The sequence below is a fragment of the Octodon degus genome, unplaced genomic scaffold, assembly GCF_000260255.1.
Source record: "Octodon degus isolate 3935 unplaced genomic scaffold, OctDeg1.0 scaffold00078, whole genome shotgun sequence".
Taxonomy (NCBI): domain Eukaryota; kingdom Metazoa; phylum Chordata; class Mammalia; order Rodentia; family Octodontidae; genus Octodon; species Octodon degus.
This window is the reverse complement of record NW_004524654.1, coordinates 4,318,886-4,390,387: the sequence shown is the minus strand read 5'-3', so window position 1 is coordinate 4,390,387 and position 71,502 is coordinate 4,318,886. Positions and strand designations below refer to the sequence as shown.

Below are 71,502 nucleotides of genomic sequence, written 5' to 3'. Positions count from 1 at the left end.
TCACATGACACATAATTAGCTATTTCAGTGACAATGCAGCGGAACTGAGCACATTCACAATGTAATTCAACAGTCACCTCCACCCAGTTCCAACACGTTTTCATTCCCCACAAAGGAGACCCTTGCTCCGCAAGCAGTCACTTCCCACCCCCGACCCCCAGCTGCAGGCAGCTCCTGGCCTGCACTGTGTCCTGCATTTGCCTCTTCTGAATACGGACTCCTACATTATGTCTTCAGCGTCTGGCCTCTTTTGCTGATCCTGTTTGTTGGCCTTTTCAGACTGGAAGAATATGGCGAGTGGCCAGTAGACACCAGTTGAAAACAGGAGAACAAGAGGTAAGCGATGGTATCCCTGGGCATGTGGGGGAGAGCAAAGAGGAGGCGCCCAGGATGGACCGCCTTCGTATTGGCAGAGCCCTGCCTTTCAGTGAGAGGAGGGGACCCGGTGGGTGTTAGGAGATCACAGCTGCAAGTCTGATGGTGGTGGAGAGATCTGTGATGGTTCCTACTCCTGTGGGGTGGGTGAGAGGCTGGCTGCTGTCTTGGTTACTTTTCTCTTGTTGCTGGGACAAAATAGCTGATGCCCAAAATTAAGGGGAAAAAAAGTTTATTTAGCTCGCACTCTGTGTAGGTTTTAGCCCAATCATCTGGTGCTAAGGCAGGGTGGTGTGAGGGGCAGCAGTCCAAGGTGGCAGGAGGCCCAGAGAACAAGCCTCTTTTTCTCTCTTGTATTGTAAGCAGGCTACCCCACCCCCAGGGCAAGTGTAGCACTCAGGCAAGCATCCTCTGGCCCAGGATGAGGATGTTTACAAAGAAAGGGCCCTGGCCCCCTGCTGAGTTCCTTAAACTTCTAAACTTCTCAGTTTGCTGCACTGTATCAATTATTACAGCTGCCAACTGGGAGGAAGAGGAGAGGCTGGGTGTTACTGCAGGTGAAGAGAATGAAGATGACTGGAAACAGCCGCTGTAGAAAGAGAGGGCACTCCTCCCAGGGAAACAGAAGTTTTCTGGGTAAGGTTGAGGGCTTCGGTGAGGTTGGGATCAGGGAATCTGCAGTGACTCTAGTCTGTAGTGTGATCTGGTTTCATCTGGACGGCTCTCAGCAGCCCAGTGAGCGGCGTCCACACGGATCAATAAGAGCCGTGGGTGCCCTCCGGGGCTAGAGGACACAAACCTAAGCATTGAGGACAGCAGAATGTGGCACAGTGGCCATCTCTCGTCCCTCCTTCTGTCTTGTACACAGTATAATCAAGATAATTCTGTTCATAAATTAGATTTGATTGCTCCTCTGCTCAAAGCTTTCTGATACCCATCTCTCCCAGAACAAGGCAGGTCTTCATTTTGCTCCATAAACGGCCCATAATCTGGCCCCCCATCTCGCCCTGCAATCCTCTCCCTCCTTTCTTCCATGCCAGCCTCCGGTTCCTCACTGATCTTGAATCTCTCGGGCGCGGTTGCACTCCAGGGCCTTTTTCCCCGCTGTTGGGCTTCGCATGCGATGACCTTAGCAGGGCTGCTGGCTTGTCCCTTCATTTCCTTTAGTTCTCTTTCAGTGTCACCTCCTTGGAGGCATTCTCCGGCCACCAACTTTCTAAATGTTAAATGCACCCTACCTCCACCATTTGCCTTCCTCTTTCTGCTTTACTGAGCTTCAAGCATGTATTATCATCTCACGCTTGATGGACTTAAGGGATTGTCCATTGTCCACACACACACACACACACACACACACACACACACACACACAAACGGCTTCCTGAAAGCAGCTTCCTGATCATTTCTCAGAACGCACAACAGTGCCTGGCACCGACTAGCTGTTCAGCAAGTCTTTTTAAAAAAATTTTAAATGTATTAATTAAAAGAAAAGACCAAGGCCTTTGGGCCCTTGAAGGGACCTTTGACACCCCCCCACCCAAACTTCTTGTCATAGGAGAGAGGTGCCCACTGCCAGGATGTAAGGAGAGTGCTGGAGGCTGAGGGAGAAGGGATGGCACCCTGGGCCCGGGACACCTCATGCCTGGTACCCACTCTACCACAGCTTGCCCCTTGGAGAAACTGAAGCCAGAAACCAGTACCTCTTTTGGGCCCTCAGCTGTGTGTAGCCCCTGTGCTTGGTTTCTGAGAGAAATCTTGCATTTCTTCAACCAGAATAAACCTAGCGCTTTCAGAACCTCTGTCCCTGGACAAAGACTGGGATCAGTTGCAAATAACAGGAACCTGAAATAATGGTTTACACAAACCAGGGGTTTCAGTTTTCCAGAGCTTCCAGCCTAGACTAGAGGTCCTCGGGTCAGGTGAGAGGTCGCAGCCCCCTCCTGTTCTTGGTGGTTCGAGGTCCTTTTATCCTTCTACTTTCCCATCCTCAAGACTTGGGGGAGGGGCTGCTTGAGCAGAGTCCTGAATAGCACACAGCTCTCTAGGGAAGATCTTCCCAGGCCAGAGGAGCATTCCAGACAGCAGAGAGAAGCTGCTAGAACCTGCCCAGAGCTGGACAGATGCCCCTCTACACCGGCCTTCTTCAGTGAAGCTTGGTGAACTCAGCTCCCCGCCCCCATCGGCTGCCCTTGCACCACGGGCTGAGTGTGTCACTGTGAGCACAGCGGTCACCTCTGTGAGACTTAATGATGCGCCCAGCTCTTGCTAAAATTTTCACTTGCATTTTCTCACTCATTCTTCCTAAGAGCAGAATCAGTAGCATTATCATCTGTACTGTGTAAGGTCACAGGAGGGTCATCAGTCTTTCTCAGCCAGGCATGAGGAAACAGGCAGAGAGAGTTTGGAACACTTTCCACAGCTCTAGGGCCAAAACATGAGTACAGAGCCAGGCCACATCCTTCACCACGGCACTGAGCAGCTTCTCATATCTCGCCCAGGAAGTGGCGCAGGATTGTGCAAGGTGCTCTGTTCAGCTTGGTATTCTCCTAATTACCCATAAACTCCCAGCGTATTAGGGCAGGAGGACCTTTAGAAGATTTCACCCTACTCTTCACACAAGCAGGCTGAGCCAGAAGACTGGGGTGATTTGAGGCTGCTGGACGATCCACTTCTTCCCGCCCCTAACTCAGGGAGATTGGCCATGGTCAGAGGCCTGGCACTACCTACCTGAGGAAAACGTGTGGCTATAAGGAGGATTATGTAAAGAGGGGGTGTGGTCCAGGCCCAGCTGGAGCCCTGCCCTGGCGACTTCAGCATCCCAGCCACACTGGCAAGCTTGGTGGTGCTGGCTTGCTTTTGCCTCAGCACTGTCGTTCTGCTGGTTGCAATGCCAACTGGCTCCGGTGTGCCTGCCACTCCCTGACGCTTCCACAGTTCTTCTGGTGCTACTCGTGGTGCCAGGTGCTATGGCAAGGCTCAGGAGCTCCAAGACCCTAGTCATTGCCTCAGGAGAGGCTACAGACAGCCCATGATTCCACAGAAGTAGAAACCAAGTCCTAGACAGGTGACGCAACTTGCCCAACATCCTGAGGCTAGTTGGTGGCAGAACCTGAGCCAAGAGTCTGCTTGTAACTTGATGTTCCACGCTGCCTCTCTACGTCAAGACCTCTCTCTCTCTCTCTCTCTCTCTCTCTCTCTCTCTCTCTCTCTCCCCCCCACCCCCACCATCACCCCCACCCCCAGGCCCCGGCATGAGTCACCACCCCTCATTCAAACACACAGCAGCAATCTCCACCCTGAGCCTCTCTGCCTTTGCCCCTCCAGACCACTCAGCACTTGGAACACAGAGAGGGCTCTTTCCAGAAAACAAGTCAGGTCACATCACTGCCGTATGAAAAGCCACTGTTAGCTTCACCTCACCCAGTGAATGAGTCCTTGGTACTACGTTCTGGCCCCAACCTGCCTTCCCAGGTTCATTCTCAATGCATAGCTGTGCACCTCTGGCTTTTCAGCCACACAGCTCACCTTAATAGGGCCTGCTGTGGGCCTTAACATCTACACGTGTAAAGCTTCTGGACTGTAATAAGAACCCCCAGGTACTGGCTGTCACCTGAGTGGACTGGGAATTTCCCTGAGAGGTGGCTTTGACATGTGGGAGCTGATGGCCAGTAGCTGGTCTCCTCTCCAGGACATGTGCTGTTTGGTGCAGCACTTGGCCAGGTTTTCCCTTCCAGATCCTAACTATTTATTCTGGGAAAACAGGTAAATTGAAGAACCTCTGTCCACCTGCCCTACTCTCCTCATCTTTTTTTTTTAACCCCATTAAAAAAAAAAAATTGCACTAGCCAGGCAAGCACCACTGAGTTAAGGTCCTGAGTTCGATCCCTGGTACCAGAAAAAAAAAAATTTCAATAGTACCTATGAAGTAGTCAGACAGTTCATTATTATATCCCAGCCCACAGAGTAAGGGAGTCCCTGACCAATTCAATCCCACAGCCATAGCTACAGGGCTGATCCAGGACATTAGGAACGTCATGCAGGTCACAGGGGCAGAGTGGATAGGAGGGCTCTATCTGTTCTGACTACTCATTCCCACATGTAGAAGTTATAGACACACACCCAGGGGAGCAGCTGCTGGGCCCATGGGTGCAGGGAAGGCAGCTGAGGCTGGCTGCGTTAGTTGCATCAGGCTGCCATCTGCCGCTCCATCAATCCGTCCATCCACAGTATATTAATTTGGCCTCTTTCCCATGTTTATTGTTTATAACAAGACCCTGAAGACAGTAAAGAAAATCAGAAAAGCAAGCTAGCAAAGCTCACCCTGATTCTTCTAATGAAAAGATGATAAGATACAAAGAAGGGAATCTAAGTTCTCCTGTCCTTTATTATGGTTTTTTTTTGTTTGTTTGGTTTTGTTTTTGTTTTTGTTTTTGTTTTTGTTTTTGCAGAACCAGGGATTGAACTCAGACCCTTGTGCTTGCCAAGGAAGCACTTACTGCACTGAGTCCTCTCCCTGGCCCCTAATGGTTAATTTTTTATCTTCCTAAAGATTTCAAAAGATGGAAAAGTATGAAGAAAAAGCTAGCAGTCACCCAACTTCCCATCACCTAGTCCAATGAACATTAACCTTTTGACATATTTGCTTTCAGGTTTTTGTTTTGTTAGGAAACAGAATGGCCCAGGTCCAATGGAAGTTGCCTCCCCCGACCTCATCCCACTCCTTGTCTCTCTGAGCTCTCTGCAGCTTGCATACAGTCCTTGGCAGGGCTTAGACTTACCCGACCCCTAGCGCTGCATCCCACAACTCACAGAGCTCAATAAGACTCTGTGGGCAAATAAAAATTAGAAAAGTTTTGGATTTTATTTGCATGATAGCATGCTGATGCCTCCTTTTGCAACTTGCTTGTTAACTTTATTGGGTTTTTAGAGTTATGTGTGTAAAACCTGCTGGTTGTAACAAGCCAAACCGCACAGAGGGGGATAAAGGAAGTTAACTCTTTACCGGCCTAGCCCCAAGCCCACTTATCTGCACATGCAACTATTGTTAACAGTGTAACATCTTTCTGCACCCTTTCTTTTGCTTGCACAAATTTGCATGGTGGCTCAATGCTGGGAAAGGATCCAAGGAAAGTTCAGGAAAGGCTGGAGCTTGCAGGAATAGTACCGGGTGCGAACATGGCCTCTCGTGCGGCAGTGGTTAAGAGGAACTGCAGTCAGAGGCCATGAGGGACAATGCACAACTTCCTCTGTGGTTAGCCGGCAACCTGCAGGCTTCCCCACTCATACCTGCTCTTCACAGGCCCTGTGTGCTGAACAGGTCCAGGCCAGCAGATAAGCAGCATCCCTGCTACTAAGTGCCCTCGGGCTGGGCCATAGCAGGGGCTGACGCTGGTGAGTGAGGCAAACCATGTAACCTGTGCAGTAAATGGATCCAAGGCCTCTGATGTCCTTCCCAGTTGGCCATTGTCAACCAGATGCTTCTAGCAAAGAGTTGACTGGGGGGTCAGGTGTGGGAGACACCTTGAGATGGTCAAGCTGATACAGCCCCCAAAGAGGTCTTTGAGGATAACCCAAGACCAGCTTCACAGGGATCTGACTGCTCTGCAGATGGGGGATGGGAACTCAGAATGCCAAGGTGTGTTGTTATATTTGCTTTTAAAAAGTGGAATAAGACTAGACATGCTATGTTTTAAGCTAGATAGGAATGATTTTGCTTTGCCTTGCCAAAAAAAAAAAAAAAAAAAAAAAAAAAAAAAAAAAAAAAAAAAAAAGAATCCAATAATTAGAGCTTAAAACGTTTGTTCAAAATTAGTTTCAAGTCGCTGCAAAGCAATGAGAGACACTGAATGTGATACTTGGGTCAGGTGCTGTCTGGGAAGCCTGCTCAGCTTTTAGCTCCGGAGGCCTTCAGAGTGCTTGCTGGGATTTACAGATTGAGATTTGGAATAATCTCTAAGGTACTGTCCCATTATTAAATTCAGTAATTCTGCCTCCCTCTCCCCTGATTCATCCATTCAGCAACTTTGTTTTCCTGAGTGCTGATTATATGTGGGTCATTGTTCTGAGAATCTGGGAATATCAGTAAAAACCCACACAAACCCCCACCCTCATGGAATCAAGAACTTCTTATAAATCTCAAAACACAATGATTTCCACTTTACTTCTGTAATTCAGTCTTGGGCCTTCAAAGTGAATGGGCCCGAGGCACCCTCACTCCAGGGGTTAGGATGGTGCAGGCCCCAGAGGCAACTTCTCTGTGGGCTTCTCCTGTGCTCTTGGCCCTCTTTCCCCACAAGATAAGGATAATAGTGAAACTTCTCCTTCCCCAGTGCAGGTCATGGAAACTAGAGCTCTTTCTCCTCAAACCTGGCTGTAAGACCTAAAATAGTACTCTTTCTCCTACTTTCTAAGAGTTAACCATAAACAAATTCTTTGAACTACCTTGTCTAATAGTAGACCATTCGATTCCACTCCAGAGCGGGTCCTGTCCCACACCCAGAAGGCAGGGGTGCTGCACAGGCCTCACTGGGTGTCCCCACGGGGCCTACTACTTTAGGCGCCCCTCTCTGTCTCTACTTAGCTGTGATGCTTCATCCAGGATAAGCGTGGAAGCGGATAGCTCGCTCTGCCTGTTGGCTCTTCATTCTGAGCAGCCTGTGCCACATAAAACTAGGACTGAACGAACTTTCTGTGCTTTTCTCTGTTAACCCATCTTTTGTTATAGGGATGTCACCCAGGGCCTTTTCCACGGGCAGAAAGGGGATCATAGCGCTTTTTACCCCTATAGGTTCCTTCAAACTAAAACGACTCTTTCACACACCATTTTTTCCTTTTTCTTCTTTGGTATTGGTTCCAACTGCAGCAACCTGCAGCCCTATCTGGGCTGGGTACTGACCCCTCCTCAGACCCAGGCAAAAGACTTCCTGCCCCTTCTCTCAGTGCTACCAATGCCAGATCCAGGCACCCCTTGCACCACCCAGAGAAGCCTTTCCTGGACACTTAATAAATTGCCCACAGCGCTGGATGCCCCAGCTCCAGGCTCCTGGCCAGCATTCTTCAAACTTCTTTCATCAGCAATGAAAGAAAGGGCTGTGTAGTGTTGCAGTCAAAGCCTTTTACTCTTTCCTTCCCAGAGCTGTGAAATCCCTCAGGGGCTGTGGCCTCTCTCCTGCATCAACCACCATCAGAATTATCCACCATCAGCAAGCATTTGGACCCTGCAAGTGGACCTGTAGGCCAGCAGGGGGCTTCCAACAATCTCAAATTGGTAGCACAGGCATGGTGGATTATCTGAATTTAATCTCTTTTTAAAAGATACCGTTTCCATTTTACCATATATATTATAACTTTCAGGTTTTATTTATTCTTTCAGGTTCTTACACTAGGGAGACAATACAATATTTACACATGTAGGTCTGATTTATTTCACTTATGAGTATAGCCTCTAGTTACGTCCACTTATCTATGAAGGCTTCGAGTTTGTCTTTCTTTATAGCTGAGTAATGCTCTATTGTATAAAAATACCACATCTTTTTCATCCATTCCTCAAGTGATAGGCATTTTGATTATTTCCAAGATTTGGCTATCACATCTTACTGTTATAAACATGGGTGTACATATATCACTATGGTATAATGTTTTCAGTTCTTTTGGGAAAATACCCAGAAGGGGGATGGCTGGATTGATATTTTTTATTTATTTTTGGTACTGGGGATCGAACTCAGGACCTTGTGCTTGCCAGGCAGGTGCTTATGCCACTGAGCTATTTCCCCAGCCCTGGATAGCTGGATTGAATGGGATTTCCAGTCCTACTTTTTTGAGGAGTCTCCACACTGATTTCCACAGTGGTTGTACCAGTGTCCATTCTTACCAGCAGTGGAGAAGGGTTCCTTTTTCCCCACAGCCTCTCCAGCATTTGTTATTAGTTGATTTCTTTATGACAGCCATTCTTTCTGGGGTGAGGTGGTATAATAGATATAGTAAAACGGAAATAAATTGAACTTAAGGATTAAACAAGAAAAATGAGAGAAAGGAAAAAAGGTAGGAAAAAAGGGGGAAATACATGTAAGTACATATACAAGGTGGCTGAGCTGATTGTACTAATAATGTCCATCAGTTTTTTGGAAATAGCAATTAATGTTTACAGTTTTCACCTTGACTGACTCTGTATCCTGGTATCCGCGATCTGAGCAACTACATCGAGGACAGCAATGTGTAATACAAAACCCATGTTTGAATACCTCTCATCTTGGTCTTCTGAATATGTACCATTTCTAATGTCTTATAAATTATTATACTGTCTTTAAAATAAATTTTAAAAAACAAGGCAAAGGGGCCGGGGAGATGGCTCAGTGGAATAAGTGCTTCCCTGGCAAGCGCAAGGGCCTGAGTTCAATCCCCGGTTCTGCCAAAAAAAAAAAAAAAAAGAAAACAAGGCAAAAAATTAAGATTTCTTGAAAGCAAGTATTAATATTCAATTATTTGTCTAATCTTGCATGAAATAACTATATCTGTTAAGCTGAGCAACAGATTTGACAATAAAAATAGATAATATAACAACCACTGTTAATTAGATTTTTTTTTCTTTGCATTTTAGGGAAAGGTCTAAAGGTTGTTCAGGGTCTCACTACTAGATTAGACATTGTGATCAACCTGTTTACAGCCTCTCAAGAGCTGGGATTACAGGCTCACGCCACCATGCCCAGTCTCAATTGCCCTCTCAGTGTGACCCGGGGGCGGGGCTGGCATAACAGGCCCTGGAATCAAATCCCTGGCCCCTGAGCCTGCTTGCAGGCATTTTAATCTGCTGAGCTATTTGGCCAACCCTAATTAGCTATTCCTGTTTTGAAAATCTGTAACATATGTATTGTTGTATGCTACCCTATTTCTGTCTTTTTTCTATTTGTTTTTGCTTCTGTTTTTACTCTTCAAAGTAAAATAAAATTGAATTTTAAAAAATTAATGAAATAAAAATAAAGGGCCGGGGAGATAGGTCAGTAGAATAAGTGTTTTCCTGGCAAGTGCAAGGGTCTGAGTTCAATCCCCGGTTCTGCAAAAAATAAATAAATAAATAAAATAAAGAATATTCTGGGTATCAAATTTTAGGATCAGGGGCCAGGGAGATGGCTCAATGTAATAAACATTTGCCTGGCAAGCACAAGGGCCTGAGTTCAACCCCCAGTTCCACCAAAAAAACCCCAAAATTTTAGGATCACAAGTATATATATTTCATTAGCTAAAACAAGGAAAACGATCATATATTCTCACTCTATCCAAAGGCTCCAATATACCCTGTTAATCACTGAAACAAACCATCTTTATTCTGATGGTTCCTGTGTCACGTAAGGCTAGGATTGCTCTCTTATATAACAAGCCACTAAGGAGCTCTGAATAACAGAATCAGCAATAGCAGCAGCACTTGGGAACTTGTTAAAAATGCAAATTCTCAAAAAAAAAAAAAAAAAAAGCCTTGCCCCAGACCCACTGAAGCAGAAGTTCTGGGATGGACTCCAGCAATCTGAATTTTAACCAGACTCTCATACATACCGAGGTTAAAGAAACACAGATATAAAACATTTAACAAGTGTCCAATTACCATTTAGTAAGCTGATTGGTTGGTACCTTTGTGTGCATGATAGTAACAGTAGGTTGGATTATTAGATATGAACGAAACTTTCCTCCTTCATGACAACACAATATAAAAATAATGACTAATTTGTTAAGGATTCAAAATTAAGCATAGAATGCACATAAATAATTACAGACATGATGCACAAGATGTGAGGACAGCTATGTTTTGTCTCTTAGTTTTTTGTCTCTTGTGATGTTTTCAATTTTGAATTTTTCTTCTAATTTACAAATTTTACTTTATTTTTATCTTTATTAGTATATGTTTGCTGTACATGATTACATTCATTGTGGCAGTGTACAAGTTTTTAAAATTTTCTTGGTCTGACCAAATAGCTCAGCAGATTAAAGGGCCTGCAAGCAGGCTCAGGGGCCCAGGGTTCGATCCCAAGGCCTGCAATGCTGGCTGTGCCGCTGGGGCATGCTGGGCGTGGTGGCACACACCTGTAATCCCAGCTCTTGGGAGGCTGTAAACAGGCAGATCACTATGAGTCGGATCTAGTAGTGAGACCCTGAACATACTGTAGACCCTTCCCTAAAACACACACACACAAAAAAAAAAAAAACAATTCTTAGGCTCCTTTATTCACAGCATGTCAAATGCCTTTCAGGACCACGTCACTACAGGAAGCATGGAAGAATAAGAGGTGCCTCTGTCAGAGTTGAGATGCTCTAACGTGTGTCTTCTACTCTCCCAAAAGTTGGTGGGGGGAGCAGAGATTATGATGGAATATTTTGGATTCACACAATAAATTGGAGGAGAAATGTTACCAGGTCTGGACAGCGCGCTTCTGGAGAGTGCAAGCTCAGGCAGCGGTGGGTGTCTAGCTGGAGGGGAACAGGGGATCTCTCTCCTGTCCATGCTTAGGGACTCAGGGCAGGAGCAGCTCCTGCTCCCTGGGGCTCCCAGGTACACCCAGCCCTCCCTTCACATTCTTCTTGTGGGCCACAAGGAACACTAGGTAAGACTTCATCCTTCATCTGCGCTTGAGTGCTTGAACGGGGAAGCAGGAGAAGAACGCAGTCAATTCCCTGGGTCACAGCGAGGCCTGTGGTATCCACGGGTGGAAGGTCGGGGCTGATGAGGACGTGGAGGTTGGCTGGCCTCTGTGGGCCTCCAGCGCAGGGAGCTAGAGCTGCAGGCCGCAAGGGAAAGCCTAAGGACACAGGTCCTTAATCCCCTGGGAAAGACAGTACTCACAGCAAAATGCTGCTCATTATTTGTGTGTTAAACAATGATACATTGTGCCCTTAATTTTTTTTTTTTCCCAGAACCAGGGATTGAACTCAGGCCCTTGCGCTTGCCCGGCAAGCGCTTATTCTACCGAGCTATCTCCCCAGCTCCTGTGCCCTTAAAATTTTTGTTAAGCCAGTGGGTCATTTGTAAGTCATCTTACCACAATAATCTTGAAATAAAACAAAAGTATGATTTCAGTCTTGATTATTAAAAATAACCACTGTGTTGCATTCTTAGGAGATGCTTTATCAAGACACTCCCATGCTCCTCTCTGCCCATGGGACGCGGCACAGTGAGGAAGGCCTCTCCCGAAGCTGCTGTTGTCGGTGTGAGCTCTGGAGGTCAGGGAGCATGGAGGGGTCTTCCTGGCCTCTAGAGTTCTTCGATCTGGGTCAACACCTTGCTCTCCCTCCATGGAGGTGCTGGGTAAATGGGAGGCTGCAGTGGCTTCTCTAGAGGAAGAATCAGTGGTGCTGGGCTTTTAAAGCTCATCCTGGGGAATTCGTGCTCATTATTTGTGTGTTAAACAATGATACATTGTGCCCTTAATTTTTTTTTTTTTCCCCAGAGCCTGGGATTGAACTCAGTCCCTTGCCTGTGTCCTCCCATGCCTGTGTCCTGTTAGGAGGAGCTTCTCTACTCCCATGAACAGCTAACAGTTTCCACTTCTAAAGTCTTGGCTCTTGTCCTCTGCAGAGTCCCTGGAGCTTTGAGCTGTGGGAGGCTCTCTGGGATCCAGGGCAGTAGGTGGTGGGCAGCCACTGCACTGCTGCCTGCTCTCCTGGACCTAGGAACACGGCTTTCTGGCCCTGTGTAGGCCCTAGGGTTTCCCTCTGGGCCTGTGGAGACGGAGCCAGCTCCACTGACGGCTCCTTTGGGCTTTCCACCAGTGGTATGAGGATGCTCCCAGCTGGACAGATCAATTTTATTTTACTTTTTTAAGGAGAAATACGATTCTTGTCTGAGTGTTCTAAAGCAAATTTATGCCTGTTACTGAGGATAACTGCAGGAGAACCCCACCCCTTGCCAGTTCTGAGGCATGAGGGAAGCACCCCAGGGAAGGGGGCGGCCTGAAAAGAAAGAAGGAAAGTCCTCTGAGGGAGGCAGACACTCTCCCTGGCCAAACCATAACAAAGAGGGAGACACAAGGGACAAAAACAAAATGGAAAGGGTTCGTGTTACCACAGGCAAGTCTGCCAGGACTTGGTAGGGTCTGTGGGATTCAGAGAAAGTGGGCCAAGCAGTCAGGACTGTAGGCCAAGGTGTTACGTACAGTTTGTGGTCAAACACGGAGCCTTTACTGTGCTTCCGTCAGAGCTGGAGCCCGCCAGAGAACTGAGGAGAGTGAAAACCCCACAAGTAACTACTCACCATCTTCTGAGTGAAGTAACAGGCTCGGCCAAGATGGAGCATTTGGCCAGACTGGAGTGGGAAACCTCAACTCGCCCTCCAATCACAGAATTCATATCACCAAATTTTTGAACTCATGCTGATTCTCCTGACTCAGGGATGGGGAGGCTGAAATGGGAGGATCACTACGAGTCTGCGTAGCAAGACTTGTACCAAATAAATACTTTTTAAAAGAAGAAATACAAACTCTCGTTACTTTTTTTTTTTTTTTTTTTTTTTCAGAACTGGGGATTAAACTCAGGCCCTTGTGTTTGCCAGGGAAGCACTTATCCACTGAGCCATCTCCCCAGCCCTCTCATTGCCTTTTTGACTTTATTTCTTTGTTCAGGCAAGAAGAACTTAGCAGGCCTCTCTAAAAGGAGTCCACAGCACCCCAGAACCCAGTAACAACCTGACTAAGGATCTGCCAATAAGCTTCCTTTCTTCGGAATATGGAATTGAGAAAGACTGTGGGCTGTTATCAACACCGGGAGTATAATGTATCTAGTAAACTTGGGAGCCACAGAGAGGAAGAGACAGGAAGCACAGCTGTCCATGGACCAGAGAGACAGAAACCAGCCAACCAGCCTGCAGAAGGAATGAGGGTAAACTAGAATCCCAGAGAAAACCAGAAATAAGGAAGCTTTTCAGTGACTTTTCTTTCTGGATCCCTACCTTGGATTCTTGTACATACTTCAGTATCTTTTTTTGTGTGTGGCTGGCTCAGCCCACTCTGAGGGTAGGACTGCTGTGGCATGTGGTGCCAGGGATCGAACCTGTGCTCCCTGCGCTTGCCTAAGCAGGCACTTTAGTCTACTTAGCTATCTCACTGGTCTTCAATATCCTCTAATTTTTTTTTTTAAATTTATGGGATACAGGGTCTTGTTACTCAGTTCAGACTCATAGTGATCCTCCTGTCTCAGCCTCCCCAGTGCTGGGATTACAGCATTACAGGCATGCGCCCGGCACAACATACAATACAGGGGATCAAACGTAGGTCCTTGAACTTACCAGGCAGGCGTTTAGACCACCAAGCTATCTCCCTAACCCCCAAAATCTTTAAAATTTTCTTTTTTTTTGGCTCAAACCAGCTTTCATTGATTATGTAATTTGCAACCAAAAAGTCTTACCCATAAAGTGTAACAAACCAACAAAGAAAGTGACTTGTCATATTCTTTTATTGTAGTAAAATACATACAACATAAAATTTAGCACTTACTGGCTTAGAGGTACAGCTACCCACACACACAGCTGTGACTCACCACTGCCCTCCATCTCCATCACTTGACCAGAATCCACTGGCTGGAAACCACAGGCCTCCCTCCCTCCCTCACGACGTCTCGCCCTTCTCTATCCGCAGCACCAGCCGCACCAGCCAGCATCTCGCCATCTCCTGTGCCTTCTCCTCTGCCTTGTCGCCCCCTAGGCCAGGGGCCATGCCCATGTGCCATGGGCGGGCTCTGCAGGTGGTTGAGCAAGCTCTCCTCCAAGATGTCTCATGGTTCTCTTCATCTGGTCCTCCATGATTGAGGGATAACAGCTCCCAGGCTGGAGTGTGAGCTGAGGTGGTGATGTACACCAACACCAGAGGTTCGCTTTGAGCTCATTTGCTTTTTTTTTTTTTTTTTTTTCAAGCAAATGAATACTTTTATTAACATGGTTAAGTTTTTTTTAAACATGGTAGGGTTTTGACCTCATATACTCATCAGCTCTGCTACTCAAATAAACTTACAGCTGGGACAACACAGGAACTTGGAAGATGCCTCTTCACTGACCAGTTCAGGTCCAAGGTCGACAGCTCCAGGCTGTTTTCTGCAGCCCCTCAAAGGCCTTTGCAAATAGTTTTTGTTTTATGCTAGAATCTCCCACGATACCAACTTGTACAGCATGTCAGAATCTCTTCCCCTGGGCTGGGCTCCATGGAATCAGGGATGAGCTAGGTTGTCCAAACAGACTCGCCAGACAGGTCACATCAGACGGTACATCGCAGAGTTTAAATTGTGAACAGAATACGCCTCTCCTCCTTTGTTCTCACACAGAAATTAAAGTCCCCTGTACAGACAGTGCCACCCCTCCTCCTCCTGTCCAGCAGTCCTCTGGGACCAGGTCCTGTGGCACCCCCAGGTGAAGCCCGGTCCGGTCTCCAGCAGCTGCTGCGCAGAGTCCACTCGCAAGGCGGCTCCTCAGCACCTCCAGAGCCGCAGACCCTGAGTCTGTTGCGTCACAGACCCAAAGCGCCAGGAGTGATCAGGGCACATAAGAAACAGCAGTGTCTCAAAACTTTAAAAATAATAACCAAAGCCCAGAAACCAATGTGACTGCTGCAAGAGCTTACACCCTAGGCCCTAATTCCTGTATGTGAGTGTTCCCGAAAACAAAAAGTTACTTTTGCAAACAAAAACACCTACTGATCAAAACTTATGTTGAGGTCATCAACCACGGATCAGAGCAGAAACGTAGTGTAAGAGGACAGAGTGCAGACAGAGAAAGAAGGGAAAACGAAAGGCTCTCTAGTGTCAGCTTCTCCAGGGCGTCAGCAAATCTCCATCACTTGAACAGAATCCCTTGGCTGGAAACCGCGAGTCACGACGACTCACCCTTCTCTAGCCACTGCACCAGCTGCACCGGCATCTCGCCATCTGCTGGGCCTTCTCCTGTGCTTGTGCCCCTCAGGCCTGGCTGCGCCTGCGATCCACCGATCCACCGGCGGCCCTCTGCAGGTGGTTGAGCTTGCTCTCCTCCGAGGCCTCCATCTGTGCTTTTTGTTTGTTTGTTTTTGGCAGAAATGGGGACTGAACTCAGGCCCTTGCACTTACGAGGCAAGCACTTACTCTACTGAGCTATCTGCCTGGCTCCCCACTTGTATCTTGATCTGGGGGAGCAGATTGTCCATCTCACACAGCTTGCTGCGCTCACAGGCATGTGCCCGGCCACACTCCCATGTCCTCATTTACTTTCGTTATATTCCTAACATGAGTTTGCTAGACAGCTCGTTTTTTCCTCAAAATACTAGGTTTTGTTGTTGTTTTTAATCCTGACTATCTGAGGGCTCCAGTGAAATCACTGTTCATTTAAAAAGTTTTGGCTGATACCTGACGAACTTCACTGATGACTGCTTCGACTTAACATCCTTTTGCTAAACACCACCAGCAGCTTTGCACACAGGTCCATACCCATGCAATTCCCAATTTTCATGTGAGTTGGGAATTCCTCCGAGGTGAGTGCCCCGCCAAGGGTCAAGTCACATTGTCTTTCCATCCTAGATAGCAGGTCGGGGAAGAACAGAAGGTGAGGTCCCACAGTAGTATTCACTGCACCCCAGCCTCAGGGACCTTCAACAACAAAGCACTACTTCACACACGTACTCCTTGTTTATTGAGGGTCAGCCCAGCTCTGTGCCCCGTCACAGGACTTGGGATGTTGGAGCCATCTGCCTCTGCGCACGCTGCCCCATACCAGAGGAAAGGGAACCCGGTGAGTCAAAGATTCAGTTCACATCTATTCAGAGTCCAGTGGTCAGTGCAGCTCACGTGGCCACTCTTGAAAAAACATGTGTGTGTATTGAGAGAGGGTCCTACGGGGAGGCAGTGGAATATTTGGCAGAAACTAACAGCACCTGGTCTCAGTCCGACAGCCCTCGGACTTGAACGGCAGGTTTTGGACTTAGTGGCCTCCATTCTGCACTAAGCCAGTTCCTTAAAATGAACCTCTGCTGCTGTATACACACATCCTGTTGGTTCTGCTTCTCAGGAGAACCCTGACTAACACATCATGCCATCCCTTATACTTTTTTCCATTTTGCTCTTTTTCCTTCACAAACACAAAAATCAACCACTATAAGCAAAACATCCAAGCTGCAGTTAACTGTCCCTGGCACTTGGCATGCCCGGTGATTCCCATCACTCCCCCAAATTTATGGGAATGAGACCCTTGTTTTTTTAGCACCAGGAAAAACATGTTCATTTTTCTACTTTATATTTACCTTATCGAACAACACTGTAATAAATACTTGCTGCCATACTGGTGACAGTGACAGAATGACACAACGGAGCCACCGACTGACAAGCATAAGTGACAAAGCACAGAGAGAAATTGTTGAGGTTTTAGGAAGTCAAAAAAATGACATGCTTTTTCCTTCCCTTCTTAGCCTGGAGTTGCTTCAGACCCAGAAGTCTGTCTGCCAAAGGTTTAACTTCAGGTTCAAACACTCCCTGTCTCATGGATAATGACTTCATCTGCACAGCGGAGACGACAGCCAAAACACAGCCCATCCCTGGAGGAGAACAGGAGGGCCAGGGCCAGCACGTCCTCGGCTTCCTCTCAGGCTCCCCTACCAGATGTCTCTTCTGGGAGGAAGACAGAGGAGGTGGCGGGGGAGGTCAAGAGTGAGGCTGTGTTAGGTAGCACAGGTGTCCCCGTAACAGTATCCTGCTCTTTGTTCTTCCATTGCATCAGTTGCCCTATGGAGTGTGCCACTACCGGGAGAAGTGACAATGCTCGAGGGAAGGGGGGACGGCAAACAGCCCAGAGCAGTAGTGGCAAACCAATGGCATGTGAAGCATGATGGTCTGATGATGTCACTGAAGCTCTGAAAGGTTTGTGTCACTGGCCTAGGTGGCCCTGCTCCTGCCCCTCCTCTAGGCCTTCTCACTGAGCTACATCCCCAGCTTTTTTTTTTTTTTTTTTAATGTATTTAGTACAGGGTCTCACTATACAGATTAGACTTGTAATGATCCTCCTGTTTTCAGCCTCTCAAGCACTGGGATTACAAGCATGCGCCACCAGGCCCAGTCTCAGTCGCTGTCTCAGTGCACCCCGGGTTGGGGCCAGCACTGCATGCAGGGGATTGAACCCTGGTCCCTGCATCTGCCTAAGCAGGTGCTTCAGTCCACTGAGCCATCTGACTGCCACCACCCCGCCCCTCCCCAGCATTTTTTTTTTTTTTTTAGATAAGTTTTTGCTACATCACTAAATTGTCCAGTCTGGGCTTTAATTTGCAATCCTCCTGCCTCAGCCTCCTAAAGTGCTGAAATTAAGGTATGTGCCACTGCACCCAGCTTGCTGCCATCTGATAGTAGAAGGGACAACTGAGTGTTCTCTTAGGATTGCTGCTGGCCGGTGTACATTTTATTCCAAGGAGCAAAGGGGCAAAGATGACTTTGAGAACGAGTAGATCAAATAAAAACATTAGTTAAATCCATTTTGTTTCAGTTATCTATTATTACATAACAATCTATTTCAATCTCAGTGTCAGGAAACAACAATCTGAGGGATATATGGTACGCATGCCTGTAATCTAATTACTCAGCAGGCTAGGGCCATAAATTTGAGGTCAGCCTGGACCACTTAGTAAGATCCTGTTTCAAATTTTTATTTTTTTTTAATTTTTATTTATTTTTTTTATTTATGCGTGTGTGTGTGTGTGTGTGTGTGTGTGTGTGTGTGTGTGGCCAGCTCAGCCCACCAGGGGGCAGGGCTGGCTGGCATGTGGTGCTGGGGGATTGAACCGCGGTCCCTGTGCTTTGCTAAGCTTGTTTTAAATAGGTGCTTTAGACCACTGAGCCATCTCACCAGCCCCCTGTTTCAAATTTTTTTTTAAATGCATGGTTTTTTTTTTATAATTTTTATTTATTTGAGAGAGAGAGAGAGAGAGAGAGAGAGAGAGAGAGAGAGAGAGTGTGTGTGTGTGTGTGGCCAGCTCAGCCCACCAGGGGGCGGGGCTGGCTGGCATGTGGTGCTGGGGGATTGAACCGCGGTCTCTGATGCTTTGCTAAACTTGTTCCAAGTAGGTGCTCTAGACCACTGAGCCATCTCTCCAGCCCGTTTCAAATTTTTAAAAAGGAATGGGGATGTAGCTCAGTTGTAGAGTGCTTGCCTAGTGTCCACATGGTTTTAAGTTCAATGCCTAGTCTTTTTCTAGAAAGAAAAGAAAAAAGAAGAAACATCTATTTTCTCTCCTAGATCTGGGATTGACTGGGCTTGGGAGACAGTGGTTGGGGTAGATTCATTCCAGTCTTCCTCACACGGGTACCCACCATCTAAGCTAGGAACCTCACAGCTGAGCCTCCCAGGACTGCTCTCCTCTGTGTGGCTTCCCCAGCTCGGCTGTCCTGACTGTGGCTATCACATCACTCAATGTCCCAAAGGTGCACATGGAAGGCTGGGGTTGTAGCTCAGCGGCAGAGCGCTTCCCTAGCGCAAGCAAGGCTCTGGGCTCAATCTCCAGCACATGCCCACGTGTGCACACACACATACCCCCCCACATACACACCCCAACCCCCTGTCTTCTCTTGCCCCAAGCTCCTGGCAATGACCATTCTTCTTTCTCTCTGAATTTGACTATTTTGGGTACCTCATAAAAATGAAATCATAGTGTTTGTCCTTTTGGGTCTGGTTTATTGTACTGTAGAACCTAATAAAATACAACTTTCCACTTATTCTAAAGTTAAGTTGGGATAAAGCCATCTTAAACTCCCTAATACTGCCCATTACTGGCTCTTTAATCAAATAACAAAAAAGCTGCCCCAATAAAAAATTCTAACTGACAGGGTCTGGTTTGAATATAAATGTCTCTACTGCTATCAAATTCTGAAGGGGATATAAATCCTAAAAATTAATTCACTTAACTCAGTCCAATGAATCCAAATTTTAAGTTACTGACCAATGAAATTAGAGATCTAAATCAATTAAGTTGCTCTATATTTTAAGGATTTTTTTTTTTTTTTTTTTTTTTTTTTTCTCCGCGAATGCCTTCAGGGCACTTTTGGCTGGCTGGAGTGTTGTGAGGATCGAACTACAGCAACCTGAGGCTGACAGCTTTGTGGAAGCAGCCACTTAAAGGACTGAGCTGGGGCCAGGCCCCCTATATTTTAAAGTTCAAAAGAAATGACTTCTCAATTTAAAATTCTGCCCAAAGTTATCCTGCAAGGCCCTTGAAGCTTGGATAAGGTTGAGGTTCCTTCGGTAACTCCAAGGTCAGATGTATCTCCCCGTTATGGTTCCTTTGATAACCTCAGTCATTAACAGGAGAGCCAGGCGTGGTGGTGCACTTCTGTAATTTAAGAACCCAGGAGGCTATAGCAGGAGGCTTCCAAGTTCAAAGTCTGTCTGGACTACATGGTGAGATCCTGTTTCTAAATCAATCAATCAACCAATCAATCAATCTACCTATCTATCTGGAGGAGGAGGGGAAAGAAGGATAGGAGGAGGAAGAAGTAAGAGGGCCACCTATGAACACTTCAAGGTTGAAAACTCTCCCTAGGCAAAAGGGTCTCCTCAGAGCCAGTATTTGGCAAAACGGTTTGAGTCAGAGCCCAGGAGAAAAAACCCAAAGCTGTTAAAGAAGAATAGTCACAGACAAGGTAGCCCTTTCAGGGATGCCACTCAGTCCATGCTGCAGTCTGCAGTCTGCTAACTGTGAACTTCAATTCAGTGGAGAGAATTCTCCCACCGAAAGGTCAAGTATAACACTTCTAAAAATAGAGTACTCAGACTTGTTCCCAGAGGAGATGATTTATCCCAAATTATTCTGGCTTATCCAGAATTGCTTTTGTGATCTGATTAGATTTAAAGGTCATAATGCAACTATCTTGTGAGGTAAAGCCTGTAGTGACAGTTATGTAAAATTCTTATCTGTACGTACCTGCAATGAAGCATCTACTGAAGGCAAAGCTCTCGGTGACCAAGTATTTCATATTATAGGTGGTGTTAATGAAAACGGGGAGTACATGCTTCTCAGTGGGCCAAAGAACATAAGAAGAGAAGATGATGAGCCTGGGACTCCACATTCCCAGCTCGAGCTCCACATTAAGGACCTGGAGCTCCATCCTGAGAGACTGGGGAGCTGGGAGTTTCTTGCCTGAAAGACATGCTGGTTTCCTATAGCCACAGGGAAGCTATAACCCAAGTCTAATCTGGGCAGTGCCGGATTACAACCCAAACGGCATTAGCTACAAGGTAGTACCTCTTTTGTTAAACTTATAGTGGTGACTGGGGAAGGAATGCAGCCCTGAGAACTGGGATGGGGATTTGTGAGCAGAGTCCAGCAAAACTAGAGGCCCGCCTTGAATCTCAGATTCTCCTTAGCCTTTCTTATCAGTAGAAGCAGCACTTCTGGCACATGTGGAAGTCAGACCCCCTCCCCCTTCTCATGGCTGGCCAGATAGCTCAGCGGATTCAAATGCCTGCTTAGGCAGACACAGCAGCCAGGGTTCGATCCCAGGGGTGCTGTGCCAGGCTCACCCACGGGGCACACTGAGATGGCGATTGAGATTGGGCGTGGTGGTGCGAGCCTGTAATCCCAGCTCTTGGGAGACTGAACACAGGCAGATCACTATGAGTCCAATCTACGTAGTGAGACCCTGAACACCCTGTAGACCCTCTCCTAAAAAAAAAAAGAAAAAAAGAAACCACGGCAACTTATCTATCTCATTACATGGGTTATTTATTTCCTTATCTGGCTCAGGCAGCCACCGAGCATCTAGAAGACCACACAGCACTGAGAAGGAACCCAGGGCTTACTCAAGGGCTCAACACTGACGCGCTTCTCCTGTCACTCACCTGGAGAGGGGACATGCACATGATGTGACCCATCATTTGGAAAAGCAAGGATTGCTCATTTGAAAGCCATGGAGCTTGCAAAGGAACTCGACTTACTCTGGAAACATTTCACATGCTTTCTTGCCATCCTCTGTGCTTGGTGGAACCCAGGCGCCCTGTGAGTGCTAGACAAGAGCTCTGTTGCTCAGCCACACTTCCAGCCCAGCATGAGCTTTGCAAGGAGACAAGCCTGAGGGTGTGCCAGCGGGAAGCTCAGGGGTTTGTCAGGTGGGCGACCATCTTCACTTTATCTAGAAGCAGCTCTCTCAGGAAGTCAAAGAGATGAAAGTCTGTGTGGGCAGACCTGAGGCTTGAAGATCCAAAAGGGCCTAGCTCCGGCTCTTCTACAGGACTTCTGCGGTACCCAGAACTTTACCCTACCCTTTGTGAGGTGGCCCCTGCCTAGCCTGAAAGAGGGCTCAACCTCTGCTCTGGTGTGCAAGTGCAAGACACTCTTGGTGCTCTCAGGCTTCTCCTGGGCCTACTGATGGAAGAGGGGCTCATGGCATCCAGAACCACATCCTTGAGGACAAAACAAAAGCCCAGAGAGGGAGGAGGAGGAGCCCACAGAGGTGAAGCATCTGCCACCACCCCCTGGGGGGGGGTGTGTGAAATAATCAGGGAAGTCACTGCTGCTGGCGAAATGGAGCTAACCACAGAAATGGTGTCAGCCAGCTTTGCAAGCAGGAGATGGCCGGGAAGGGGCTCTCGGAGGCTGTAACTGAACAGAAGACTGGAGGACAGTGAGTAGCTGGAAGAAAGGGAGTCCCTAGAACTCACCTGTCCAAGCAATGAAAAAGCAAGAGACAGACCCTCAGGACCCCCAAGCACACTGTCACGGCACCTGGCTTATGTGTGTCCACTGTACATGTATTTTCAGAGCACCTGGATCCTCCTGCAGAAGTGAGGTTTCGTACCACTGTTCTCCCACTGATGACAGCTGTGTCACAGGTGTATAGTCCTTTAGTGTTTGTCTTTTTGTTCAACAAGGTTTGACATGAAAAGGCATTTGGGATTCTGAAATGACATTTTTACCCAGGTGGAAGTTATGTTCTTTCCCAGAAGTAGTTTCATACCGCTGCTCTAACAAATGACCACTAATCTAGCGGTCAAACACCAATTTACTGTCCTACAGTTCTGAAGGTCAGAAATCCCTTGAAATGAGTCTCCTTCGGTCTGAAATCAAAGTACTGGTAGAACTGCATTCCTTGCAGAGGCCTTTTTCTTACCTTCTGCAGCTCCAAATATGCACATACTTCTTGGCTTGAGGCTCTTCTCCAGCTCCAAAGCAAGCAACCACCAATCAGGTCTTCTTCCACAGCGTGACCTGAGGCTTCAGCCTCTCTTTTGGAGCAAGACCCTTGTGACATGGAGTTTACAGACCCTGGTGATTATACTGAGCCCACTGGATGGCCAGGTGATGGTTACTGCCTGTTTTGTTTTGTTTCTGCAGTACTGGGACTTGAACTCAAGGTGTTAGCCCTGAGCTACATGGCCAGAATCTTTTGTATTTCAAGCCAGGATCTTGCTGAGTCACTAAATTATTCAGGCTGGGCCCACATTTTCAGACTCAGCCTCCTAGGTTGCTGGGATTACTCAGGTACCACCGCACCCAGCTCACCTTCCCTGTCTTAATGCTCCTTTACCCCATAGGTAATAGGTATTAACAGTATTAACTGGGAATCAAGGCTCAGACTTATCAGAAAACTATTATTCTGTCTTTTTTACAAAAGGGAAACCTTTTGTAAATGGTAAAGGGAAACTTTCCTTAAGAAAAAAAAAAAAAGTAGAAAATGCAGTGATAAAGTGGAGGAGCGAAGTGAGGGACCCTGTGCCAGACACCAGCTGCACCCACCCTCCGAGGCATGCCTGAAAGTGTTTCTGATGTCCTGGGAGTGGGTTTCCCATGCCTTTCAGGTGGCCTTCAAAGCGGTAAGCTTCCTGGAAGCCATTAGACATTTTCTACTTGCCATTTTTATCTAGTTTGGTGGAGATTAAGAAACCAGATAACTGAGACTGGGCATGGTGGCACACAACGCCTATAATCCCAGCGCTTCGGAAGCTGTAATCAGGAGGACCACTATGAGTCTGATCTATGCCGTGAGACCCTGTACACCCTGTATTCCCAGTCCTAAAAAATAGCAAAAAAAGAGAAGAAACCAGATAACTTGAGATTGAATAAAACTTGGAATAATGAATATTCACACAATGCTGACTATGTGCTGGGAACCATTCCAAGTGTGATGCACCGGAAAGTCTTTCCAAATTCTCCATGTCCCTTATTATGCCTGTCTTAAAGATAAGGAAACTGGAGTTTAGGGAGGCACTGTCGCTAATCAGTATTTTGTTTTGCTTGGTTAGATTTTTTTTTTTTTTTTTTTTGGCTAGTTCAGGCTGCATTGAGGGTGGGTTTGATGCAGCTTGTGGAGCTAGGGATCGAACTGCAGTCCCCTGCGCCTAACTGAGTTTGTCCAAGCAGGTGCTTTAAACCACTGAGCTAACCTGGAAGCCCCTGGTTTGAGTTCTTGACATAGGGTTTTGCTATGCAGTCTAGGTTGTCCTTGAACAAACTATGTAGACCAGGCTGACCTCAAACTCACAGCAATCCTCCTGTCTCAGCCTCCTGAGTGCTGGGATTATAAGTGTGTATCACCACAACTAGCATTTTTAAAACCAAAAATAGTATTTTACAGTAACTCCCTCATTTAAACCAAAACCATAAACCCACTATATAACTGAATCACCCCTTGAGAGAGTCCCCAGTGCCTAAGTGTGATCTCACAGCGTTTGCTGAACTACCATGTCCTTAGGAAATGACACTGCTGGCCTGCCCAGAGTCCCTTGCCCTTCCCACCTGCCATGTCCCCACCCCTGCCACTTGGCTCATTCTGCTTCTCCCTGGGGTCGTAGTCTGAGGTCCCTAGGAGAGGCAAGGCCTGGTTCTTGATTGGCCTGAGCCCGCCAAAGCAGCTCATCCTGGGTGTCTGAACGGTTGTTTCGATAAACAATGACATATGGGGAAGTCTGCCACCATGTTCTAGGAAAGGTTTCCTCTTTTTCACAAAGGGACAGACAGCAGGGACGATCCCTTTCTCTGTCCTGGGATGTCTTTCTAAAAGTGTGTGATGGGGTTGGAGAGATGGCTCAGTGGTCTAAAGCACCTACTTGAAACAAGCTTGGCAAAGCACAGGGACCGCGGTTCGATCCCCCAGCACCACATGCCAGCCAGCCCCGCCCCCTGGTGGACTGAGCTGGCCACACACACAATAAATAAATGTAATAAATAAAAATAAATAAATAATTTAAAAAAAATGAGCAAGACAAAAATGGTGCCAAAAGATTATTTAGAAAGTGAGGGGTGGAGGGGTGAGGGAAAACGTGGCTGAACAAAAGAAAAATAAAAGTACACCCTGATCCAGAAGACACAGAGTGGGACACCATCATGAAGAATCACGATAGATGGGCCGGGCAAGATAGCTCAGCAGTCTGAAGCATCTGCTTAGGCAAGCTTCTGCAAGTGCAGGGACCACGGTTCAGTCCCCGCCACCACAAGCCACGCCAGCCCCGCCCCCAGCGCAGGCTGACCTGCCCCCCCCCCCTCTTTAACAGAGGGCTTCTTATGCCATCTGTGTCCTTATATGTCATCCACATCTTGTGGGACTCCTCGAAAAATCCCACATATGGCATCGTGGGAAATATCTGGCGCTGTCCTGAGATTAGTCCCGCTTACTTTCCCAGCCAGCTTGGCCACGCCCACCTCTTACAGCATAACCACGAGGGAACAAGCTTGAAAACCAGAGCCACTCACTGAATACAGCAGAGTAGAGAGAAGAGCACCGAGGTCCTTGATTACATCACGGACCTCCTGAGCTGAACCCAGGACTTTCCTCACCTCCAGACTTTGTTGTGGGAGACAACAGTAATAGTTCTTATCTCAAAGCAAACCACAATAGGTTTTGGGTTTCTCTTATGGTAAAAACGTTCCTTCAACGCTAACTCATCCTGCAAATGTTCTTGATCTAATCATTTCCCCATATACTTGGTTCAGTTCTCCTACCGTATGCCTCAAATGTAGATAAAACTTGGATTGCAGCAAGTTCCTGTCAAGGTCAAAGCCTGCAAACATCGCTTAGAGACGCAAGGCAAGCGACCCTTTGGTGGCGCTATCTGTAAATCTGCCTCCAAACTTGCACTTCATGAGGATTTCAACAGATGAAAGGCAAAGCGCCCGGTGGCCAGCGGCTGTAAGCAGGAAGGCGCCAACAGCTCTGAGAAGGGAGGCTGGTGAGCAAGTAGCCTTGGAGCCCGCCACAGCAGCTAAGTGTTTCTTGCTTATTTATGGACTGATCTGATCTGCCTACTCGAAAATTGCGACATTGTAAAATTTTAAAAGCAAAGAAAAGACGAGTCACCAACGCTTATATAACTTTCCTTTTTTTAACCACCAGGGAACAATATAACTGTCAAAAAGAATGAGCCAGCTTGATTTTTTAAATACACCAAAGCTTGGAATGACAGTGCACACCTGTAATCCCAGCTACTTAGGAGACTGACAAAAGGATCACAGGTCAAGGCCAGCCCAGGCAATGTAAGAAGGCTGTCAAAAAGTAAAATAAAGGGCGGGCCTGATAGCTCAGCAGACTAAAGCACCTGCCTAGGCAGAGCACAGTGGCCAGCGTATGCTGTGTAGTCATACATGTGCTGAAATGTGACATAAAGGACAGTCTCTTGACAGATGACATACCCAGCTGTACATTTAAATTGCCTTTGCCACTTATCATAGGAATCTGACAACAATGGCTTATGTGATGAGGGCATTTGTTTTCCCACAGCAAACAATTTAGAGGTAGGCAGGACAGAGCTGGTCTTTTAGAATTCCAGCTCCATCAGGATCCTTGATTACTGTCCTTAACATGTAGCTTTTGCCCTTATGGTCACAAGGTGGCTGCTATCCCTCCAGGCATCAAGGCTGTGTCTCAGGCAGGAGGAAAGAGGACAAGAGAAAAGGCAAAGGGTACAAACAGGACAAGAACACCTTTCTGAAAGCATTTAGTAACTGTCTTCTTAACATCGCTGCCAGGGAGCTACGACAACTCCAGTCTTATAACTTGGGAATCCTGCTCAGAGTGACCGGGGAGGCAAGGGCAATGGTGTGACAGTGGTCAGGGGCTGCAGCTACTGCTGAAAAATGCTGCTCCTGCCTCCAGGACCTGTCTCAGCTCTTTCTGTTAAAGACAGATTATTACATAACTAGAATGATGATATTTATTGAGTTGAGATTTTTTTTAACATATATGGTTCCATACAATAATTTTTGGTAGAAAAAACAGAATTGGCAACAATTATTTTCACAGAACACATACTAAATCTCTTCTGAGCATAGTTAAGAAAACTCTAGCCTAAGTCACAGAAATAAACTCCTCTAAGTGACAGCTATAAGGGCTAGCCAGATAGCTCAGTGGACTAACGTGCCTGCTTAGGCAGAGCACAGCAGCCAGGTTTGATCCCCGAGCCTGCCAGGCTAGCCCTGTCCCCAGGGCGTGCTGAGCTGGGTGATTGAGACTGGGTATGGTGGCGCTCACCTATAATCCCAGCGCTTGGGAGGTTGAAAACAGGAGAATCACTATGAGGCCGATCTGTGTAGTGAGACCTTGTAGACCCTGCACCAAATACATTAAAAAAATAATAATAATAATTTACCAAGTGACAGCTATATGTTACACTAAAAAAAAACCTAAAACTTTTTTTTTTTTTACAGACAATTCATTTTGTTTTTCTTGTGTAAAACCCCTTTATGTTGTAGCTACTGCTGGAGCTTGAGTCCTCTAGACAGAGACTCTGGTGTGGGTCTTCACAAGCTGGTCAGTGAATTCCTGATAGGGAGACTTGGTGAACACAGTCTCTTTCCAGAGGTCAGGGGTCAGATAGCTGGAGGTCTGGGAGATGGCATCAAAGGTGGCCTTAGCAAAGTTGCCCAAAGTAGCAGTGCAGCCCCTAGCAGAGGTGTAGCAGTCATCAACACCAGCCAGCAGCAGCAGCTTCTTGGGCACAGAGGCTGAGACAATGCCAGTGCCTCTGGGGGCAGGGATCAGACGCACCAACACAGAGCCACAGCGGCCTGTCACCTTGCAAGGAACAGTGTGGGGCTTGCTGATCTTGTTTCCCCAGTAGCCTCTCTTCACAGGGACAACAGAGAGCTTGGCCAGAATGATGGCCCCACAAATGGCAGTGGCTACTTCTTTAGAACACTTTACACCCAGGCCAACATGACCATTGTAGTTCCTAATGGTGACAAATGCCCTGAACCTGGTCCACTAGCCAACACGAGTTTCCTTCTGCACAGGCATGATCTGCAGAACTTCATCCTTGAGGGATATGCCCAGGAAAAAAATCAATAATTTCAGACTCCTTGATGGGTAAGGAAAAAAGGTAAATGTTCTCCAAGGACTTGGTCTTCATGTCTTTGACCAGCCGGCCCAGCTTGGTGACAGGAATCCACTCTTTGTCCTCTTTTGCCTTACCTCCGTGAGCCCTGCAGCCTCGGCCCGCCCCCGGCCTCTGTCGTGCTGCCCGCCCCCTCATCTCTTAGGCCTCTGCCAAACGCTCCATGGAAGGGGCCGCGGCCCCCCATGCCTGGGCCCCCAAGGTCTCCGGCCCTGCCCACTGCACCTGTGTCATCCACCATTTGGTGTTTCCCAGAAAAAGAACCAAGAAAACCTAAAACTTACTGCAAGGTTTTAAAAGCATTCACTCTCTTATTTTTTTAATTTAAAAATCTATTTACGTAGCTCAGGTCCAATTCTCCTGCAGCCTACTTATGATTACTAATTTTCACTTCCCAGTTCCAAATGAATAAGTAGTAACACATTCTACACTTCCTGGATAAGTCTTCTAAAAATAATAATGAAAATTTGTTCATCTGAATCATTTTAGGATCTGCTTCATTGTTTTGGAATTTTCATATTATTTTTAACAACACATGCACTGAACCCTAAACAAAAAAGACATCTTGCAAAATCTTTCTTTACTCCAGAAGAGCTTTCCTTTACTGCTGATGACCTTTTTCTGCCATAACCACGAGAAAGTCATTCTTGTACTAACTCTGGTCCCTATCCTGAGTAAAATTAATCCTCTTTCCTCCCCTAAATCCTACATGACTTGACTTTATTGTAAAAATAAAGCCTGTTACTTACAAAAATAACCCAAGTTAATTGTACAATGTGTTTTAAAACATCATGAACTTTTATATCCCAGGTAGCATGTCTGCTTTTACTGAAAACAGTTGGCCTTGTTTACATTCTTGCAGTTCTACAATGGAGATATATATATATAGCAAGAATTGGGTTCAAAAACTGTTTCCATTTATTAAAATTGCAATTCATGCATGTACTGCACTAGATTTTTCCCAGAGAGTATGTAACATGTATATACTCCATTATTGTTCACAAAACTATTTCTAGATCTATTAATATGATGCTTAATCATGACACCGTCTTTGGGAAGTAAAGACATTCATCATTTAACAACTGGATTCTGTTCCTGTAACTAGACACTAAAAGAACTGGTGGCTAAATGAAGAACTGTACACAGTGCATACATCGCAATACTCAGAACAAAATAGTCAAAGGAAACTCCAGCTTGGTTACTTTGCTTTCATTTGGACAGCTCTCACATGCAGTACCTGCAATGTATAATGGAAGATAAAATGACAGTACTGTACTGCATAGTACAATCAGCAAAATTACAGGATTGCACAAACAAGGTGTACTTTACCACAAAACACATTGAGACTCTATAAAAATGATGTACATACAAAAACTGGGTTGTAAATCTGAGTGCTGGGTCATAAGTCTAAAAAGTGTACCTTGGTTATAAGTATTTTTTATTTTATTTTATTTTGTTTTATTGAGAAACAAAAATCAATGAAACAGTTTCAAAGCTGATTAATAGGACATTTTCAATAATTAACACACTGTACATTGTTATCTTCTTAGTGGTTATCCATAGTACAAGAAGCAGACAGGATATTTTGTCCAAACACTATTAGTACAAATCTTTCTTCTCACTGAATTAAGCAAAAGTAGCTGTATATCTATCCCAACTATTCTGTATATACAGATACAAAATGGTCCTTCCTTTGTATCTCCTTTTTTTGTTTAGTCCTGCCAGAGATGGGTATTCTATTGGCATCTAAATACTATAGGTGCTTGAATTCAGCAAAACAATCCAAGCAGTTCACAATAGTAGTGGGTTATCCACAGAAGTTGCTGACTAGAGCCTTTTACAGCTCACCATATTAATATGGCTTTACTTTATATACCTCGTTTTTATACTTTGCTGCTGGATGGTTAAGATCAAGATAAAGCAAGATCTATATAACAAGGAACGTAATTTTTGTATCTGATAGGGTCAGTCAAGTCCCCTCAGGATTTATCCTGTAACTCTGTACTGCACTTTGTAGATCCCTTGTCAGTGTCAGCCATGTGGATGAGTCACGGCCATTGCTTAACCAATTTGCTTTCTGTGAAAGCCTGAGAGAATGTTTTCTCTCCCTGTGACTCTCCTTAGGCACACTCTACTTCATCGATCACATTCCTCTGTGGCTCCATAATCTCCTTGATCAGAAAATTTGGGGTACAACTGAGTTACATGATGTTACAGTACAGGTTCTCCTATGGACATATATTTTTAATATGTTGTAAAAATGTATACACATAAAGCACAGTGGCCCCACCTCTGTAATCCCAGCAGCTTAACTACAAGATCTGAGGGTAGCTGAACTACAAAATGAGACCATCTCAAAAAACCAAAATAACAACAACCAAAAAAAAAGAAAAAAAGGAGATGGCTCAGTGGAATAAGTGCTTCCCTGGCAAGCGCAAGGACCTGAGTTCAATCCCTGGTTCTGCCAAGAAAAAAAAAAAGGAAGAAGAAAAGACAATATACAATGTTCTTTTCAACACAATCCTATTTTGGTCAGGAAAAACAAGCTATTTCTAGGGCTACAGGTTGGGTTAGGACATGTCACGTGACCTCTTTGGTCCAATGAGATTCAAGAATGAATTGGCTGGGGGCTTTAGGAAAGCTGCCTCAACCCCAGGGAGAGGCAGCCTCTCTTCCTCTGCTAGTGGTTGCTTTATTGTCCACCAAGAACTATAGCATTATCGTCTATGCGGAGGGAGCTAAAAAACCAACCTGTCCTACCGAATCAAGGCTTCTCCTAAGGGCACGATGGCAAACAACCTCACTGCTTAAGTCAAGTAAACCAGGGTTCCTTGTGTTTCGCAGTTAAAGACGTCTTCACTGCCAGAATCCATATTTGGCTATTATGGTAGACATGTAATCTCACTACCTACATTGATCATTTTATTCCCTTTGGCATGAAGCTTTCCAGATCTAAAACTGAAAGTCCTAAATGCCAGGAACCTCTTTGGGCCTAGAAAATCTGGTTACCTCTGCTTACCTCTGCGTTACAGACATTTCTGCAATTTTGTTCACTTAGTATAGCTTGCATATCTTCCTATACTTATATATAAACACTTATATGTGATTAATTTGGGGACTTATAGAATATCTTTGTTTGGGGTCATTTCGTTGATACTTTTTTTTTTATTTTTGTACTGGGGATTAAACTGAAGACATTGCACATGCTAGGCAAATGCTCCACTCTGAGCACACTTCCATAGGCCTTTTTATTTTACTTTTTTTTTTTTTTTTTTTTTTCTGTATTTAGGATAGGGTCTACAGGATCCACAGGGTCTCACTATGTAGATCAGACTCATAGTGATTCTCCTGCTTTCAGCTTCCCAAGTGCTGGGATTATAGCTAGCTGGCTTTCCTTAGATGTATGGCTGATGCAAGAAGGCTTTAGGCCACTGTAGTCTCTCTTATACCGATAGATGGCCCACCCTCATGCTACAGGCTGTGCTTCTTTTTTTTAATGTATTTAGTTGTTGCAGCATCTCACGGTGCAGCTCGGACTCGTGATCCTCCTGCTTTTATCCTCTCCAGCTCTGGCTGGCTCAGCACACCCAGGGGCGGGGCTGGCGCAGCATGTGGTGCCAGCGATCAACCATAGTTTCTGGAGTGCTTGCCTAAGCTTGCCTAAGCAGGCACTTTATGTATTTTGTACAGGCTCTATAGAGTCTACAGGGTCTCACTACACAGATTGGACTCATAGTGATCCTCCTATTTTCAGTCTCCCAAGAGCTAGGATTACCGGCATGCACCACCACTCCCAGTTTCAATCGCTGTCTCAGTGTGCCCTGGTGGTGGGGCCAGCATGGCATGCCAGGGATCAAACCCGGATCCCTGTACCTGCCTAAGCAAGCACTTCCATCCGCTGAGCCATCTTGCCAGCTCCAATTGTGCTTCTTGTCCTACTTTACTTGGCTCAAGCTCACTCTGCAGAGCCTATTTCTTTCTCTACCTTCAATAAAATTTTGCTACCATGTTAAAGAAAGAACGAAAGAAAGAGAGAAAGAAAGAAAGAAAGAAAGAAAGAAAGAAAGAAAGAAAGAAAGAAAGAAAGAAAGGGAAGCTTTAAATAAAGAGAAGGAAAAATAAATAAATAAATAAATTGGTCTTAGGGTCCAAAATGATATCTGAGCCAAACACAAATTTAGAGTACTTTAAAATGAAGATGGCCAGGTGTGGTGTACACACCTGTAATCCCAGCACTTAGGAGGCTGAGGCAGGAGGATCACCATGTGGGCAAGGCCAACCTGGACTACACAGTAAGACTCTGTCTCTAAATAAATAAATAGGAAGATGAGCAGTCTGAACTTTAACTTTATAAAGAAATCTAGATGTAAATTATCCATTATGAAACAATGTACATATTTTGAAAAACTTAATTTAATTAAGAGACACAAAAATCACTAGGCATACAGCTCCTATTCTTCTTCCCACTTCAACAGGGAAAATACAGCCAGATAACCTCTACCCCAACGGTGCCATTTCCAACAAAAAGACAAGTGATTTTAAAACATGCCAAATATTTGAAACATAAATATACAAGATACACTAAGTATACTTTAGAAAATTTAAACCAAATATATAAAAAACACAAAATATATTAAAACTATATCTTAATTATTTTTTTCATGTATTTGGTACAGGGTCTCACTATGCACCTTGGACTCATAGTGATCCTCCTATTTTCAGCCTCCCCAGCACAGGGATTACAGGTGTGTGCCATCACACCCGGCTCAGTGGCTCGGAGCACCCAGGGCACAGCACTGTGGTGCCTGCAATCACACCCTGGTCCCCGAGCTTGCCTAAACAGGTACTTAGTCCTCTGAGCTAGCTAGCCCGCCCTCTCACCTGCCTGCTTTAAAACTATGTTTAAAGCCTCATACATTCGCTATTTCATCTCAGGCAGCTATTTCCCTTAAGGAGATTCATTTGTATGACTCCCTTCCCCCTGCCTCTTTAACACAAGCTTATGTATTGCATATACGCGCTGCTGAGGTCCCACCTTTTAGTATTTTTAGTGAATTTCATGGTCAAGGTTAAGCACACCTGTAATCCCAGCACTCAGGAGGCTGAGGCAAGATCTTTGCGAGTTTGAGACCTGCCTGGGGGGGGCCACAAAGTGAACTCAAATATATATATTTGGCATACAGGCATACAGTAGGAAATCGAAGCTAATATTCAATATTCATAAGGAAAACCTGTTCTTTGTTTGTTCTCCCACTGTTTTTTTTTCTAATTCATAAAAAAAATCAGATTATGAAAGTAGGTTACATCCATTGAGAAAAATTCAGGTTATGTAGAAGAGGCTAAAACCCTTCTCTTATGAGCTATAACCACCACAAGGCTAAGCAATACCTGACTGTTTTATCTGCCTCAGTCTTGCCAACTCCTGATCCCGCTCACAGTAGGGGCTTGACTTGCCAGCACCCACCCATCTTCCTTCCTCTTAGAGACAACCATGGATAACTGGTCAAGGTGTCACCCTGAGATCTCTCCTATGCAGTGTTAACAATGAAATTATAAATTTTAGAATATTCTTGGATTTGCATAAAACGTGTCAAAATAATACAGTTCCCACACACCCATGTCCACTTTCCTCTGTTGTTGACATCTTATGATAGTTGGTACATTTTCCATAGTTAATGACCTAATGTCAATGCATTATTATTAGCAGTAGTAACTAAATTCCATACTTTATGTGGATTTCCTTAGTTTTTACTAATAGTCTTTTCTGTTCCAGGATCCTATCCAGGCTAACATGTCTGTAGAGCAGTCATGTCTTCTTAGGCTCGTCTTACCTGTGACAGTTTGGGTAGTGATTACATAGTATGTGGGATGCTCTTCCACTGGGATTTTTCTGCTGTTTCAATCATGACTAGACAAAAATACAGGCTCAGGGGAGGAAAACAATAGAAGTGGCATGCCACCCGATATTTGCAGTATCATCATGATTCATGATTATTTACATTGATCTTGACCCCTGTGTAGATTTAGTCATTTCTTGTATACTGCTAAACGAGGGCCCTCTGCTTTTCATGTCAAGATAAGGATCTGGGAAGGCCAGGAAATGTTACTCATTGTTAAAGCCCTGAGTTCAATCTCCAGCACCAAAACAAAAAAAGTAAAGGTCTGATTTTAGTTTATAAGGGTCAATGTCCCCAGTTAGCATGGACTTGGGCAGTCTAAACACAGAGATGATTAAAAAGAAAGCCATGTGCCCTTCACACTGGCCAGGGGTCCAAATGACAGCATACTGTAGAGAGTCAGGAGAACCTGCCCACTTCTGCCTCCTGCCCAGCCCACAAGGGCTGTTTGCCAAGGCGCAAGGCCAGCTGCCAAGCCACCAAGTGCTGGGCCTCTTCCTGCTGACTGGTGATGACTTTTCATGGCAGAGCTTGGAACTCCACACTCTCTCTGGCTTGCACACGCCTTCCTGCCATTGGTGACTCACTACCCAGCATGTAGCAGAAGCCGCCGCCGCAGGAGTCCAGGAAAACTGGGCCAGAGTACAGGAGAAGGAAAAACTAAGAATCAGATCTGAAACATTTTCCAGAAAATGTCTAATCTTCTCCCCATGACATGACAAGATTTTGCTTGGAATTTTCCTTGTTCTATTCAAATATGTCATGAAACGACCCATGACATGGCAAGATTTTGCTTGGACTTTTCCTTATTTTATGCAAATATGTCATGAAACAAATTCAAATTCTTTCTCCTCAGATGGAATTAGGGTTTGGTATTCATGCTGCGGATGTGAGTACAGAATATGGATTTGAATAGTTTTCTTTTTTTTTATTAACCAGTTCACAATACTGAAGCATATCACATAAAATAAAGATAAAATCATATTGTATATTTGTTATTTTAGTTAACATTAACTATTTTACAGGAACTGTGTTAATTATTTATGTCCCTAGCTCATTGGATTCTCCACGACTCTATGCGGCTGTTAGCCATGTTTTGCAAAAAATAAAATGAGGCATAGAAAATATAAGCATTTTGCCCAAGATCACATAACTTGCAGCAGTTTAGATACAGATATGAATATAGATATAAATAGATATAGATAGATACATGCAGACTCCTCACTACATATAGATGCACCTTCAACCAACCTCTACACAATACGACATTATCTAGCAGACCACCAAGCCATACTACAGCACCAATCACTACCCAACACCGCTGTGCCATTCAAAAAACCAATATGATCTACTGCTACGTCACTCCAAAACTAAGCACACCATGGTTGTATTGTTCAACAAACCACCACACCACTCTGCTACTCATCAACAAACCGGTGTGGTTAATGCACTCTCTATAGTGCTACACAGTGCAGTAAACCACTACATCACGCTGCTGTGCTGCTAACAAGCTTTGGCATCATATATCATATATCACACATCACACCTATGTGGGAACTGACAGTCACAGCGCCCCCAGCAACTTGCAAAGCGCTGAGATAGAAACGTGAATGAGATAGGGTCCCAGTGAAAAGGACCTCACCAATGGTTCCCTAATCCCCAAGAGACGCAGAGGATCCACAATTTGCCATATAGCCAGAAGCAAATTCAGTTGCTGGGCAAGCTTATTTTATGGAGGGAGCTCCTACTAGGACAAAGAACTTCAGGCTTCAGAGACTCTGGGACTAAGAAATGGCACATTTCATGACCATGATCAGGGCTGGCCTGATAGCTCAGAAGACTAAAAGCAGATGCCTGCTTAGGTAGATGCAGGATCCAGGAGTTTGATTCCCAGGCCTGCTGTGCCAGCCCTGCCCCAGGACGCGCTGAGGCTGGGCAACTGAGACTGAGTATGGTGGCATGCACCTGTAATCCCAACTCATGGGAGGCTGAACGCAAGAGGATCACTACGAGTCCGATCTGCATAGTGAGACCCTGTAGACCCTCTAGATCCTGTCCTAAGTACAGAATATGACCATGATCCAAAAGAGCCAACAAAGGTCAGAGAGATAGCTCAGTAGAATAAGTGCTTGCCTAGCAAGCGTAGGGTTCTGCATTCAATCCTGATACCACAAGAAAAAAATCTTTAGGGGCTGGGAAGATAGCTCAGTAGAATAAGTGCTTAGGGACTGAGTTCAATCCCCAGTTCCGGGGGCGGAGGGGAAGAGCCAACAATATTCTGTATAAGATCCTCAGAAAAGATGAAGGATAGGCCAGTCAGAATAGCAATAGCTACAGACATTGGGGGCTGGGCATTAGCCATGAGACAGCCTAAAAAGATAGAGGAGCAGGCACCCAAGGGACCCCTGCATTAGCACAGGGTCATCTAGGCACCTGTCATACACCATCCTGAGGAAACTAGGAGGGGGAGGACCATTGGGTGGGTGTTCAGCATCCATGAAATGCTGTTACTGAGGGACAGGAATTCTGGATATTCATGTTTTCATTAATATTGAATTAGCTTATAAGCCTATACACCTACTTCTTTTCTAAAGACTGTAAAGTATGGACCTTATTTACTTATTTATAGATGCAGTAGTTTTTTTTTTAACTGCACATTTTCACTGCTTATTTATTTGCAATAAGCTTATACAATTGATGGATTAATTTCCATCTAAACATTTAGCCTGTTTAAAAACCTGATTAATTAAATTCCTGTAGCAATTCCAAGACACTGGGACACATATAACATTTCTGAATTCTTCTAAGAACTTCAAATACCAAAAGCAGACTTATGAATCTAGTAAGTAAAACCTTCCTAATTATTCAAGTGGCTCATAAATCTAGGAAAGCAGATTGATAAATTTAATAAATACACAGGTTTCTTTCTTTATTCCTTTTTAATGTATTTGGTACAGGGCTTCACTACGAGCTCGGGCTCATAATGATTCTCCTGTTTTCAGCCTTCCCAGCACTGGGATTACCGGTGTACACCTTCACACCTTGGGCTCTGCGGGCCCCAGGGGTGGGGCTGGCATAGCAAGCAGTACCAAAACCCTGGTCTCTGCGCTTGCCAAGGCAGGTGTTTAGTCCACTGAGCTATCTTGCCAGCCCTACATGAGTTTATTTCAATCACTTAAAGCATCACAAAGAAGCAGTACGAGCAGCACAAGAATTTAAAAGCTTGAAATAGCTCAGCGGATTAAAGCCCCTGCTTAGGCAGACACAGGGAAGTTTGATAATCTGGCCTGTTGTGCTGGCCCGCTCCCGGGGCGTGCTGAGACAGATTGAGACTGGGAGTGGTGGTGTGCACCTGTAATCCCAGCACTTGGGAGGCTGTAAACAGGAGGATCGCTACAAGTCTGATATACGCAGTGAGACTCTGTACACTCTGTAACCCTGTCCTCAATACAAAAAGAAAAAAAGAATTTAAAAGCTTGTTGTTGTACTTATATAAGCACAATTTACACTGAGTGGTCACCGCTATTGATTCATTACTTCATCCTGAAGTTACAAATTACCTTGCAAGGGGGACAGGAGGAGAACATTGTCATCTTAGGTTTGTTACAGCAACTGAGCTTTATGAACGTCGGATATTGAAGCTCGCCTGGCTGTCTTTGAACTTACCGCCCACCCTGCAGTCACTTTCTGGCTCGCGGCTTTAAACACCATCTCTGCTGCTGGCCCCCACTGTGCCTCCCCAGCTCCATTCATTGTTAGCCTTACCATACATAGTTCTGCTCTTCCTTTCCCAGGCTCACAGTCGAATTTTACTTCCTCATGCCCTCAAGGTTAGCTGTGACCTGCACTAACTTTGGTCTAGAAACTGTGAATGGAAGTTAGGGGCTACACCAAAGTGAATGCACTGTGCTGCGGGGGTGAGGCTCCAGTTCCTCAGCAACAGGGCCTCTGTTAGTCTGCATCCCCAAAGGGAGACAAAACTGAGCAGAACCCTACACGCTGGAAAGAACACTTGCATTAATGCAGAGAGACTTTGCAATTGTTTGTTTCTGCAGCTCAACCTTGCCATCCTCATGTCCATCAGGGCAGACCGCACTCTCTGCGCTAGGAACAGCTCCCCGGTATCAGCTCCACACCGCTGCGCTCAGAGGGGTGGACATTTCAGCCCTAACAGTCACTGCTGAATTTCTCATCTGCCCCCCTATCCCTGCTCCACTCAGCCTCTCACTTTAGCCCAAATGTCATTTCCATCCTTGTACTTTCTCAAGCCAAAAACATTGTGTCCTTCTTGTCCTTAGCCTTTTCTGTCATGTCCCACATCAAGTCTTTGGCAAATCCCTGTGGCCCTGCCTCCCAAATCGATCTGGAAGTGAACCATGTCTCACAGTCTCCTGAGCGACCACCCTGACCGCACTCATCACCCCTTCACTTCGCTATCATAGCAGCCTCCTTCCCAGTCTCCACGCTAGCTGCAGTTTGCCCTGCAGTCTTATTCTTTCCAGCCAGCCAAGCAGACCCAAAATCTCCACTGCGCTCACAGCAAAAGCCAAGCCCTACAAGGTCCTCTCCAGAGCCCATTCCTCTGCCCTTTCTTCATTTCACTTTAACTATACTGGCCTGCTTGCTACACATCCAGCACAAGTCAGGGCTTCTGCTCCAGCTGCTGCCTCGGCCTGACCCGCTGGCGTAAACCCTCACCTCTTCCAAGTTTTTGCTCAAGTCTTTCTTTCACAATGAAATCTATTCCAGCTCTAAGTTTTTAAAAGCAAACTTGTCATATCAGGCCCTCCTACTGCGTTTTTTTTCTCTCATCATAGCATGTACCTTTCTCTGACCTATGACGTGATCTATGTCTTTACTAGGTTTATTGCATACTGACCTCTGTTAGCTAAAATGTAAGCTCTATAGATAGAGGCATTTTTGTATTCTTCTCATTGTTGTATTCCAGGCACCTGGAAGAGTTCATTTAATGGATACTTACATATTTATTGAGAGCATTTGTTCAAATAATGGATACAGGAATTATTATCTGGGACTAGGACACAGAATAATTTTATTCCAACTAAGTATTTGTTGGGTTAAACTGAATTGTAACAGCCTGGTTTCTAGTGATGGTGCTTAGTTTATTGGCATAGAGAGCATTTTCTGCAAACTTTACTGGAAACTTACAATTACCTTTTCTTAGTGTATCGTATTTTAGTTCCCCCTTTGGAGTATTTTCAGGTACTCATGCTTTTGCTAAGATTCTTTTTATTTTTAAAAGCTGAAGTTGCTGCAATGTAGCCATTGGGAATGCCACAGATCTTTGCTTTTTCATAGTAAGATTTTTCTAACCCACGTGCAATTTCTCTGCCCCAAACATAGAGACATAGCGTCTGTTGCTGCCCAGGAGGCCTGATTTGATTTAGGAGAGAATACCAGAGACCTATGCAAGCTGCTATAAGAATCCACATTAGACTGTTCCCCGAGTGCGGTGCGGTGGAGGAACATCACTATGGGAACAATTTGCTAACAGGAAGCAGTATCTTTTTAAGAAGTTTCATTAATTAGAGTCCACTGGGGAAAGCTACAAATGTCCAACAGAAGAGAAACAGCACAGGTACATTATTCCAAAGTGTTAGATGTCTGGGGTGTGAGGAGCAAAACAACAACACTGAGACAAAGGAGAGAGGTCGCAAAGGGAAACAGCTGCTGCCTCTGAGAAGAGGAAGTGCGGCAGGGCTGGCAGGCACACTGCCAGTGCACACTCTCAGGAGCATCTGCTTGGCGACTGAAATATACTAAGTTGTGCTGGGACAGGTAGTGTTGCTTAGTGACATGACTTCCTAAAATGGGCCAACAATCATATAATATGGAGTTTGAAACAAAGCAGCTTTTCTTCAATGTCTGCAGCAATCGAAATCTTAGGAAATTCAAAGCCTATTGGATTTTGCTAAGTGCATGTATAAAACATAAAATTAAGGCTATCATACAAAGCATTGACAATCATACAGGACATGGGAGGACCTATTGTGCAGTACAGCCCCCAGCACTGTGGGACGTCTAGTGTCCCTGGCTTGTCCCCTCTAAAGGCCAATGATCTCCCCTCAGTCACTAGGACAGCCGAGATAAGCCCCTAGACATTCCCAAAATGCCCCAAAGTCATTTTGTCTTCCTTATTGCTTCCTTGAGGGCCTGGCCCTGTCTGCCTGCCTGTAATATTTTTATCTAACTCAGCCGCCTGCAACAAGATCAGCATCAATGATCTTTCCTGTTTTCTTCTTGTAGTTTTACAGTTTCAGGCCTTACTTTGGTTCCTTTTTTTGAGACAGGGTCTCACTATGTAGTCCAGGCTGGCTTCAAACTCAGTGATCCTCCAGCCTCAACCTCTGGAGTGCTGGGATTATAAGTGTGCACCCCCATGTCTGACACAGGGTGAGGGACACATTCTCAAATCTTTGTGACTCAGCAAAAGCTTTTCAACAACAGTTGTCCTCACTTTTCTACGCTCTAGGAACATCAGCTCATTTCTAACTGGGTGTATGTGTGCATTACATTTCCTAATGCCAGGTGTGGTGGCCCATGCCTGCAACCCCAGCATTTGGAGGTCTGCAGGAGAACTGCTGTGAGTTCAAGGCCAGTCTGGGCTACAGAGTGAGTCAAATTCAGGTCAAGCTGAACTACAGAGCAAGAGCCTTTCTCAAACAAAGACATAAAGAAACAAACATCCTCCACCCCACAACCCAAAAATGTGCTGGGGATGTGGCTCAGTGGTGGTGCTCTTTCTTGCCTTCCATTTGCAAGGTTCTTTGCTTGATTCCCAGCACCACAAAATCAATCAATCAATCAATCAAACCTAACTTCTCTTGCACATAAGTGTGATCACTGGACTACGTTATTATTAATAAAGCACAAGGAAAATAACGTGTGCAACTTCCAAAAAGTGGTCCTGAAGGGAGAGGGCTTGCTCATTTTCCCCCCTGAAAGATTACTCAGGGAAAAGGCCAAATATAGGATGGGTGAAACAAAAGGAGTATTGGAGTTGGGAAGATTTACCAGTCCTTTAGCTAATAAGCCAGGTAAGTTCTGGTAGCAGATAAAATGTGAGAAAATAAGCACCGAGCCAGTGTGTAGCAGTGCAAATGGATGGGCTGGCTGGCTGGCTGTGCTAAGTGTTATGAAAGCAGTGTCCATGGGACTTGGCAACTGACCAAATTAGACACCCGAGGGAAGAATCAAAGGTCACTGACATTTCACAGAGGTGCCTGGGTCATCAGTGATGTTGCTAGCAGAAATAGGGGAGTTAGATGGTTGAACAGGCTTGAGGGAAGCAACCATGAAATCAGTTTTGAATTTGCCAAGATGCCCGCAGGGACATCCAATTGAAAAGCAGATGTAAAGTAGGCTGTTGGAAAGTCATTTCTGGAAGATGATTTGATACCTTTTGCACAAAAGGGGTAGTCAAAACAAAGGGAGGGGCTGATGGAAAAAGAGCGTGACTGCGCGATCTGCCCTTTCTTCAGAGCACACAGAAATAATCTGCATCCTGAGAAACCGGATAAATAGGCCGGGGAGATGGCTCAGTGGAATAAGCACTTCCCTAGCAAGTGCAAGGCTCTGAGTTCAATCCCTGGTTCGGCAATAAATAAATAAAAATTAAAAAAAAAAAATATATATATACAAATAATAAAGTTAGCACAGTAAAACGACTCTGCAGAGGTATTTCCTTTATGTCTTCCACAGCCAGAGCAGATATTAAATAAAAGATGAAATTAAAAGAAAATTAATAAAACATAAAGAATAAGGAAGCACTTCCCAAGCTGGCCAAATCCCTGTCCGAGCTGTTTTTCACCAGGCCTGGAGAGGGGAGATGAAGAGGGTAAAACCCGGTGGCTTGTGTTTCAGCTGCTTACGTTGCAAAAATGCAAACGCAGGCTGAGGCGTGAGAGCTCCATCTCTTTCAGGAGTTCTGCGTGTGCAGCCCGCGTACCACAGAGAGAGCGAGCAGACGACCCATGACACCAGCCCGAGAGCACCAGGGCGGGCGCACTGCACAATCGCAGCGCTGGGCTGGCGCCCCCGCGAGGCCCCTTCAGTAACTCGAAAGCTTTTCCAGAGCTCGGGGCGAGGGTACTCAACCTCTCATCCGCCATCTGCCCACCATCCACACACACACACCCCCTTCTTTTGTCTCCCGGCTACGGCCTGTGCAGCGCAGGCACCATGCGTGCTATGCCGTCGGAAACCCCCTTACGGTCGAGGACGCGAAAGGGCGACTGTCCCTGGGTCCACTCCTCGCGCGGCTCCTTCGCCAGAAAACTCTGGCGGGGGAACGCGGGCCACGCGGAGGAGAGCCCCGCGCCCTCCCCAGCCCCGCCAGACAAAGGCTGCCGCGGCGTTCCACGTTCTCCAGGCCCTCCGACTCCGAGAGCCCGGACCCTGGCCGGTCCTGCGAGACCCCGGCAGGTGCCAGCAAGCCCGGGCGGTCCGCTCCAGCCGCACCCCCGCGGTGGCCAGGAGCCAGGTCGGCCAGGAGAGGCCGGAGGCGGCTACTGGCACTGGGCAGGCCTACGCCTCCCACCCGCGGGAGGACAAAGCCCCCCCAACACGACGCTCCCCCACCAGAGGGGCGAGGGGCGAGGGGAGGGGCGAGCGTGCGCCCGCACCTCCTGGACTGTGATTGGCTGGCGCCACTGGGGGGCGTGGCGTCTGGGCCAGGGGGCGGGTTCAGGTGCTTCCGGCTCACGTCCCCCTTCCCTGTCTGCGTCCTCTCTCGCGGATGCCGTGTTGCATCATCTCAGACGGAGGGAGAGAAGGCTGGCAGCGCGCTAGTCACTCTACCCCCGGCTGGAACCCACCAGTCACGCTTCTCCTCATCTTTCTCGCACTGTCCGGAAGACTCCGGGGACCAGCTCCCAGAACCTGCGGGTCGTAGCTGGGAGACACCGATAGCTTCACCAGATCTATTCACTGGGAGCCAGTCTTTCTCAAAACCCAAGTTTCCGATCTCCTGCTGTTTGCAGCGTTGGGCAGCGCCATGGAGAAGAGCAGCGAGACCAACGGCTATCTCGACAGCGTCCAGGCGGGGCCTGCAGGGGGACCCGGTGCACCGGGGACCACGGCGGGACGCGCGCGGCGCTGCGCCGGCTTCCTGCGGCGCCACGCGATGGTGCTGCTTACCGTGTCCGGGGTGCTGGCGGGCGCGGGCCTGGGCGCAGCACTGCGCGAGTTTAAGCTGAGCCGCACGCAGATCACCTATCTGGCTTTCCCTGGCGAGATGCTGCTTCGCATGTTGCGCATGATCATCCTGCCGCTGGTGGTCTGCAGCCTGGTGTCGGGGGCCGCCTCTCTCGACGCCAGTTCCCTCGGGCGTCTGGGTGGCATCGCCGTCGCCTACTTTGGTCTCACCACCCTGAGCGCCTCGGCACTCGCCGTCGCCTTGGCGTTCATCATCAAGCCGGGGTCTGGCGCTCAGACCCTTCAGTCCAGCGACCTGGGACTAGTTCCCAAAGAAACAGTGGACTCTTTCCTCGACCTGGTCAGGTAATGCTCTCCACTTCTCCAGAGGTGCAGTGAGAAAGATCAGATCTCTGTTGTCCTCCACTTCGTACACATACACTCATGTAGCCTAAAACTTAACTGACTCCTGGTAGCCTTTAGCATTTTTAATATCAAAATAACGCCTGGAGCCTTTGCATGCTGACCACGTGTTTGCAAACAGAACACAGCAATCGTTCTCAGGGAGCAGGGATACATCCTGCAGCAACAACCAGCCTTACCGCTGGGTTGTGTATGTTAGGGAGGACTACCCTGCCTGTACTTTACTTCTTATACCCTCAGGCTGGGCCTATGGGGGGGGAGGGCTGTAACACCACGACCCCAGTACTTTCTCCCCACAGTGCCGGGCAGCTCCTGAGAACAAGGATTAAATTGTGCCTAATTCAACTTTTGGGCTTTGAAGGAAGCTGGTAATTTTCTGAAGAGTTGTTGATGGACCTGAGAAGGATAAGGATGGAATTAGTTATGTGGGCTCATTGCCCATTAGCAGGCTCTCTTGGGGACTTGGGACGGATTGCTTTCTACCCCAGTCAGGATCACAGCGGGTATTTAAAGAGGCTTTCTTTGTGGAAAGGCTGAGTTCTTGAAGGTGGAGAGACCTTCTCCACTTGGCTTCACTTGCTCATTTCATCCCGTGAAATGATATAATGTAGTTTCCAAAGCCTCACCTCTTTTGGCTTCTCCCTTAATCCAAAGTTCACAGCTGAAGAAACAGCAGCCTGCAGGCATTTACTGATCTAACCAGGTTCAGTTGAGTGAGGAGTCCAGCTGGCTACCCCTCCAAGTTCTTGCGAATGCTGGATTTTGAGCCTTCAAGGTATGCTGTCTTGAGCTGTTGAGCCAAAACCTTATGACTAAGCCTGTGGAAAGCAGCAAGCCCTGGACGAAGTCACTTGCCTTGCTACGGTTTCCATTTCTGTATTTGGAAAATGTGATGACCGTCTGCCATGTAAGAGATTGTTTATTTAAACAACAAAAATCCAGGACATCTGTATTAAAAAAAAAAAAAAAAAAAAAAAAAAAATGCACATAAAAAAAAAAAAAAAGCCAGGTGTGGTAGTACAGGCCTATAATCTCAGCGTTTAAGAGGCTGGTGAGGCAGGAGGATTGCTGTGAGATCGAAGCCTGCCTGGTCTACATAAGTGAGTTCAAAACTAGCCTGTGCTACATAGCAAAACCCTGTCACAAAATGAACAATCCTGGTTCTGCCAAAAAAAAAAAAAAAAAAAAAGAACAACCTGATGAGAAAAACCAAAAGTTCTTGCCAGAAGGGCAGTAAGGGTAGCCGATAGCTTCTATTCTCAGGCAACTTGATATTTAGTCTTGAGAAATTTTTGAAGTTTTAGAGCTTTTAGGTGGGTATTGAAACAAAGACATCTAAGGTCAAAGGCACCTTTGACTTCTTATTTTGTGGCATCAGTTCATATAGAAAGTAAACGTAACAGTGATTCAAGAATTCCTTTTTTTCTCCCCCAGGAAATGTGTGGCCCAAGGAAGGGATTATGTTGCTCAGCTCTGTTATGCTGATGCTGCTAGTTCAAAGGAAGCCTCAGTAGTGTTTTAAGATGGACAGCAGCGAAAACATGGGAGCTGGGACTGAAGCAGAGACAGATGCCTTGAGACCATCAGCCTCAGAAAGGCCTTCTGTTTCCTGGTGTTAGGTCAAGCTCCTGAAGTGAACAATGAGCCAGTGGGTGTCACAGCTTAGTGGTCAGTGCAGGTCCACCTTCTCAGTGACCCTGGGCACACCTGCACAGGAGAGGAGAGCTACGAGAGGTCTTGTCATACATAGCTTGTTAGGATAGATAGTGTTTCATCTGTTTCCAGTGGCTCACAGGGAAAGGCAGGACAGGCGGTATGATCCTGCTTTACAGCTGAGGAAATGAGGCATAGAGAGATTAAGTGATTTGCTCAGGGTCATGGAGTAGTTTATCAAAGGGAGGATTAGGAGGACCATGGATGTCCTGCCCTGAAATTCAAGGCTGTTTTTCCTACTTTCTCTTGCTCCAAGACAACACGTTCTAGTAATGATGTCTCATTCCTGGTCTAGTGTCACTGTCTCAGAGATGTTTGCTTTGGGCCAAAAGAGGAACCAGGGAAGCTGCAGCAGGGCCGAGGAAGATGTCTATTCCCTCCAACCACCAGTTGAGGCTGACCCCCCTTTTTGAAGAAAATGTGTTCTTGTACCTGTTCAGGTTGGGTTGCATGCTGAGCAGTTGTGACATGAAACTGAGCCACCTGGAAATGCTTCCTGGTCTGGGAATTCTTTGGGCTAATTTTTAAAAATTGCTTCCTTCCGAACCTCATGGATGCCAAGTACGTGTAATTCTGGGCATGCTCTTTGGCCTGTGAGCATGTGAATGGGACAGGGTGTGGATAGACTGAGATTGCTTTAATGATGTGAGTTAATACTTGAGTGCCTGCAGGCCCTTTTGCCCAGTAACACCTGGAAGAATGGGGAAGTCTGATGATTTCACATAGTTGCCTCCAGGGCCTTGTGCTGTGGTGGAATGTCCCAGAATTCCCAGATGGTTCCTCTGCCATGATTTCTAGTTTATCTTTTAAAGACAAAACTGGGCCGGCAAGATAGCTCAGTAGACTAAGTGTCTGCTTACACAAGCGCAGAGTCCAGGGTTTGATCCCCGGCACCACATGCCGTCCTGGCCCTGCTCCCAGGTGCACTGAGCTGGCCTCTAAGACCAGGCATGGTGGTGCATGCCTGTAATCCCAGCACTGGGGAGGCTGAAAATAGGAAGATCACTATGAGTTCGAGCTGGTAGTGAGATTCTGCACCAAATACATAAAAGACAAAAAAAAAATTACAGGTCAGACAGATGACGCCAGTATGCATTCGTCATTCGTGGCTTTGCTTTATTTCAGAATGTGATTTGTGAGTGGTTTGCTCTCCCAACACAATGGATGCTAGCTAACAATGAAGAGTTGGGGTGAGGAGCCCCTAGGGAGCAATGGCACAGAGCAGGTGGCAGGTGGGAGAATCCGTTTCCTCCTGAGCAGCCCAGAGCTCCATGCCCAAGTGACCACACTGATTGGCTTCTGACTTCCTATTCAAATTGAAATGGTTTAGGGGTGAAAGAGATACAACAGGTTATCAGGAAACTAGCCATTGTTGGGCTGGCGAGATGGCTCAGTGGTCTAAAGCACCTACTTAGAACAAGCTTAGCAAAGCACAGGGACCGTGGTTCAGTCCCTCAGCACATGCCAGCCAGCCCCGCCCCCTGGTGGGCTGAGCTGGCCACACAAATAAATAAATAAATGTTTTTTTTTTTTTTTAAAAAAAGAAACTAGCCATTGTAGGGCTTCTTGATCCCCAAGAGGTGCTTACTGATACAGAATATATCCATAACTTTTCCATTCCTTGGTTTCCTCATCTTTATAGTGGAAGTCATGATGGTACCTGCCTCGTAGAACTTCTATTGAGAATTAAATATGTCCTTAAAGCTTTTAGATCAGGGCTGGCCAGGTAGAAACTTGCACTTTCTATATGGGGAGCAGTGTAACAATGGGTTTCCCCAGTTCATGTGGGCAAATGGGGACATCGTTTTCCCATAGCCTGAGATAAATGAGGGCAATTGGGAAAAAAAGGACTGTTCAGAGAAGCTCAAGATAACTTGAAGCTAATGTGGGCTTTGAGAGTATTGGAAACCAAATGGCATTTGGAAAGGTAAATTATGGTATGTTGTGGACCAATAGAATCACACTTTGGAAAATGCAAAAGCCAAACACAGGAGAGCATTCCAATATGAAATAGGGCAAAAACCCTTATAGATCCTCGCTGACCTTCCAGTTTCTTTTGCCCCTCCCTGCGTGCTTATGGTCTTTTTTTTTTTTTTTTTTAATTTCAGTTGTAAATTAAAGGAATTGAGACAGTTGGCTTCTACCATGTATTCCTCTAGGCTTCAAAGTTTATAGTTTTCAGATGCAGAACTGGAGGCTTAACTGCTAAGGAGGCAGGTAGGAACAGTGCCTGGCCGAGCGTTTCCGCCTGCACTGGCAGCCAGGATGGCTGTGGGCTGCTGCCAGGTACATGGCAGGCACCTTTGGGGCTTTACCTGTCACATGGTTTTCTAGTGTTCCCTCATTATGCTCATTTTCTCAGCAGCGGACAGTGTTTGCTTTCCCTTCACGGAAAGGGGCAGGCTGGGCTGATGGGTACCAGTGTGATGGCGCCTCTCCAGCCACAGAAAGCATGTTTCTTGCATTGGTGCAGAGAAACCAGTTGGAGACCAGGATCCAATATTAACTAGCTGTTGCGCAGTTGGAGGAGGGAATTGTGAAGCATTTCTTTGAAATGTTGACCGTGGCAGTGTACCTGTGCTTCTAACTCTTCTACAGGCAAGATTCTGAATTAACAAATGAGGCTAATAATACCTTGAGCTGCATTGAGAGTTCCATGAGTTAATACCTGAGAGCCTTGAGCATCCCTTCTCTGGGGACACATGAGGGCTGCTTGATACAGAAAATGGCAGTTCCTGCCCTTGTTTCCCCATGAGTCCATCTCTAGTGTTTCTGGCTGGAGTCTAAAATAAGACGGAGGCCTTGAAGAGAAGGTTCACAAACAGGCACACACCATCACCACCGTCGTGCCATGAGCCCACAGCACGCAGCCCCTCCTTGCGCTGCAGCTTTGTAAAGGTACCAGGATCTGAAGGGACATCGCTGTGCGGGGGCTCCAAGACAATAAACGCTAAAGCTAATAAATATTTATTGGGTATGTATATATCATGCCAGATCCTGTTCTGGAGTCTTTGAAGTCTCTGTAGAGCAGAATGTTTGAACTTAAAGAAAAGGAAATAAATTCTGGAACAAAGTATACCTAAGCAAAAGTAAACTATTTTACTTTCTTCTCATATATAGCAGGGAAATGCCTACACCCTTGATAATAGGATCAGAAAAACACATGGCACCAGATGTATAAAGTAGGGATGTCCTTTGAAGTTTTTCGTGCTGAGCCGCTTCTCTTCACAGTAGCCCCAACAGCTGTTGTGTTTGCGAGTTCAGCCTTGCCTCACACCTGTTAGAGTTCTGTTTAGTTTAAATAATATATCTAAAAATTCCTATAGCAACAGAAAGTCTTGTCTAGTCATTCTGTCCCAATTAGGTCTGCCTTGGTCTCTGGATTTATTAGTATGAACTCAGCATTTTTACACATTTTTTAAAAAATTTGGTGGCACTCACTTAATTGTTAGATATGAGGTAGATACACTTCTTACATTCTGGCATCTACCTACATGTACTCTAGCCCACATATGCCAGTCAAGATGAGTTCCATCAGATAATACTTTTGATACATGCCAGTACTCCATCCTGCCCAGTGTATTTCATTTTTTATAAAACCCTAGTTAGGTCCATGAGGAGTGGTGCAGAACTATAATCCCAGCACTGGGAGGCAGGAGTATCGCAAGTGTGAGCCCAGCTTGGACAATTTATTTGCAAAACCCTATCTCAAAATTGAAAGGAAAAAAAAATTTCAGTAAATTCATTTTGAGGCCTATTCATGTTTGAGAAACATTGGTCTAACACATATTTGGTACTTTGTAATTCATGTAGATCTCCCTGTTCAAACAGAAAGGAAGGGGCTGGGGAGATAGCTCAGTGGTCTAAGCACCTGCCTGGCAAGTGCAAGGACCCAGGTTCCATCCCCAGTACTGCATGGTATGCCAGCCTGGCCCTGGAACCCCAGCCTCACCATACTGGCCATCAAAGCCAGGCATGGTGACACACACCTGTAATCCCAGGGTTGGGGAGGCTGAGACAGAGGATCATTATTTGTCCAAGCTGTGTAGTAAGACCCTGAACCAAATAAATAAATAAATAAATAAATGATTTTTTAAAATTAAAAAAAAAACAGGAAAAATCAGTGAACCTACAAGGAGCTGTGGGTTAGAAACCCTGTAACCCTTAACACCCAGGGAGATGGGCATTGGTATAGGAAGCCCACTCGGTCCTTACCTCCAGGCTGTAGGCCTCAGAAATGCTTATCTGTGCTGTCCATTGGGATGGACACTAGCCCCAGGTGGCCATGCAAGTGTAATTAGTTTAAATGTATATTTAAAATTCAGCTGCTCAGTATCACTGGTCCCATTTCAAGCAATCGTTGGCCCCATGGCTCCTGTGGGGCAGCAGGAATGCACACAGCTCTGCAGGACCATGCTGTTCTGGAGGAAGCCTTGGAGGTAGATCACCTTCAAAGCAGACCCTGGGGTCTCTGTGTGTGGAGGAGGGATCGCTGCTAGAAGCCATCCCTGCTCGGGCTTCTTTATTTTAGAAGCCTGTGATGTTACCGTGTGAACAGGAGCAGCAGGGGAAATTGTCTGAAAACAGCTCCGAGGAACAGAACTGTTTGTGTTCATAAGCAGCCGATCCTGGAGCACGGGAGTCAGGAAGAGCTGGACTTGACCACGGTAACGGTCTCAGGAGGCTGAGAGGTGAGGAATAGCCAGGGGAAGGGCACACTCCACTCCTGCAGCCCTGGCTCCTGCCCTGTGGAAGCTGGCAGGAGCTCCTGGTCCGTGGCAGCCAGTGAAAGGAATGTGTTCAGTGGGTGCCTGAGCTTCCGCTCACCACCCATGCTAGGGATTGCTCTTGAGAACTGCGCTGTCATCAGAGGAGAGTGCAGGTGTCCCAGTGAGTGTACATAGTTGTTGGCTGTAGAATCTCCTTTTCAGTTAGCACTGGTATTTTTTATATCTTTAAGCAACTTGAGATATGCTTTATGTATAGTATAAGGTACTTAGGTGTATGGTTCAGTGAGTTTTGAGAAATGGATAACTCCTGTGACCATCAGTACACCTGACAGCCGGACATTGCCCTCCCTGACCATCTTCTCAGCCAGCTCCTTTCCCCACCCCTGGCCTTGAGCAACTCATGGGCTTTTATTGCCATCTATTAGATTTTCTAGAGTTTCATGTCAGTGGAATAATTCAGTATGGCCTTGTTTTTGGCTCCTTTTGCTTAGCACTGTGCTATCCGTGGTGTTGTGTCTGCAAGTGTTAGTTTCTGTGCATATCAGTAGTCGGTTCCTTTTTATGGTATTCCACTGTATGGATGATGCAAAAATCTAAAAGGAAAACAAGCTGGCCCCCCACCTTACGCAGTTCCCCTTTAGTCTTCCCCCTTCCCTATAGCTGCTGTTACTTGTTCTGTAACAAAGTTAGAGACTTTGTTCCTCTAAATAAGATTTTATGACCCCTCACTTCTATAAGTTCTTGTTTTGTTTCGTTTTTCCACCAAGATATATTAAACCACTTGGTATAAGGGCACAGGCCTGTAATCCCAGTGCTTGGGAGGCCAAAGCAGGAGGATTGCTGCAAGTTTGAAGTTGTTTAGGCTACAAAGTGAGTTCAAGGACATCCTGAACTACATATGGAAACTCTCCGTCTCTGTCTCTCTTTGTCTCTTTGTTTCTCTGACTCTCTCTGTCTCTGGTCTCTGCCTCTGTCTCTGCCTCTGTCTCTCTCTCTCTCTCTCTGTCTCTCTGTCTGTCTCTGTCTCTGTCTCTCTCTCTCTCTCTCTCTCTCTCTCTCTCTCTCTCTCTCTGATCTTAGGAACTTCATGTTTTGGCAGGAGTTGCTCTATCATCTGTACACCTCTGTTTCAGTTAGATCTCATACGTGGCCTGAGCGCAAGTTCTGAACTAGAGGCCATTCCTGGTGAAATGGTACTGGGCTATCACTCAGGATAAGGAGACCAGGCAGGACAGGAGGATTTCAAGAAGTACCGTTGTAGTCTCTGGAAGAGTCCATTTCCAGACTGTGAGAAAGGTTGTGCCTGCAACCATGGAGAAATCAGCTAATGCTCGAAGGATGGGAGGTGTCTGCAAGGGAAACTGTTGCCCTGGGGAAGGTGGAGGTTTCCTACCTTGGCCATTTCCTTGTCTGCACTGAGGGCGAACTCTCCAGCCAGCTCAGTATGGGAACTCCTGAGAGTTGTCAAGTGAGGGACATAGAACAGGGAGACAGAGAAACAGGGCTGTCTCTGCTTCTGATTAGCCCAACAAGGAGAAATGAGACACCAAACCGGGCCTGCAAAGCTGGATTTCCTAGGCAAGTAAGTTTGGGAAGTTCTGTGCTGCAGCCTGTAAATGCTCATCACCCTGCGAGTGCTCCGTGAGTGAGAGTTCTAATGAAGTCTGTTTGCATCTCATTTAACCTAACTGCTGTACTAGTTATCTACTGCTGCATAACAAATGACCACAAATAAGCAGCTTAACATCCCAGGCATTTCCTATCGCAGAGATCAGGAATGTTGGCTTTCAGCTTCTGAGTCTCGTACAGAACTGAAATTAAGGTGTTGGCCAGAACTGGGGTCTCATCCAAAGGTGTGACAAGAGAAAGACTTGTTTCTGAGGTCATAAGGTAATTGGCAGAATGCAGTTCTTTGAAGGTTGGATGGAGAGCCTTGGTACTTAGTTTCATGTCACGTGGGTTTCCCCAGCGTAGCTGCTGTTGCATCAAAGTGTAAGCCCAGGAGTCGGGAGACTCAGCTAGCAAGACGGAAGCTCCAATTCAAGGTAACAGGTCATAGAATGGACATCCTGTCACCCTGGCCACGTTCTGTTGATTAAAAGTAAATCATAGGTCCCAACCAGGCAAGGAGAGGAGATAGGCAGAGCTGTGATAAGCCATAGGTCCTCTGGGACCTGCTGGCTGCTGGGCTGTACTGCCTCCTTCTGAAGCTCAAGGAACCCACATAGTCAGCTCGAGATTCCTGTGCTGGCAAGTAATCCAACCACAGAAGAATCAGTGGGTAGTGTGGCACCAACTATGATAGATGACCAAGTCTTTTGTTTTAGACTTACTCTTTAGAAAGTGGATAGAAAATAAATAAATAAATAAATAAATAAATAAATAAGGAGGGACCGGGGAGATGGCTCAGTGGAATAAGTGCTTCCTTGGCAAGCGCAAGGGTCTGAGTTCAATCCCCGGTTCCGCAAAAAAAAAAAAAAAGAAAAAGAAAAAGAAAAAAAGAAAGTGGATAGAACAAGTAGTGTATGAATTAGAGTAGAATTTCTTTTGTATCAAGACCAGCATCCCATCTTTGGGATGGATCCTATCCCATCTGGGATCCTCTCTTTGGGTCCCAAAACCTAACCCAAAGACAGTTTTCAGTAAAAACTATGAGCTGGCCAGGGATGTAGCTCATTGGCATAAGCGCCTGCCTGGCAAGCACAACAAAGTCCTGAGTTTGATCTCTGGTACCAGGGAGAAAGAAAAATTGTGTATGGTGATGCACATTTGAACCCCAGAACTCTGAAGTCCAAGCTCAGAATGGGTGTCTTAGTTACTTTTCTTGTTGCTAAGACAAACTACCTGACACCCAAAGTTGAAGGAGGAAAGGTTTATTTAGCTCACTGTTTGTACAAGTTTCAGTCCATGATCAGCTGGCTCCAAGGCAGGGTGGCCTGGCAGACAGGCTTCGAGGGCAGAAACAGTTCATGGTGGGCAGAGGCAGCAAAACAAAGTATGACCACAGCTCTTACTGTCCCTTATATCTTATCCAGGCCACTTAGGGCAGGTAGCACTCGCACCCTTAATCCTGGTGCCCTTGATCCTAGCACTGCACCATGAATCAATCCCAGTGGCACACACCAGGTCCAGCCACCTCTAAAAAAGCCCCATCTGTGACTACATGAGGCTTTGGGGAGCATCTAGACACAAGCCATAACACTGGACAGCGTAACAAGATCCTCTCTCAAAATTAAGGACTGGGCTGGGGATGTAGCTCAGTGGCACGGCGCCTGCCTAACAAGCGTGAGGCCCAGAGTTCAATTCCCGGTACCAAAAAAGAAGAGTTAAAAAAAAAAAAAAGTCCCTTTGGAAAAAATAAAGGGCTGAGGCCATAGCTCAGTGTGGAATTCTTGAGTTTGTTCCCTAGTGCTATAGGAAAAAAAAAAAAGTATGAATAGGTTTCTGGAATTCTATGACCCTTCTTTTATGACATTACTTTATATCCCTTACTGTAAATGAAATCCAAACATAAAATTAACTTTCAGAAAATATTTTAAAATATGATTTAACTCGATACAAAAGATAAAAAGAAAATAATTACAATAAAAAACATTTCTGTATGCACATACTTTTCAAGAAGGGGGTTGGATGCTTGCTCTTGAATTTAGAATCACTGCTGAGTAGTTAGAAATGCAGTCTGATACTTAATACTGGCATGTGAAATTAAGGACTGGGATCCCACAATTCACCATTGGCGATGTGGCTTGCCAGGAAGGGGAGCACTTCTTGGCACTTTCTGAACAACAACAACAACAACAACAAAATCATCATTCAAAAATTTATATATTGGTTCATGCCTGGAGAAGTCAGTGCGTGTTTAGGTTGTACAACAGGAAGAAAACCTGGTTTTGGAGTTCAACCAGGTAGTTATTAGTAAAGTTTTTATGTACAGGTTCATCCAGTACATCTTTGGAAACCGTAAGGGTCTTGAAACAATATACTGTATGGGATTTGTAGTGTGCTTTTCAGGACAAATATCCGGAGCCTGTGGACTCTGCCCTCTGTTCCAGAAATGGCTTCTCTTGTCACAACAACAGAACCCCTGGGATTTTGCTACCAGGCAGGGCAGGTCCCCTTACCCTGAAAGCACTGCAGTGGGCATTCACCTGGAGGGAGGTGGAAGGAAACTGTCACGGCTGGAAAGGACACGGTTATGCTGGAAGCCCGAGGAACGTGATGAGACAGAGGGCGACATGCACTTGCGCGGGGCAGAAGCTCAGGACAGAGTGCTTGCCTAGCATACAGCCATCCCTGGGCCCCAGCCCTAGCGCTGAGGGAAAGCGGGGCGCACGGAGAAGAAACTACTGCGGGCGAGGAGCTGGGGGTGGGGGTGGGGGGCCTGTGATAAAGGCAAGCAAAAGACCGTGGCATCTGCTTGGCTGTGGAGGGAGAGAGCACACAGGCGCCGTCACACTGATTTCTTTTAATCCCATATGTTTATCCACTCAGTATCCGTTTCTCACTTTGACTTTTATCTTCTACTTAAATTTTAAGAGTACTGACAAAATCCTTTTTTTCCCAACAGAAACCTGTTTCCCTCAAATCTTGTGGTTGCAACATTCCATACGGTAAGTATGGATACTTTGCAGATACATGAAACTTTGATTGGGGAGAAGTTTAAATCACAGCTATGGAGTTAAGTACACTATAGAGGGACCATGTGGTTAACGAAACTGGATAATTGTGCCAAGTTTTTATTAATAGGCATCTAGAATTAAATAAAACAATAAAAACAAAAGAATAAACAAAGAGGGGGCCAGGGAGATAGCTCAATAGAATAAGCCCTTGCCTGGCAAGTTCAAGGTCCTGAGTTCAATCCTCAGTTCTAGGGGAAAAAACAAAACAAAACAAAATACCAGCAAGAATAAACAAAGAGCTAGGTGTGGTGGTGCATACCTGTAATCTCCAGTGCTCTGAAAGTAGAAGCAGGTGGATAGCTGTGAATTCAAGGCCAGCGTGGGGTACAAAGTGAGTTCAAGGCCAGACCTGAGCTGCATAGCAAAACTCTATCTCAAAAATAAATAAATATAAAATAAAATAAAATAAAACAAATGGGGACGGGGAGATGGCTTAGTAGAATAAAAGGGCCTGAGTTCAACCCCTGGTTCTGCAAAAAATAAATAAATAAAACTTTAAAAAATGTCCCACTAGTTTCAAAGTCTTTATATTTCTTAGGCACTGAGGAAATACCTTCAAATCACATTTTGGGAATGTCAAATATTCTAGAATTATTAAAAATAGCATTTCTGCCGGGCCAGCCAGATTGCTCAGCAGACTGAAGCGCCTGCTTCGGCAGAGCGCAGCGGCCAGGGTTTGAGCTTCTGTGTCCTGCTGGCCCCGCCCTCGGGGCGCTGAGACAGCGACTGAGACTGGGCGTGGTGGCGCGCACCTGTAATCCCAGGGCTTGGGAGGCTGAAAACCAGAAAAATCACTGAGCCAGATCTTTGTAGTGGGACCCTGTACACTCCATAGATCCTGTCCTAAATTCATTTTTTAAAAAAATAAATAGCATTTCTACGTTTTACTTGATTATAAATTCATATATGCTCATTACAAAATCTAAAAATACCAAAAAAAAAAAAAAGAAAGAAAATAAAAATCATCCGTAGCCTAACAGTTCTACTTTTTATTTGATTGTGAGTTCATATGTGCTCATTACAAAATCTAAAAATACAAAAAACTGAAAGAAAACAGAGGTCATCCACAGCCTCCACCTAGAGCTACCTACCCATTAATGTTTTATTTATTTACTTATTTTCATACCAGGAATTGAACTCAAGACCCTGTACTTTCCAGGCAGGTGCTAGCCGATGAGCCATATCCCTGGCCCTCCCATTAACGTTTCGCTGTATATCTTTCAGAAGTTTTTCCACGTGTGTACACATTATAAAAATAAGTATATGACATGTATTTTTAATATGTACACACATGCATACTACGTATCTTTCACTTTTTAAAACATATATTATAAATATTCCCATATAGGTAAATATCCTTTTGCGTAGTGTTAATGGCTAGAGATATGCTACTACAGGAGCGTAGCATAATTTCTGTTCATCAGTCTCCTGTTGGACAGTGAAGCTCTTTCCGGTTTTCTTGTTTTTAGCAATATGGCAAAATCAACAGCAAAAAATTCCACCTGTGGCCATTCTTTATACAAAGAAGGAATATAAAGGTTAGGGGAGATGGTCTAATCTGATTGCTTTTTCAAGCAAAGATATTTTCTACTTACAGCTTTAAAAAAAAAAAAAGTCTGCATATGTACAGGGGTGATTTGTTCTATATAATATGAGGTAAGAAAAAAATAACAGGCTGCACTGTACTAGGTCCCACTCTGCAGTGTAGGCTGCCACAGGCAGTACCTGTGGGTACTGTGTAGAGGCGTGTGAAGTCAGCCAAACTGTTCAGCAGTGCTAGAGAGAAATCTCACTTCCACGGAGTCTCCAGGAAACTCAGCCAGCTGGCGCCATCTTGCCTCCCATTTCTTGCTTTGATGAGTGGAGGTTTAAGCCAGATTAGAAACATGCTGAAGAGCAAGTCATGCTCAAATAACTTAAGGAACAAAGTGGGGCATGAATCAACAAATGAAAATAAAATGCGACATTGCAAAGTGAACTTTGGCATTATGGAATCAGTGCCAGATTTCTTCAAGTTACTTTTGTGTAGCTGTCAAAGGCCCCTGAGAATTCTCAGGCCAGCCAAGTGAAGCATGCCCAGAATGCTGAGTGTGAGTGACGCCAGAAGTGGCCCGGGATCAGCCACGCCCTCCTCCTGGGTAGGTCGTGTCCTGGGCACTAACAGCGGGTCTTCTTCCTTCCTTTCCATTACAGTACGCTACCAACTATAGAGTGGTGACCTACAACACCAGCTTTGGAAATGTGACCAAGGAGAAGGTAAGTCACTCCAGAAGATCGCTTGCAAAAAGTCTTCATAAAGCAAATGTTTCTTCAGGGACATTTGTGATATGTCTTCTCCTCAACAAGGTGCAGCTTTCGGGCTTGAGTGGACTATTTAAAGCCTACAAGTTGGGTTAGTTTCTTTGGTTATTTACCCACATGGCCGAGAGCCCGCTCTGATGGCACTGCAATCCTCAGGGGAACTGTCAAATATTTTCTACTACCTCCTATACTGTCCTGAAATATAACTAGAAGGTAACTCCCCTGCCCTCTACTCATTTTTTAAATCAATGTAATACAAATGAGAAATAAAAATAGTTATAATAAAGCAATCCATATTTTACCTTGTAAATGCAGTTACACAATAATACATAATGAAGTTCTCGCATACCTTCATCAACTTAGAATGAATAGATTTGGATTTGAAAACACTGAGACTTAAGCCAGTCACGATGATGTGTTCCCCTTTATTCCTGCTACCTAGGAGGATGAGGCAGGAGGATCACTTCAGTCAAGGAGTTGCCAGCCTCAGTAAGAAAGTGAGACCTGCTGGGGAGATGGCTCAGTGGAATAAGCGCTTCCCTGGCAAGCACAAGGGCCTGAGTTCAATCCCCGGTTCTGCCAAAAAATATTGAAAAGGGATGGGAATGTGCCACAAAAACACAAAAAAAAAAAAAAAAAAAAAAAAAAAAAAAAAAAAGGGAAAGAAAGTGAGACCCAATCTAAAGAGATAAATAAGATAGATACATGATACATAGATATATAGATAAAAGCAGTGAGATAGAATTAACCAAATACTGTTGGTACACTTACATTTTCACACTTAGAAATAAATGCTAAATAATTATTTTTATATCTATGTATAGAATCATCCTGAAATGGCTGGCCAAATAGCTCAGTGGATTAGAGCGCCTGCAAGCAAGCTCAGGGGCTGGGGGTTTGATCCCTGGGCCTGCTGGGCCCACCCCCGGGGCGCCCTGAGACAGTGATTGAAACTGGGCATGGTGGCACGCTCCTGTAATCCCAGCACTTGGGAGGCTGTAAACAGGTGAATCACTATGAGTCCGATCTAGTAGTGAGACCCTGAACACCCTGTAGACCCTTCCCTAAAAAATAAATACAAAAAAAAAAAAAAAAAAAAAAAAAAAAAAAAAAAAAGGAATCAGCCTGAATATCACAGCCACAACTACAAATTGACAAGTGCCATATGGTTCCTGGATATTAGCGTTTTGCTTTTGGAGATGCGGTTTCCTAAAATGACATACACCAATTAGTAAAGGTCAGAAGAAAATGGAGTTTTCCTTGAGTTTATATCAACTTGATATTCTTGGAAAGTCTAATGTATATTAAAAGCGCAGGAGAAAAAAGTTTATTTGAAAAATGGAGTTAGCTCTAGCTCAGATCATTATAACTAGATTTGCCCCATGTGATGTCTAGAGGGATGCTCAGAAAGCTTCAAGTGCAGGAGAGTCATTCAGGGCTGGGGTTCGATCCCTGGTGTGCTGTGCTGGCCCTGTCCCCAGGGTACGTTGAGACTGTGATTGAGACTGGGCATGGTAGTGTGTGCCTGTAATCCCAGTGCTTGGGAGGGTGTTCAGGGTGACACCCTGAAGTGATTTCTCCTCTTGTCCAGGACCCCTAGGAATTATGTGTGCATAGCTGGTAGTTCCCCTCCTTGCTCTGCACTACTAGTCCGATCTATGTAGTGAGACCCTGTAGACCCTGTACTAAATAAATTTAAAAAAAAAAAAAGGGTAGGAGAGTCAGTGCTTTGTTGCCTGAACCTCTGGCATTAACATCCTAGGACTGCTTCCCATTAAGACACCACAGTCATGAAAACTGAAGGACCTGTACATCCTCACAACCACCACCAACCCCTCCCCATCCCTGTTCACAACGGTTGATTTAATCAGTGGTCACTGGTTTTAAAAGGTCAGTGCATGTGTGGAGTCCAGCGGGGCCTCCCTGCTGAACTCTGGTTTTCTTAGCTTGGCTCATTGGGATGTGGATGTTGTGAATATGCCTAAATTCTCATTCACCTGTTAATCCTGGACTGTTCTCTCTCCTCTGGTCCTGCAGATCCCCTATGGTACCGAGACTGAAGGCATGAACATTTTAGGGTTGGTCCTTTTTGCCCTAATGTTAGGAGTCGCCCTGAAGAAACTGGGCTCTGAAGGAGAGGAGCTCATCCGCTTCTTCAATTCCCTCAACGAGGCGACCATGGTGCTGGTGTCATGGATCATGTGGTGAGTGTCACCCCACTATCTCCGCTCTCTTTTTCCTGACATCCAGAGAAGGACCTGACTTCACCATTCTAGATTATTGTGTTGTCCTCCTTGACCCACTGCTCTGACGAGGTTGCCATCTCCACAGGCCAGGTGCAGGGCGGGGTGACAGAGCTGGAAGTGATTTCTCCTCTTGTCCAGGACCCCTAGGAATTACGTGTGCATAGCTGGTAGTTCCCGTCCTTGCTCTGCACACTGACTCACTGGTGGCTCCGTCCCTGTCGTCTGTTTATGGGTTCCCACCATCAGCCCATGTCAGTCAGTACTCACATTGTATGCAATGCCCTTATCATCTTGGAAAGCAATGAATTCCATCAGTTTTCTGTCTGCTGCATAAAGGAAAATTCATTTGTTTTAAAAGGATACACTTCAAGCTTCAGAGAGACCCCTCACAAACTGGCAGTGCAGCCCAGTGGTAACATATGTGTTAGGTCTTGAGTTTGATTACCAGCACCAAAAAAATAGAGAGACCCCTCACCTTCGCTTATGTGGCATACTTATGAAATAGAACAGAATTCAGCCTTAAGAAGAAAGTTCTTGGGACCAGGGAGATGGCTCAGTGGATTAAGTGCTTCCCTGTCAAGCAGAAGGGCCTGAGTTCAATCCCCGGTTCTGCCAAAAAAAAAAAAAAAAAGAAGAAGAAGGAAGTTCTGACACATGCGACAACATGTGTGAAACTTGAGGACCTTATGCTAAGTGAAAGGAACCACTCAAAAAAGGACAAATATATGGTTCTACTTTTGTGTACCTAGAGTAATGAATAATGAAACTCCTAGATAGAAAGTATTTCACAGTGTGCAAGACAAGCCCATCCTTGCCCTGTGGGTATATAAACTTGGAATGGTCTTTTTTCACTAAGCTTTTAATTTATAAACATTTCTTTGTGTAATATCAATGAAAGGATGACAGTTTAGTACATATCATTAGATTAATTCCTGATGAAAAAATAAAAATTTGCCCTCAGGGCACACTGAGACAGCAATTGAGACTGGGCGTTGTGGCACATGCTTGTAATCCCAGCTCTTGGGAGGCTGAAAACAGGAGAATTACTACGAGTCCGATTTGTGTAGTGAAACCCTGTAGACTCTACTAAACTAAACACATTAAAAAAAAAAGTTAAAAAATTAAATTTGACCATCTTCATCAAAACAGCCCCCCAGAAATCATACCATTTTTACTATTCATACTTCAGAAGATTTTCCTGGTATTTCACAAGGAAACTTAGATCTCTGTGGCTTTTAGCTTCTACCTATTAGTTGGTAGGAACTAGTTTATGTTTCACGCAAAGAATTTTCTCATGATCAACCCTTGAGAACCCAGAACTCTCTCTGATGGCCTTGGGAACAGCTAAAACAATTTTAGCAGAAGTTTGAAATTGAGTGAGAGGCCCAGCTAAGCTTGTGTGTTTCTTGTTTAGAATAAAATTCCAGAGCCTGACTCCATCCTTGCAAATACGCCACGTCATCTGAGTGTTGTTCTGCAGAAAAAGAAGTATCTTTGGACAGGAAAATGTTTTTGATCCAATATCAGGTTCTTTTCTTGGCTTATCATTTGAGTCCAAAACCCTTCCAAAGTTTAGACTGACAAAAACGCTGTGCAAGAAAGTAATATTCCCATGTCAGGACAGTTTGTTTTCAGTATGGAAACTATTTTTGTGCTTGCTTCAGTTTGAGACCTACATAAGTAGAGGTAGGTCTCGCTGAGTTTCTAACTGCAGAGAACAATTTGGCAGTACTATACCACTAAAATACCAAGAAGTGGAATTGTTTCTACCTAGAAAGACAGGAATGTGGGCACCAAGAGGCGTGTGTGCAGTGGCATTTATTTTTTGTTTTGTTTGCAGTGATATGCGTACTGATAAAAACCCAGGAACAGTCGAAATGTCCACCGATAAGACAATGGCAAAATAACTGATGGTGTCTTCGTTCTGTAGGAAGATTTTTAAATAGTGAGGTAATGGTGGAGACCCACCCAGTGTCCATCAGTTGATGAATGACTAATAAAAAGTGGCATACTTATAAAATGGAACAGAATTCAGCCTTAAGAAGGAAGTTCTGACACACACGACAATGTGGGTGAAACTTGAGGACGTTATGCTAAGTGAAAGAAACCAGTCACAGAAGGACAAATGTATGAGTCTACTTTCGTGTAGCTAGAGTAATGAAACTCATAGAAAGTAGAACAGCAGTTACCGGGAGCCAAGGGGAGGGGGAGGGGGAGGGAAGGGTTACTGTTTAATCCATTCTGAGTTTCATTTGAGGGTGAGGAAAAGGTCCTGGAGGTGGATGATGGTGACGGTTGCGCAACAGTGGGACTCTATCAAAGGCCACTGTGCTGTACCCTTAAAAACGGTTTGAATGCTGAATTTTACATTATAGATAGCTCACCAAAAAAGGCCAGAGGTAGGGCCACGCAACTGTAATCCCAGCTACCTGGCAGGCTGAGGCAGAAGATTCACAAGTTCAGAGCCAACCTGGGTGACGTAGCAAGGCCCTGTCTCAGAATAGAAATAAAAAGGCCTGGGGAGATGGCTCAGTAGAATAAGTGCTTCCCTGGCAAGCGCAAGGGCCTGAGTTCAATCCCTGGTTCTGCCATAAATAAATAAATAAATAAATAGGCCAGAGGGGTATGGCTCAGTGGTAGAGTATCCCCAGTTTTGATCCCTAGTACTCCATAAAAAGAAGAAAAAGATGTGATAGATGAGATAGATGTCTAAGTATTGACCTGAAAAGATCTGAGTCATAAAGTAGGATGAAAAACAAACGTGCAATTTAGAAACCTTCCTGCCTAAACACATGGGACACAGGCATGGTTATCTGAGAGGGGTCGGGCTTGACCACGGTGTCGAAAGAGGAGTTGAGACTAATCTGTAATGTTTTAACTTTTTGAAAGGAGTGTGTATCTATGTATTACTATGGGATTTTAAATTAATGGCATTGTCTAAAATAGCTCTAGAAGGAAAACTTACAAAAAGTGACCGGCTCTCCGCGCCAGATGCCTGGAAACAGACACGAGAGACTTCACGCTGTCCACTTTTGTACCCTTAGAAATTTGAACTATGTGACATTATTACCTATGTATTTGAAAGTTACAAAGTCAGGAGTAAATTATTCCTGAATTGCTATTAAATTCAAAACAGCGGACTTTGGTTCTTTTGTAACTCATAATTCATTCCTCTTTATCCTGCCTTTAAAAAACCCTTCATGTTTTGGGAGTGTTCCCAGAGGGTTATTGTTAATGAGTTCTTCCCACGGGATCATGTTCTCCAAACCACAAGGAATGTAAAACTACAGAAGTCTCAGCTTCGGCCCCATTTATATCTCAGCAGTTCTGCGAGGTTAGTGTTAGCCCTCTGTGTTTCTAAATTCTCGGACAAGCGTGAGCAAAACCAAAAGTCAAAGCTCACAGTCCCCGGGACTTTGATCTTGAGTTCCTGGCCTTTCTGCTAGGGGGCCTGCATGGCTGGTGGCACCCATCTGTGGAGGAAAGAAATGTCCTTCTGGTTCTGATTGCTTGACCCATACATGTCGTCTCTTCTTTCCTTCAGTCTCACCACCTGTAACGCGTGATGATCTACCCTCATCATTTCTTGTGTTCAGGGGTCGCCAGGGGGAGATGGAGACAGCCTCGTTGATAGTCTGTAGCTTCTGTAGTAGGAAGGGCCAGTATCCCCAGCTCCTCCCACCCACTTGCTGACATTACCCTGTGTCGCTGCTTTAGGTACGTTCCTGTGGGAATCATGTTCCTGGTAGGAAGCCAGATCGTGGAAATGAAGGACATCGTTGCACTAGTGACCAGCCTCGGGAAATACATCGTCGCATCCATATTGGGCCATGTTATTCATGGAATAGTTGTTTTGCCACTTATTTATTTTGTTTTCACACGAAAAAACCCATTCAGATTCCTCCTGGGCCTTCTCATGCCTTTTGCGACAGCATTTGCCACCTGCTCCAGGTGAGTGGGCTCAGCTGCTCCCAGCCACACCAGCATGGGACCCCGAGAACCCTGTGGGAGACACACAGACAGTTCTTTGTCCTCTTGGGAATATTTGGCTCTGAGGTAATACGTGCTTCTTGAGAAAACTAGAACAAGTAAATCGAAGCAAGTAATACAACAGGTAAAATCACAAAGTCACGTTTTGAATACTTTTGAGAGTTAACGAAGCCTTATATTATGTTAGAAAATTTTAAAACAGCTCTGTTTTCCCCTCTTAGTTCAAGGGAAGAAGGCTGGAAACTAAAACAGCGCCCATTCCTCTGTCCCAGGATCTGAGATGAGTCGTGGATTTGCCTGGCTGGGGACATCCACTCTCATGGTTGGTTACTGTGTTTTGTCCATTTCCAGCTCGGCAACCCTTCCTTCTATGATAAAGTGCATTGAAGAAAACAATGGTGTAGACAAGAAGATCAGCAGGTTTATTCTTCCCATCGGGGCCACTGTGAACATGGACGGGGCCGCCATCTTCCAGTGTGTGGCTGCAGTGTTCATTGCACAACTCAACAGTGTGGAGCTGAACGCGGGGCAGATTTTCACGATTCTGTAAGCTCATTATTTTTTTTTATCATCTTGAGCAAAAAAAGTAGCAAACTTGAGGTTTTTCTTTGATTGCTTTTGTAAAGTGAGTGCAGAAGGGCTTCACTGCAGTCACCCCCCACATCCTGGGGCAATGATGCTCGGGTCACCACCTTCCCCCAACAGATCCTGCATCTGGGGTCCTCAGATCCCCCACACAACATGGTGTAGCACTTCCATGTGACCTACTCATTGCCCACATACTTTCAATCTTCTCTTGATTACTTGGAATACGCAGCACAATGGAAGGACTATGTAAATGGCTGGTGTACTATGTTGTTGAGGGAATAATGAGAAGAAAAATGTCTGTACATGGTTAGCAGAGACACAGTTTTGACTCATGGCTGCTCGGATTCGTGAATGCAGAAGCCGAGGTTGTGGAGAGCTAGCGGACTGTGCTTGGACAGTGGATTATCTCTTCAGCTCCCAGAACCTGCGGTGGTGTGGTCTTTCGGTTTCTTAGCCATGGCTGCCATGTTCTGTATTCTCTGTGCCCCATGGTAATGACTGATCCTTCTCTGCCATCCCCAGAGTGACCGCCACCGCATCCAGTGTCGGAGCAGCAGGCGTGCCAGCAGGAGGAGTGCTCACCATCGCCATTATCCTGGAGGCCATTGGCCTGCCCACCCACAACCTCTCTCTGATCCTGGCTGTAGACTGGATTGTGTAAGTAGCTAGTCCTAAGCACACAACTCTTAGCTGCTTTTTCAATGCTGAGACAAGATACCCAACACTCAAAAGGTGTAGGAGGAAAGCCTTAGTAGAGATTCCAGGCCACAATCAGTTGGCTCCAAGGCAGGGTGACATCACAGAGGGGCACTGCATGGGAGAAACCATTCATGGCAGGCTGAAGGCAGCCAGTAGCATGCCAGGCAGTGACCCTCTTTCTGTCCCTTCTGTCTTAACCAAGCACACACAGGGTGGGGCACCCATGATCCTGCCCGGCACTATGTCAAGCCAATCAGTGGACTAATTTAGTGATCACACACCCTTGGTCCCAGCATCATACAGTCCCAGCATCACACACCCTAGACCCAGCCACCTCTGAAAAGCCCCACCTGTGATGGCATGAGGCTTTGGGGGACATCTAGATATAAGCCATAAAAACAAAGAGTGCCTTGTTGGATTTCCTAGGAGCTTGACAGTCCACTAGAAAAGTGGCATGTAGCAAAATTTAAAACACTCCCTGCCTTGTGAAGGAGCCTATAGTTGAACTGGCAAGGCCAGAGTTAGAACCAGGAGAAGGTAAACATGGTGAGGTTCAAATGCCCATGAGCATCCTTGAGTGACCATGGCATGTGGCTACTGGTAACTAGCTCCCAGCGCCCAGCGTCCAGCTCCTAGCGCCCAGCGAAGTGGGGATCCAGTGCTAGGCCTTCAGAACAGCCCAGGAGCACAAGGCCCTGCAGAGTTGGGTCATGTGGGATCCAGAAGTCATCGGAGCACAGGTCCTTCACGAATGGTGTTCCTGGGCTGGAAACAGGTGATGAGCACTGTCTGCAAGGAGAGAAAGGGAACCCTGCTAGCACACGCAGGCTGGGCCCTAGGTGGGCTCAGCAGAGGAGGAGGCAGAAAGGCAGGGATCTGGACCAGGGCTCCCATGAAGACACAAAGGAACCAGGCGTGTCTATAATTCCAGTACTCATGAGGCTGAGGCAGGAGGATCACAGTGAGATCAAGGCCAGCCTGGGCTACATAGTGAGCTCCACACCAGTTTGAACTACATAGTGAGAGCCTGTCTCAAAAAAAATTAGATACAAAGGAATTTCTGGATGTTGATTCCTTGACTCTAGCAGTCCCTTTGGCAGGTGTAAATAACACCAATTGTATGGAGTGGGTCAGCAGAGGTGCTGATGTAGAGACAGCAGGGCCCATAGGAGAAAATGGGGCTCAGAGCGCAAGCGCCCGGGTTCAGATCAGGGCCTTGTCATGTCGTTGCTCTCTATTGTGAGCTCCATGTGCCTCGGTCTGCCCATCTATGACCTGGAAATCGTGATGGAAGCCACACAGTTGTGGGGAGGCTTACGTGAGTCAGCACCCGCACTGTGCGCAGGATACTGAGCGTGTGGGAAAGCCCGCAGTCCACAGCAGTGCACAAAGACCTTCCCCCCAGGCTAGTCAGAGCCAGGCGTGCAGGGACCTGAACACAAGGGCCTGGCATGGCTGCTGGGCCAGTCAGCAGCAAGGAAGCTTCAAAAAAGGAGAGTGCTGTTTTCTGTGAAATGCTGTTTGCTGCTGCCATGGAATGCACGGGAAGATTGGTCCTTATCTAGGAGTGAGCTGGGTGTGGTGTGCACACCTGTCATTCTAGCATTCAGGAGGCTAAGGCAGGAGGATCACTAGTTAGAGGCCAGGCTGCGCAGTTTACATCCTACTTCAAAAAAGAAAAGAAAAGAAGTTTAGTAGTGACAGCACTAAAATGAAAAAAAGGATAACACCAAGGGGACCCAAACCCAATATACTCTTCTCTGTTCTCCCAGTTCTATGCACTCTTATATAATGGCATCCATATAAAACACATGCATAGGAAGATTAGAAGGAAGTAGATCACGGTGTCAGCACCAGTTTGCACAGAGGTGTAGAATATGAGTGACTTTTGCTTCCTTTATTTTATTTTTTATTTTATTTTATTTGAGATAGGGTCTTGTTGTGTAGTTCAAGCTGGGCTTGAACTCACAATGTAATCCCAGCTGGCCTCTAACTCCAAGGCAATCCTCCTGCTTCAGCCTCCTGAGTCCTAAGATTATAACTGTGTGCCACCAAGCCCAGCTCAATTTTTGCTTCCTTATACTTCCTTCCCCCCCCCCCAAATTTTCTACAGTAAGGGATTATATTTACAAGAATAAAGAATGGGTTGGGCCAGTGCACGGCTACTCAGGAGGCTGAGGTAATGGCGCTGCAAATTTGAGACCAGCCTGCCTGGTCAACTTAGCAAGACCTGTATCTAAATTTTAAAAACTTTTGCTAAGTATGGTGTTACACACCTGTAGCTTCAGTTCCCAGCACCAAAAAACAAAACATGACAAGGCTTCTGGATATAACGTAGCTGTAGAGAGCTTGCCTACATAGTATGCAGAAGGCCCTGAGTTCAACTAATTTTCTTTTTCTTCTATATTTTAGGGAAGGGTCTACAGGGTATTGAGGGTCTCACTGCTAGATCAGACTCATAGTGATCCGCCTGTTTACAGCCTTCCAAGAGCTGGGATTACAGGCATGCATCACCACGCCTTCAGTCGCTGTCTCAGCACACCCCAGGGGCAGGGCCTGGGCCGGTATGGCAGGCCCAGGGATGGAACCCCTGGCCCCAGAGCCTGCTTGCAGGTGCTTTAATCCACTGAGCTATTTGGCCGGCCCTTGGAGTTCAACTTTCTTTACCACCAAAAAGAAGTACAAAGGAGTACAGAATGTTCAAAGAAAATCAATTTAGAGCAAGTCCCTTACTAGCATGCCTTCTGGGAAACAAGGCTCCTCTCAGTCAGTTTCCTGGTGGTGACACCCAACCTCCCTGTGACTGGGCCAGCTCCCTGCGGTCTCCCAGCTGTTTTGCTGGCTGTGCCACCTGCCTCTTTCTTTTCTCACCAGGGACCGGACCACCACTGTGGTGAACGTGGAAGGGGACGCCCTGGGCGCGGGCATTCTCCACCACCTCAACCAGAAGGCCATGAAGAAGGGAGAGCAGGAACTGAGCGAGGTCAAAGTGGAAGCTGTCCCCAATTGCAAGTCCGAGGAGGAGACATCGCCTTTGGTGACACACCAGAACCCATCTGGGGCTGTGGCCAGTGCCCAAGAAGTGGAGTCCAAGGAGTCAGTGCTGTGAGGGGCCTGGGCCATGGGCTGACACTGCCCCATGACAAACAGGCACCGCCCTCACAGATTTCTAGTCTCCCAAGCAGTGCTTGGCCCAGTCATGTCTGAAATTGACCTCTCTGCATAGGCACTGAGCTTCTCAATGGGAACTGGTTGCCAAGGACCAGGACATTCTGACATTATTTGCCTTGATCCAGTCCAGGTGCAGCTGCCGGTGCTCTAGAGCTGTTTGGAAAACACCCTTTCGAGCTGCCAGGCTTGAGGGATCCTAGGGTCCCCAGGTCCTGTGGGCGAAGCTTGGGAAAACACAGACATCTTACTCTTCATTGGCCCTGCTCAGCTCTGCAATGGGTACTGCTGGGCAAACCAAGGATGGTTGCCGTCACCTGTTTCCTCCTGAACAACAGTAATTGGAGAAATTCCCAAATTCTTACCATAGGCTGAGACTTGGGTGTTTAAAGAGTTGTGCTGCATCTAGGAGTAGGAGGCTTCTGAGGGACCCAGCTGCGCAGTGTTACTGCTGCACAGTGTTAAAACCACTCCAGGTATGGTAGCAGCAAGGGGATCTCAGGTCAGGAACATTAAGGAAACAATTTACATTCTGAGTTCTAAGGAAAGAGAGGAAGAGTGGCAGCGGAGTGAGGGTTCCCAGGTAAAGGACAAGACACACAGTTGTCCCTTTCCCAGCTCAGCCCCTGGGCACTCTGGTTTCTGAGGCCTGGGCCTCTCACAAGGCTTCAACTCTATCCCCATTCACTCCAACTTGGCAGCTGCCAGAGCCTCTCGGGGGGGTGTGGTGTGATAGGCTCACCACATCCACCACCCATGTCCATTTGCCTTTTATCATTCGAGTGATCCCTCCCCAAAATGCTTCATGGTAGCAAAACAAAGCCACCCCCTACAATAAACTCATGCCCTAATTGGGGTGGGATACCGCTGACCCCAGGTCTACTGACCTGTGACTGATAAGGACTTGCCTTCCAGTTTATGAAAGTTTAAAATTCTCAGCAAAATGGTTTACATTCCTTCTGTTACCCGAGCCTCCATTCCCATCAGGGAGGTAGTCCTCAGAGGTGTATTGTTTGTGGTGGGAAACTGAGGAGTCTGCCACCTTGCTGTGGCTGTCGTTGCCCTCATAGTGTACCATGACCTGGGGCCTCACTTTCCCCTTGGCACTAATGTCACCTGTCTCTTACTACCTCAAAGGGATCTGGTGAGTCAAACCATGAAAATGATCATTTCACGTCTTAGATACCAAATACTAACTCCTGTATGAGCATTTTACCTTTCTAAGAACTAAGTGATGGCTTTCTCCGTGCAGACTGTATCCTCCTGGTGACAGCAGCTTTCCTGAGCAGGGCTGTTCTTTTGTGCGTTAGAACGTTTTTCATGCCAGTGCTGTCTGCCTAGTTCTCTGACAGCATCAACACAGCCTCCTCCTGATGCCCTCCGCATCTGAATGGGTTAGCAGTACCCTTGTACTGCACTTCTGGGTTCCTGATGTCACACTGGTTCCCAGCTGCAGGCAGCCTCTGCCACACCACTCACAACAGGCTGCTAAAGCCCCCAAATGCTCAGCCCCCCTCCATTCTTGTTTTCCCTGTTGTGCGTATCTCACGGGCCCTACATTAGCGGTCCTGTGCCCATGTGGAAGGGATAGGAAGATCCACTGGGCACAGAGCCAACCCAGCCAGTGGGCAGGCCTGGCTCTCCTAGGCCAGCTAAGCCACTCCAGTATCCTGCAAAGCCAGAGGGGACCCAGAACTGAGCAGAGTGATGCCTGGTAATGGGCCCCTGTGAGAGTTTGTTGCCAGTATCCGTCTGATTTCAAAGGCAGAACAATCATGCTGATTCCAAACTGTAAGTGGACATTTGTTATTTTTCAGGCTTTGGTGAAACCCTTTTCTTTGTGTATTATTGCATGTGGTATACGTGTGTGTGTGTGTGTGTGTGTGTGTGTGTGTGTGATCTATCACTTCAGCTCCAATTCAAGCCAGTCTGAGTTTGAATGGAGAAGCCCCAAACTGTAAGTTGTATGCTTTTGGCGTTTGGATTTTCTCATTTCTAAAGACTCCTACAAAGCGAGGGGATTGGAGCTGGTCACTGAGGCTGATTTATTGAACATTATGTCACCATGGTCTGGAAAAGATGCTTCTGTGTGAGCTGCTGGCAGCCCCATGAGGCCAGCATAGGAGGAAGAAGGTGCCAACCGAGCCACCTGTTTCTCTGTTCACAGAGGGGTCAGTAGACCAGGGTACGGACTGCAGAATCTTCCACTGCACAGCATCCGAAATGTCTCCCCTGCCATCCTCTTTCCAACCTGTAACCATAAATACTGTTCAAACACTGTTCAGTGCTGTCTTGTACATGTGACACTTGCCTTAAAATGTAGCACAGTCCTTAAAAATGAATACCAAGTTTCTACTGGCCCCTGCTGTCCTGGATTCCTGTCTTGTGTTTGAAGGGGTGCTGGCTGGGGAGCACTGTTCATCTAGGGGACACTCTGGGGTGACCAAGGAACTTTGTCTTACTCCTCACCCCTGAGTCAGGCTAGGCTGGCTTCAATGGCTGCCAGTGTGTCACTGGTGACCCTCAAGCTTCCTGTGGGCTTTGCACACACCATGGTTTGGCCACATACCTCTGCAGAGCTGTCTTCAGTCAGACCAACTAAGCTGGCAGATCTTCACTGAGCACCTGCAGAATGCCAAGCACAAGTGAAAAAAATGAGGACTGCCCCAGGGTGTGGAGTGGCTGGGCAGGTCCCTTGAGGCGGGAGGTTGGCTCAGCCCCGTGCTCTGGTCACCACCACACCCAGCCCATTATTTTATGTAATCTCGTCACCAGTACCACATTCCAGCACAATGAGGGGCTCTAGAAGCCTCTTAAGGTGGTTACCCTGCAAGCTAATGCTAGAAGCCGCAGTTTCTAAACTGTGGCTCTAAAGAAAGATTCCTGTTCTGACCTGAACACTTCCAGCTCCTCTCATGTGAAAATTTTTGGGCAAGGCACAAAGACTGAGGAGAACACACAGATCAAAGGCCCACTGGGGCATGTGTCATAATAACTACGTGGAGGATGGAGAAGCTGTGCTGGTGACCAGAGGAGTGCTGCTCAAAGGAACTTTCGCTTCTTTCCATGCACACCATAAACGAGGTGGTCAGGAGGTGAGCAGACTGGCCATTCTAGTGGGTCTTGCTGTTGGCTGTGTGACTCTGGACAGGATAGCCTCTCCATGCCTCAGTGGCCTCAGAAAACAGGGATAATGACTGTACAATGACATACTAATCTATTGTGAAGATCCAATGGGTTTAATGTATGTTCAGTGTTTGGAAAAGCACGTAGCACACGAAATGTGCTGTGCCAGTGTCTGCTTCTCAGCGGGTCCCCAGCCAGCCCATGTCGCTCTGTGCCTAGACCTGCCTGCCCACCAGATAGCCCACGGTGCGTGATCCGCCTGCCCCCTGAAGAGCGGCCAGGGGCCCTGCCTCAGCTCGCCAGCCCCCCTGCTCATCTGGGCCTGCTAGTGCAGGAATGTGTCTACTTAATGGTCAGTTCTTAAAACATGTCAAGGGCTGCTTTGAAGGAAGTGGACCTTGCAGCAACTGCTGAGAAGCACCTGCATGTCACAAAAGAAGCCTTCCATTCATGACCGCAGGTATATGGTTCCAAGTGACAGCTGGGATGCAGACAACTCCAGTGACAGGCTGTCTCCCAGACATAGGTGCTCTCTCAGCCCACCCCCACCCCCACCCTATCCGTCACTGCCCAGCCAGCCCCACCCCCTCACCCTGCAGACCCTTGGCCTGGGCTCTCAATGAGAAAGCACAGAGTGAAGGGGAAAATATTCAGTGGTTCAAAGTAGAACAACCCTTCCTTCCGACCCTTCCTTGGAGTAAAACTTACTCCAACCTTTTCTTGGAGTAAAACAACTCCAGGGAGACAGCCATGGGTCTTACAAGATTTACACCTTTCCAGAGAGTTGGAACTGAGTGTCCTAAAGCTTTCTCAAATCATTTTCAGACCTGCATTATTTGTCTTGGGAGATGTACTAGCCCATTTCCTGTTGCTAATAATATGGCACCACAGACTGGGGTAAGTTCAAAAGAAAAGTTTGGACTCATGGTTCTAGAGATCCAGGTTGAGAGTCCAGACCTGAATATGACCACACATAGTTCTGTGGTGGTGCAAGGTATCACGTGACAGAAACAGCATGTGTGTCTCTTCCACTGTCCCACTCAAGTCACCAGGATTCAGTCATGGGCTCCACCCCATAGACTACCTAACACTGATCACCCCACACTATAGAAGGAT

General features: G+C 46.2%; 1 protein-coding gene and 1 long non-coding RNA gene across 2 annotated transcripts; both read left to right on the top strand.

The window, feature by feature from the left end:
• The first annotated feature begins 251 nt into the window (after positions 1 to 251).
• LOC111818045 lies at positions 252 to 7,600 on the top strand. Its single transcript, XR_002822119.1, has 3 exons — positions 252 to 336; positions 891 to 1,011; positions 7,509 to 7,600. It is a non-coding gene; the product is annotated as an uncharacterized LOC111818045 (long non-coding RNA).
• Positions 7,601 to 42,304: 34,704 nt separating this feature from the next.
• Slc1a4 (solute carrier family 1 member 4) lies at positions 42,305 to 69,614 on the top strand. Its single transcript, XM_004636152.2, has 8 exons — positions 42,305 to 43,089; positions 54,157 to 54,199; positions 56,462 to 56,524; positions 58,607 to 58,773; positions 62,533 to 62,766; positions 63,157 to 63,351; positions 63,916 to 64,050; positions 66,967 to 69,614. The coding sequence occupies exons 1-8, from the start codon at positions 42,584 to 42,586 to the stop codon at positions 67,199 to 67,201; spliced, it is 1,578 nt and encodes a 525-aa protein (XP_004636209.1). The 5' UTR covers positions 42,305 to 42,583; the 3' UTR covers positions 67,202 to 69,614.
• The last annotated feature ends 1,888 nt before the right edge of the window (positions 69,615 to 71,502 follow it).

What these genes read in the sequence shown, in the direction of transcription:
- Slc1a4 (XM_004636152.2), top strand. Translation starts at nt 42,584, where the DNA reads ATGGAGAAGAGCAGCGAGACCAACGGCTATCTCGACAGCGTCCAGGCG. An exon ending in GGGCAGATTTTCACGATTCT is followed by an intron (nt 63,352 to 63,915) that starts GTAAGCTCATTA and finishes TGCCATCCCCAG; the next exon opens with AGTGACCGCCACCGCATCCA. An exon ending in CTGGCTGTAGACTGGATTGT is followed by an intron (nt 64,051 to 66,966) that starts GTAAGTAGCTAG and finishes TTTTCTCACCAG; the next exon opens with GGACCGGACCACCACTGTGG.